The 53,556-nt window shown below is 33.5% G+C and overlaps 1 protein-coding gene and 1 non-coding gene across 3 annotated transcripts; one reads left to right on the forward strand and one right to left on the reverse strand.

Annotated features, from left to right (window-relative positions):
• Window positions 1–8,010: 8,010 nt before the first annotated feature.
• On the forward strand, window positions 8,011–30,391 carry LOC133305370 (mannosyl-oligosaccharide 1,2-alpha-mannosidase MNS1-like). 2 transcript variants are annotated; one of them, XM_061505571.1, is made up of 15 exons: window positions 8,011–8,395; window positions 9,350–9,397; window positions 9,517–9,711; window positions 10,921–11,033; window positions 11,336–11,401; window positions 11,547–11,718; window positions 13,422–13,424; window positions 25,735–25,824; window positions 26,044–26,168; window positions 26,775–26,840; window positions 27,303–27,411; window positions 27,494–27,592; window positions 29,229–29,309; window positions 29,384–29,554; window positions 29,744–30,391. In XM_061505571.1, the coding sequence occupies exons 1-15, from the start codon at window positions 8,234–8,236 to the stop codon at window positions 29,987–29,989; spliced, it is 1,746 nt and encodes a 581-aa protein (XP_061361555.1). In that variant the 5' UTR covers window positions 8,011–8,233; the 3' UTR covers window positions 29,990–30,391. The 2 variants fall into 2 exon arrangements, with proteins under 2 accessions (XP_061361555.1, XP_061361554.1); XM_061505570.1 differs by lacking the exon at window positions 13,422–13,424.
• Window positions 30,392–42,176: 11,785 nt separating this feature from the next.
• On the reverse strand, window positions 42,177–42,249 carry TRNAA-UGC (transfer RNA alanine (anticodon UGC)). Its single transcript has one exon. It is a non-coding gene; the product is annotated as a tRNA-Ala (tRNA).
• Window positions 42,250–53,556: the final 11,307 nt, after the last annotated feature.

Consider the following 53,556-nt stretch of genomic DNA (forward strand, 5'->3'; position numbering starts at 1 on the left):
ATATCCCTAATTGAATTCAAAATAATCAAATATATATTTTATTTTATGTGTTAATTTAAATAACAAAATAATATACTAATAAATTAATATGTTTAATATTAGACTTAATTTTATAAGTTCAAAAAATTGAGAATTATATTAAAAGTAAGCTTATATATGACATAATATTTAAAATATTTCCGTTTGATTTTTTAAAAATATATTTAAAAAAGATTTATAAGGAATCACCTTTTTAAAAAAAAAAATCTAAACTAATTTTTTTTTTTATCAATTTTGAATGGATAATTTGAATAACTAATTTTTTGAGTTCAACTAACTGAATATCACACCGTTCGCTAATCTGTTTTTTATTTTTATTTATCATATTGTTTGATGATATGCTGTATAAAAAATTATTATTATAGTGAAACCGACACATAATCAATAAGGACCCACACGAATCAACGGGGGGAAAGCTTTCAATGAACTGCTTCAAGCGAAATTACTGCCTCATCTGGTTATCATGCTAAACTATATGAATACCCAATTTTCTCTCATTTTAATTAAAGATACTACCTCTCACTTTAATCTTTTTCTCTTTGTTAAGACTCGCATAATTCGATATTTATTTACGCATTGGAGTATGAGTATAAAGCTTTTAGGCCTTTACACACACACAACGTTTAGCCCAGTAGTTTAAGGGGCCAAAGCTTATCCTCAAGGGGGCGTTTAGTAGAGGAGAAATTTTTATTTATCTGAAAAATAATTATTACCGAAATGCAATGGAAAATATATATTTTCCGGAATATTAGTAAAAGGTGTTAGGTATGGTAAAAATTTTCCGAAAATTTATGGTTAATTTTACTGAATGTGTGCTTGGTTAGTTATGAAATATTAGTAGGAAAGTGAGAATATTTTACGAAAATAACTTCAGATTTACATTTGTTTGTAATATTATATTGTGGTTTTGAAAACGAAAAGGGTTTGCTGTGAGATACATTGGAAAAGGCTGGTCGACAACAATTTTAGTCAATATTTTGACACAAATCGTACCAAAATAAGGGTTATTTTAGTCAATATTTTTGCGCCTCTACCAATATTTTCCTGGGACCGAAATAGTTCCATGTTTTCTATGGACTTTCACATTTGCATTTGGCACTGTACATAACACAGAACATGTTTTCACGGGAATTCTTTGTACTCTGGAATAATTTACTTTTTTGCGTATCAAACGCGAGTTTCATTTATGTCGAACCAAGCTTTCCCGGGGATTGCAAAAAAAGTCGGCTACCAAACGGCACCTAAGAGACATACAATTGTATTTGATTAGTTGGTCAATATATATATTATATATTAGATTTTATATAATTAATAATTTTTAATTAATCAGATAGCTATAGCATTATTATTGAAAAATCCTATTTTAATATAAGCTTGTTTTAAAATAAATAAATAGAAAAAAAATCAACTAGCAGCACTTCAATAGATCAAGATATTCAAATGGGAGTAAAGAAATTTGTGCACCTGTTATGTTATGTGCAGTTTGTCAATGAATCGTTGTCCTTGCTCCAAAAAGTGAATGAAATGCAGTGTTACAAATAATTCCCAATATTCACCAAGATTTCCGGAATAATATATGATGGCAAAAACCTAAGGATGGTCTCTGTTGAGAATACTAATTTCTAACAAGATGCGTCTATATTACTTTCAAAGACAATGCACACTCGAGTAGTTCTCCTCACAAGGTTGCCAAAAACAGAACACGAGACATAAAGGACTTGTTTGATTTCAATTTTTAAAAATAATTTTTTAATTTTTAAAATAAAAGAACAGAAAACCCTGTTTGATAATGCATGTTTTATAAGAACAGTTCTAAATATTATAACTATTTTTTAGTTTTTAAATTCAAATTTTGAGAACTGTTTCTAAAAATAATTTTTTGGTTTTTAGACCAAAAAATAAAAAAATCTGTTTGACTGCCTGTTTTATGAATAAACTTTTAAAAATTGTAACTATTATTTTGTTTTTAAATCAAATTTAGAGAATATGTCTGAATAGTTTTTGTTTTATTTTTTGACTTTTAACTTTCAAAACAAGAAAAACACAAAAAAAAAAAAAAATTCATAACTATTTTACAAAACAGTTTTAAGACCAAAAAAATCAGAACACAATCAAATGAATTTATGTCTATGTTATTTTTGTTTTGTGTTTTGACTTTTAATTTTCAAAAAAAAATAAAAATAGAGAACACATATCTCATTAACTATTATATAAAATAGTTTTGAAAAACAAAATCACAATCAAACACGTTTTGTTGATACGGGTTTTTGAGCAAGAAATTTTTTTGGAGGATTTCTATTTGGGATGTATTTCAAATGAAAATTAATAAAAGAGTAGTGTTGATTACCAAAAAAATAAATAAAAGAGTAGTGTAGAATTTCTCATGCATCAAGCCATTAAGATTGCTATAGTAACAAGAAATTTGGTTAGTTTGCATAAAATTATAGATTTAAACCTCGGTGTTATCATTGTGTAAAAAACAAAACTCATTCATCAATTATTCATGCTCACATAAAAAAAATCACAATATACGTGATTAAATTATAAGTTAAAATTACAAAAAAAAAACTTAATATTTGATACATCCACATTACTTATTTAAAAAAAAATACGTGTTAACTTAGCTTATTCCGAAGTAAAAAATATTAATTAAAAACTTGCTAATATAATTTTTTTTTTATAAAAAAAATGATTCTATAAAAAAATACCTTTTATCAATCATGCTGAATGTCACTTCTAAAAAGCTTCTTCTTATATTATTAACCATTTTATCATTTAGTGCCTGTTTGGATTATTTCTTTTTTAGCTTCTCTTCTTCTTATAAGAAGAAATTAAGCCAAACAGATTTTTATAAAAGTTTTTATAAAAAAATAAATTTTTAATATTGAAGAACAAACCAAAAATTAAAAACTTCTAAGAAGAGCTTTTTTTTAAATTATTATCAGCTTTTCTTGAAATGAGGTTTGAGCTTTAAGCTAAAAACTTTATGTAATCAATAAACAATTTTTAATTTTTTTATAGCTTTAGCTTAAAAGTACATTTTAGTTTAAAAAAGAGATAATCTAAACATGCTTTTAATATGTAGTTGGAGTCTATTGTCTCAAATAATGCTTCTTTTAACATCACTTGAGAATATTTCTTTGAGGTAGATAACAAAATTAGAATATAGGTTTACAAAAAATAGAAAAGACTCTCTATAATTGAGTTGAATAATAAAATATAAGCTATTAGGATTGGTTTAGTAATGGAGAATTTGGATAGTTTGCTTAAGTTTATAGCCTATAGGTCTCAACCTCAATATTACCATTTTATGAAAAAAGAAAAGAAAAATTGTATAGATATAAAATGATAAATATCAGTATATGCAATTGAGTATGTAGCGTTACTGATGTCAGGCGGGTCCAATAGGAGTCCATGACGAGAAACCATCACTAATAGGCTAAGTTAGGCCAATCATACTAAGTGAGTTCGGCACCACATCACAATCCAAAACCTTAAGGCTTCGGGTTGAGATATGGTGTCGGACCCACTTGCTACGATTAGAGTAGCTTAGCCTATTGGTGGTAATTCTCTGCCACGAGCTTCCCCTGGACCTGTCTGACAGTGGTATCAGAGTCGGGTTAAGCTCGAGCTAGCCTGGTAATTTGACTAGAGACAGGTTGAGTACTTTGAGCCCTGGTATTCGGTTGAGGGGAAGCATACCACTGTTGAGTTTCACACTTGAGGGGGAGATTGTTAGGATATTCAAGTGTAATGAGTTTCATATTGGTTGATAATGGGCTAAGTGAAGTGCATATAAGTGGAGGGACCCACGAACCCAATGTCTTAAGGTTTTGGGTTGAGATGTGATGTCAGATCCACTTGCTACGATTGGAGTAGCTTAACCCATTGGTGATGGTCCCCCGCCACGGGCTTCCCTTGAACCCGCCTGACAACTGATATTGTCACAATAAGTGAAGGGCTTTACCATTTGAGCTTCATGGTCTTTGGCTAAGTTGCACTGATACGGGACACGAGGTATGATACGACATGACACGATAACCAACAAATTACGTTAGGACACCTTTTGATATTAAATAATATTTTTAATTTATGTAGTGCACATTATATTTAATATTCAATAATTTAACAAAAAAAAAATGAAGTTAAACTTATAATACCCATCAATTTTGCAAAGAAACATAAGATATCTCAAATATTTATATTAAACTCAATAAAATTGTAATCATAATCCAACGAATCTAATAGTTGGAACTAAAAATGCCACGCAACTCAAATCCTTTTTTGAATCCCTGCAACATGTGTTGAAGTGTCGGATATGACACATCAAATTTTTTGAATTGTCATAACATCATAATTCTTGCGCCTACTAAGTTTGGTTGTTGGGCAAAACACCGAGACGAAGTGATTGTTTCGAAAAAAAACTAGGAAGATGTCACGTTGATATTACGCCCACAATTTTTAAGTTGATAAATTTATAATAACTCTTAAATCTAAAACTCAACTTCTGAATAAATTAAATAAAATTTAAAATTACTTTGATGTTTATTAAAGGGTTTTTTCTTCTTCCAAAAAAATACTTTCAATAATGGTTAAACTTAATGTGAGACCGTGTTAATGAAAGTTAGATTAATTGATAGGAAATTTAAACACTGTCAACTAAAAAGCATTGAGATAAATTTTTATCATTAAATATTTATGTTGAGATATATAGTCCCACATATTAGTAGATCATCTACAAAATTCAATAAGTCGCACATGTGACATGAAATAAGAAGAAAGAAAAAAGAAGGAGAATGTATATGCCGAGTGAGAGATAGAATATATGGCGATGATAATTAACTCATTCGCCATCATTACCCATTTCTCTCATTTTTCTACACTAAAAGCTTGAAATTTCAATCACGCTGTAGCTATCGCAACGAGTCTATAACTGCTAGGTGTGATGGCATTGACTTTGTTGAAAACTGATAGTTGTCTTGATAACACTTCCCTCTTTATAATGGCTCTGACTTGATGTTCACACTGCACACATGCGTGTGCAGTTGTACTTCTTCGATTTGTAAAATAATTATCTTTGTGTTTGTGTTGGAACGCTCTTCTCTTTAAAGCACAAAGATTGACCACTCATTGTTGAAAAAAAAAAAAAAAAATCATCCTTCAACAATTAAAGGCACAAGTTGGTAACTCAGCTATTTTTAATAGTTTTAAATTTTAATTTAGGTTTGCATTTACTATAGGAATTTTAAACTTTTTTATTAAAAAAATCTATATAGTTTTAAGGACATAGTCACAAATTTAATATAAAAGATTTTAAACATATAGAATTTAAAGATATTTTTTCTTTTAATTTTTTTTCTTTTTACTTTCTTTTATTTTTTCCTTTTTATTTGTAGAGGTAACTCATGTTAATTTAATAATAAAGATTTTATGTTTTTGTATAAAATTTTACAATAAAAAAAAATGTGAAAATTTAATTTATTATATATATATATATAGACACACACAAAAATAATACATAAAGAAAATTATAAACTTGGGGGACATTAAATTAAATCCCCACATCCTTCTCCTTTCCTTCTGTTTGTTATATACTTGTGAATAAATTTTGTGCACTTAAGTTTTTTTAGTTCGATACATATCTTTAATTTTAAATACACATGATCATCTATGGACCAAAAACGAAATCAGCTGATGAATGCGAATAGATTTGATCTGCAATGCCTCGATGTAGTTCTGAACCTATTAGTACAGTTTAATTTGTGGCATTATGATTATTATGTCTCCCAATTAATAAATAGTGCAACCATTAAAGCGGTATGAATGTATGACTTATGAGTGTGAGAATATAATTAAGGTTAAGGACAACCAGTGCACCACCCAATTCATGGTGTATACTATTAAAAGCATGCACTACGCACGCTTAAATCCCATTCCTCGTTGACTTACGTGTGTGTCTCGATCTGTTATTCAAGAAGCTACGTGGAATCGACCACGTTGACTTAAACCACCACTTTGAACTTTTGAAGGATAACTTCTGTTTATAAATCAACAATCCACCCTTTTTTTCGAGCGAGGTTTTATTTTCTTTTCCAAAATCATTCAAAGTGGTTTTTTATTTTTATTTTTATTTTAATAATGCATCAGGACTGATAACGTTGCCTCATATACCTAATAGAAATGGATAGAATTCGTGTTTAAAAAGAATGTGATCAGATCAATCAAATAGTAAAAATTAGATAAAAAGTAACGTAACGTACGTGTAAGTACGCATGGGTAGCATTATTTATTTTATTTTTCACTAAATATTGTAGCTGCAATAAGGAACGGAAATAAAATAATGAGGTTATTTTTTATTTATTTTTGGTAATCAATAATGAGGTTGATTTTTATTCAAGTATTATTTTGGCACCACAAAGTGTTTTAAGTGAATTTTAAAATCCTATTATCAATGTAATAAAAAAAAAATCCAATTATCCTACCACAACTCCCCGGACTAAGTGTTAAATTATTCACGTGTCTCTATATAAAGGTTTAAACTTTGAGAAGGGTCGGTTGTCTAATATAATATTAGAGCTTATAATCAAGTGATTTAGAATTCATTTCTTGTTGTTCCATTCATATAATAAAAAGTTAAATTTAAGTTCATGTGCATTCGTCCAGAGTCTAAGTTTTTGGGAGAGTTTATTACATAACACTGCTGATCCTATTTGGAGTAGTTTCTTTTTTTTTTTTTTTCAAAATCAAAATGGTTTTCACTTTATGTCTGCGTGGATGCAACTTTCTTTCTTTTCTTTTCTTTTTTTGAAAAAAAGTCAGATAATAAAGTTAAAATGAATTTTTTTTTTTTTACATTTCTTATTTTTTTTTGTATATCAACATTTCTTATATTTTTTACACTATACCCTTGGCTTCTTCGATTCAAGATTTGTGGGTTGGGTCAATGAGGTGTGTCTCACACTTAATTTAATTTGGGTTTCACCCACTTGGCATCATTTACAATTTTCTTCTCAATATTTTTATTATTTACACTTTTGGCCTAAAAAATGATTTAATTCTAAATTTGGCTTTTCACTTAATTAACTCTATAATTACATATTAATATTTAATTAATGTAAATTTAATAATATGAGTTATTATATTAGTAGTGATGGATGGTGGTGACCACTGATGACAACTATAGTGATCGACTAATGGCGACTGTGACGATGGCTTGAGTTGGTGGCTGGTTGGTGCAATAATGGCTTGCAAGGATAACTGGTGAAAGTGGTGGTGGCATGCGACGATGACTAATAGCAATTGTGAGGGATTGATCAATAGTGATTGTAATGGTTGGTGTCTGATGATTGAGAGTGGCGGTAGCAATGATGGTGGTAATGACCAATAGCTCATGGTGATGGTCAGTGACAATGGTGATAGATAATGTATGGTAAATGTGGGCAATGGTCAATGATAGACAATGACAAAAATTGATCCTCAGTGCTTAATTTTTTTTTAAGAGAAAAGTATAAAGTTATATTTGGGATGTGAGGAATCTAACATATGCTATCCTATTCTATTTATTCCTAATGCGAATTCCCTTTAGGATTGCTCATAAATGAGCCAATATGACAAATTTATCATATTTTATTCTTTCACTAAATAATGCATAAGATCACAATATAATAACATTTTCATTCTCACCACCAAAGGATTCATAAATAAGATTATCTAATAATAATAGGAGTTTTGTTATTTTTTCAAAATATCATTTTAATAATTTATTTTCAGTATTTAATAAGAAACAATAAATAAAAATAAACATATAACATTTTTAGAACATAGAAAGCATTTAATATTTTTATTTAATAATCAACAAAATATTTAAACGAATCCTTAATCTCCCCAAATGGAGGAGGGGTAGCTTAACCACACGCAATACATGTGTTAACAAGAATCCTCAGCTTGCTCGTTGCAAAAACTTGGAACACAGAAACAGAGGAAACTCCCCCGACATTTATTGCCCGCATTCCTTTTTGTTGAGGCTCTCTTGAAGCCTTCTCTTCCCACCTTTTTTGCACCTGTAATCTCATTCTTAAGTGTTTTTCCCTTATACTATTTATTAATAGTCCATTCCATTCCATTCCATTCCATTTTCTGTTAAAATTTTTCTTTCTGGGTTGGTCTTTGATTTAAGAAATCTTCAATTCTTGAAATGGGGAAGAAATCTTATTCCTCTTCCGCATGGCGAGGGTGGCGGTATTTTGAACCTCGCTATTACATGAAGAGGCCTAAACGACTGGCATTGGTTCTTGTCGTTTGCATCTCTGTTACATGGCTAGTCTATGACCGCCAATCACTCAATAGGGAGCACCAGGTATTCCATTTTTCAGATATAGTTGATCTTGTTTTTCTTTATGGGGTGCTCACTATGTAGCTTTTACCTCCTTAATTTCTTATTTTTTGTTTATTTATTTTATGGGAGAATCTTGGTGTACAAGGCCTCTACTTGTTTCACATTCATGGTGTTTTCTTTCCCTGTAATTTTTTTTCTTAACTTTTTGATGTTATAATTGTTAATCTTGCTTTATTTTCTGATGTATTAGCTTTCAGAGAAGGAAAATGAGGTCCTCTTTTTATTGGCACAACCTGATTTCTGATATGCTATTGAAAAAACTGAATGTTGTGCCTTGAAATTAAGAGAAAATGGATTCTAAAGAAAATCTTATCAAGTATATATCTTCCATGGATAGCATTTTCCACGGTTTATTTTAAAGTTATCTGAAGGGGAGTCTTGGCACAATAGTTGGTGTTGTCACATGTGGCCCTAAAATCACAGGTTGGATTCATGTAGTCAGCCTCTAGCGAATGTAAGGTAAGTATGCCTACTATAAACCAACACAACGGGTCTGACTCTGATCCTTCCCTAGATCCAGATAGCAGGAGCTTTATGGCATAAGCAAACATAGTCCTGAAATCAATTTCCTTCTTCTTTAGAATTCTACAAGAGAATTAGAAAAGGATAAAGAAGAACAAGAAAAAAATTTATAGTTAATAAGGATGGGGTACCACTTTGTATTGCAGTCTCATTTCATCCCTTGTTAATGTTTTGAAATTTAAGAGCCTATTTGATCAATTGTTGTTGAAAGTCCTATCATGTTGATGATGTTCTATTTCTGGGGGCATTGTTGAATTAAATATCTTTCCTTTAGTTTCAGTAATTCAAACTTGCTTCTGGAGTTTCTTAATAGATTGGACTTTTATGTTTGTTGTTATACCTCTAGAAATATAGTTCTTTATGCTATTTTTTTGCTTCCCATTTGCTGGACAGGAGGATATTTTTAGATTAAAAGAAGAGGTTACCCGCTTGCAAAATACAGTAAGATCTGCAAATTACGATTATCCGAAGCCCAAAGGGTTGCTGCTGTACTTTTAAAAATTTTATTTTGGCCTTTTTGTGGCATTACTGGCTTAGTTTGAGTTTATTTGAAATTGCAGCTGGAGAATATAAAGAGCCATATGAAAGGCCCGGCAGAAAGTATCCAAAATGATGAAAAAATCAATAAATTCCACGAAGGTGTTTATGTTGAGGATGATCCTATTAGCATACAACGAAGAGAGAAAGTAAAAGATGCTATGATTCATGCATGGACATCTTATGAAAAGTTTGCATGGGGCAAGGATGAACTTAAGGTTTTCCATAATTTTTTTAATATTTTAGTTAATCTACTGCTTGATGTGATGATTTTTTTGTCTATTGCTTGCTTTGCTGTGCTTCTCCCCTCCTTTTGAATTAAGGTATTTGAGTTATCTTATGTTTTATTAGAGTAGTAACTCATTGCCAAGGAACAAGTTGATCAACTAGCCTTGCATTTCACTTCATTAAGTTGGATTTTGATAATATATATTCATGACATTTGCGTTGTTGCTCTTTTAACTGGCAAGATGGTCAGAATGTAAAGCCCAGAAGCATGACTAGGAAGTAAAAGTTATTCTTTCACATTTTTTGTTACAACTATAACCAGTTAAGATATTAACTTGTGAACCTATTTATAAATTTGTAGGCTTGGCAATGGGACGGGCTTTTGCCCAACCTGACCTTGTCCCACATCCCTCAAAACAACACTCAACCTGTCCAGCAATAAAATATTAAAACCTTGGGTAGTTTGCATGAAGTTATAGGCTCGAACCTCAGTGCCACCATAGTATCCAAAAAAAGAAAATATTAAAACCTGCACCCTAACCACCCCATCCTGCATATATGAATATTTTTATTGTAAATTTATATAATAATGAATTACAATCTTATCATCTCATATAAATTATGACATGTTAATTATAATCGTTAAATCAGTGAGGACCAATTATGTTTTGTAAAAAGATATTACTGAATAAGAATAAACATTAACGACATTGCTAGCTATGGCATGACACTTATTTAGATGACCCCAAACCCATTCCTGCCCCTCAACAATATTCCACCCCGCTTCACCTTGTTGTGTAGCCATGGGTGGAGTATGATTGCAAAGCCTGAAAATTTAATTCATGAGGAGGTGGAAGCAGTCCTTTTGGCTAAGCTTACAAAGGAGATATATATGCCCCATACTGAGAGGAGGAACTTCACTCAACTCTTGATCCATCAAGGGATATATCAATTTTTACATTACAAGACTCAATCATATGTACACATTCTCTCTGCAACTGAGATTTGTCAAGAGTGCACATGATAAGCAGGAACAAAATGTGTCAGTGCATGTTCATTTTTAAATATTGTTTGTCTTTTATGCTAATGGTCTTCCCCATGCAAATATTTGCTATCTTGTATTCACATTTTAGCTCTTCCTTTCCCTCCTTGATAATATCTGAATTATGCAACTAATTAGTTTGATATTCCTCTCACAGCCACAATCAATGAACGGTGTTGACAGTTTTGGCGGCCTAGGGGCAACTTTAGTAGATTCGCTTGACACATTATTTATAATGGGTCTTGATGCCCAGTTCAAAAGAGCTAGAGAGTAAGTTCTACTTTATTTTTAATATAGTTGTTTTGCTTATATATGCGTGCTTCAAAATATGTGTATATATTCTTGCTTTCTTTTTACATTCTTTTTCAACTCTGCTTTGGGTTGAATTGGAAAAACAAAAAAGGAGAAAGGATTTCCCCATTTTCTGTGTTTTAGATGATATCTTGTAATGATTCTTTTAGTAGGTGTGTGTGGATTTTGATGTGCTGTCGTTTTTGTTTTATAGTTGTACTTTCTGTATTGAAGGATTGATTACATTCAAAGCATCTAATCTAATATAATAAATGTTGCAGGTGGATTGCAAAATCATTGTATTTTAACAAGAACATTGAAGTTAGTGTGTTCGAGACAACCATAAGGTTGAATTAGAAGGTTCAATCTTTTTTTATTGAAGTGCTTTCTCTGTCCCCCTGCCCCTGGGGTAGTTGTTGTAGCTTTAATGATATCAGATTCTGCTTTCTAGTCCATTTTCTCTCATCTGTCTAGTATTTTGGTTATATTCAGGGTTCTGGGCGGACTTCTTAGTGCTTATGATCTCTCTGGTGACAAAGTCTTCCTTGAAAAGGCTAGAGATCTTGCAGATAAGCTGTTGCCTGCTTGGGATACACCTTCAGGAATCCCCTTTAACAGAATTAACTTGGCATATGGCAATACAAGTAATCCTAGGTGGACGCGGGTATGTTCAGGCCTCACGTACTTCATTTTCTTGTCTAAAGCTAACGTCTTACATATAGAAGCTCTGATTTGTATCTGAAAATTTTCGCATGGCTGGCAATATTCTGCTGTCAGGGATTTAAAACATGGTGACTTGGATTTTCTTTAATCTTCGTTTGACTTAAATATTTAGATCATGTCCACTTCTAATAATTTTCATTGATTGATTAATGGGATTGCGGTAAAGATATAAAAGGACTACTTGGCGTTACTTGGAGATCCTTTGGTTGCTTAATGACCCCATTGATTTTTTATAAATTTCTCCTGTAGGTTTTGGTTTTGAGAGTTTCGTGTCTCATTACTGTAGGTTCAAGGATAATGCTATCCTGTTTGTCATACTGCATTTGTGATAGTTGAATGGATTCAATTATATGTGACGATTTCATTCTAAGCAACAATGTTTGAAATTTCTCTAGCAACACCGATATTAGCTAGATTCCTCTTATGCTCTTAAGCTAATATAAACGGAAATTTAAATTATTATCTTAAGCTTGTAAGAACTTGTCAAAGCAAGGGTATTAGTGTAGAATATGTAGAATATTCTAGATAGTATTTATTGATGTAGTTAGTAGTTGTATATGTAGTTGGTAGTTGTATATTTATTGATGTAGTTGGTGATTGTATATTTATTAAAGTAGTTGAGGTAGTTGGATGTACTCAATATAAAAAGGACCCATTGGGAAGTGTTGAATGGAAAAAGTGGAAGAAGTGTTGAGGTAGCTCTGATACCATGGAGAAAAGAAGAAGTGGAAGAAGTGTTTTGTCTGAATATCTTTCTTGATTCATTGAGAGACCCAATGGGTCCTTTTTATATTGAGTACATCCAACTACCTCAACTACTTTAATAAATATACAACCACCAACTACATCAATAAATATACAACTACCAACTAAATATACAACTACTAACTACATCAATAAATACTATCTAGAATATTCTACAATTAGTTTTTAAAGGGAATTGTCAAATCCAAAAGAGTGTGATAAGACTCATATAAAAGTGTACACGCTAAGCAGCGTTATAGAAGAATATTGCAGAATGATAGCTCAATTGTTTAGAATATTCTAGAGGAATGAGTTTGTTAGAAGAGAGAAGGAAGTTGGTTGCTGAGGTGGCTAAGTTAGTTAGAAGGAATAAAAGGCATTGGGAAAGAGGAGGCTGGATTTGGGACTGGACTTGGGAGAGAGTTGCACCTCTCGAATGTGCTGCATTTATGTTATTCCTAGTTTTTCTTCTTTTTCTGTAATCTGTAGCTACATGCTGTAATAGTTGCTCAGTAATTTCCCTTCTTCGTATTCATAGGTGTAATTTGTTTCTTATATTAATACAAAAAATCTAGATTTATCTGGGCCAAAATCCCTTGTTTCCTTTCTTTTTCTGTTATTATCTAATCCAATCTTAAAATTTGATATAAGAACTTCCGATCTAGGAGCTCTGTGAACCATGGCTATGCTAAGAAGGGAGAATCCAGAAGATGGTTTTAAAAGAAAATTGTTGCGCCTGGACCAAGCTTTGCAACAAATGATGGATCGCCTAAGAACTAGAAGAGAAGTCCCAAAGTTCTATGGAGAAGACGATGAAGCTTGGGGATGACTAATCTATCTGGAAAAATATTTCCAGGTAGAAAAAATTCTTGAAGATGAGAAGCTGATAGAGGCGGTGAGGGGGTTAGAGGACATGCTTTTAGTTGGTACAAATGCTGGAGTTGGCTTAATCCCAATGTGAATTGGTGGACATTTTTCAGGGCATTTCTACGGCGATATCAACCGGAGATATGCTTGGAAGATGAAGATATGAAATCAGACTTAGGAGCCACAATCTGATACGCAAAAACATTCAGTGTTGGAGAAGCGAGAAATTATAGAAGTAAATGAGAAGATGGAGACTAAAACGAAGCACATGATTATTGTTGTTATGGAGAAAAACACAGTTAATGAGGAGTTTAAAAACCAAAAGAGAAGGAAAAATCAAAAGATGGTCAAGACCCTAAAAGGGCGAAGCCGACAAGGAAACATGGCTGTAGATAAAAATCAGCCACTTGGTTTTGCAAATGCAGAGTACAAGGAAGGAGGGAAACAAAACGATAAGAAGAGTGTGAGGAAGGTTTCGATTTCGCTGGAGCCAACGATGCCACAGCCATAGAAGCCACTGGACAAGAAGCGCTTTGAGAAAGCGGAGCAACACAACCATGAACGGTTGAAGCTACAAATGCGTGCAAAAGACGAATTGGAAAATTAGGGCGGAGTAAAGAAATTGGGTCAATTTGTTGACACAATGGATCAAGCCCAAATTGTTATTAATTTGTCCAAAGCACGTCCTCTACATGTAACAATTTCATTTGAAATTTGGGCTTGTGAGCCCATAAGTATGCCTACACAAATTCAACCCAAACTATTTGGGTGCTATCCATGGAACCTGAACGATCGAACCTTTGCGGCTAAGGAAGAGCTGGTCTTTGTTTCATGCTTGACGAAGAGAGACATAACCCTTAAGAACTCCGCAGCCAGCATGTGTCCATGGTTGATGACCGTTGGAAATGGGTATAAGAGAAGAAACTACGTGAGGCGACAACCAGCAATGCAGAAGGAAGTTAGATCAGAATTGGAATAGGGTCAATTTGTGGGTTAAGCCCAAGCTACTAACTAGTTGATGCAAGCCCTTACTTGAGTAAGAAAAATGGTCAAACCCTTGAAGGAGTGTTGGGAGCACAGACAAAATAATAGAGAATGTAGATTACTTGCTAGAAGGCTACGTGATGAGAACGTCAGGTATGTTATTCAAGAGATTTTGGAAAAACATATTTGGAATCTATTAAGCAATAATTTACTTGAAGTTTTATTGAAGAATAAGTCCTATTTGACATCTGATGGTGAAGCTAAAAGTGCTAGTGGTATTCAACATGGTGCAAATTCAAAAAGAAAGACCATCTTTGTAAAGCCTCTCATGACAACTGATCTGTCCTGTGAATTGGTTGAGATACTTGAGAAGATTTTACTTCAAAATTCTGCCTTGAGGGCAAACTTCAATTGGTTAGGTTATTTTATGTTAAAATCAAAAGAGTTATGGAGTATATTAAGGGGTTTGATAATTTTGATGGATTTGTAGTAGGAGATATGGTTTATGAAGCTAAGATGTATGAGGAAGAAATAGCAATTTTTAAGAAATTCCACTGTGATGTTCAAGTTATCAATGCATTGTTGGTTAATATTAGTAGCATTAATAGAGATGCAAAGTTAGCTTCCACAGTTTACAAAGATGTTGTTTGGAAACTAGTGGCCAGGGCTCATTTTAAGGAATGGCTAAACAGTGATACAATTGAGTCTTTTATACGAGCACATGATATTCAACTATTTTTGGAGGTTATCCTTGCTGTTGAAAATGCTATAGTGGCACATGTTAGGAAGAGGATAAGACTTGTTGATGCTGAAAGTGACAAACTGGTTGCCACATCAAAACTTAAGGTTAGGATCGAAAAAGGGCAATGGGATCCTGGTGGATGTTACTATTCTTCATGCATAAGTTGGCCCTCACAATTCACCCAAAGCGATCCAGAAGGAGGGTCTTTGTGACTGAACTGTACCTTGAGGACAAGGTGCTTAAAGGGGGGAGTATTGATAGGACTCCTATTAAAGTGTATACTAGGCAACGTTATAGAAGAATATTGCAGAATGATGACGCAGTTGTTTAGGATATTCTATAGGAATGAGCTTGTTAGAAGTGAGAAGGAAGTTGGTTGCTGAGGTGGCTAAGGTAGTTAGTTAGAAGGAATAAAAGTCACGAGAAGGCATGGGGAAAAAGGAGGCTGGATTTGGGACTAGACTTGGGAGAGAGCTGCACCTCTCGAATGTGCGGTATTTCTGTTACTCCTAGTTCTTCTTTTTCTATAATCTGTAGCTACTTGATGTAATAGTTGCTCAGTAATTTCCTTTCTTCGTATTCATAGGTGTAATTTGTTTCTTATATTAATACAGAAAATCCAGATTTATCTGCGCCAAAATCCCTTGTTTCCTTTCTTGTTCTGTTATTATCTGATCCAATCTTAACAGAGTGAAAAATAAAAATTTATTTTTCTACAAAATGTGTGCCTTGATAAAGTTACATTTACAACCTACATGACGATCCGAGTGCATTAGCTATTGACCTACCAAGTAATAAAGAGTTGTCAATCAATCACTTTCCTGTAGACCTTTTTGTCCTTTCCACATAATGCATTTCTAGATTGTGTCACTTTTATTGTTTCTGAATGGGTTTTCATATGTACATAGTGTGACTTATTTGCCCCTTCTTGAATAATGAATGTCGATTTATTTGGAACAAAAATGTGAACAATTTTTATTTTTATAGAAAAAATATTGTAAATACTAGAATTATTTTATTATTTTGTAATTTTGTAATAGTCAGTATTTGGGCTTAGCCCATTAGGTCTCTTTATTCTCTTTAAATAGAGAACTCTTGTACAGATAACACAGTTTTATAATACAAATATATTTCTTTCAATTTGGTATCAAAGCTCTCGATCCTGAGGGCTCTGCTTCCGCATCTACCGTCTTAAAAAAGAGAATCCTTATATTTTGCCTCTCGCCGCCATTAGCTGCTGTCGAAATATATTTCCGGAGGACCTTTTGGACCGAGAGGATCACCGTTCGACATTCCAATCACTGTTGTCGTTGAAATTCCATTGTTGATCGCCGTTGACCGTCGTTGACCACAGTCTCCGGCGAGTTTTCCGGCAATTCACCCACGGCTGTGACCGCCACGACGAGGCGACCTCCTCTGTCCAGGACCCACCTTGAGATCCTGTCCAACACTCCCTCACGCGCGTGGAAGAGACGCACCATTCCCGGAGCTGCAGTGGCGCGTGGAACACCCCCTTCACTCGCGGCCAGTACAGACCAGCTCACCTCCTCCTTCTGAGTGTGGATCTGTGATTATCTTGGGTTTTTGATCCCGTTGCAGCCGTCCCACGGTGTTTCTTCTTCTCTTCGTTACTGTTTCGGCCACCTTGTTATTGTTCCGGCCATATTTGTTACTGTTCCGGCCTCCTGGTTACTATTCCAGTGACATTGGACCTTTATCGTTCTGATCAGTCAGTTTTTTAGCAAATTTTATGTCAGACGTTGAAGATAATCCGACAATTCAGCCTGATAATCCGATAATTCAGCCACCTGTTACATCCTCTATGGCTGCTTCTCTTAGTCCAAACGATCTGCCCGCTCTCCATCAGAATTATCGTCTCAATGGAAAAAATTATTTGCATTGGTCTCAGCTGGTTCGTACAATTCTCAAAGGGCGTCGTAAGATTGCTCATCTTGAAGGACCTGTTATTGCCAAAACAGATCCAAAATTTGCTGATTGGGATGATGAAGACTCTCTTATTATGACATGGCTATGGAATTCTCTGACTCCTGAGGTTAGTCAACATTGCATGTTCTTACCTACTGCTCTTGAGATCTGGAAAATTCTTCATCAGACCTATTCAATGAAACAAGATGTTGCCACTTGCTATGATCTAAGGAACAAGATTTTTTCTACCAAGCAGGGCTCTTTATCTGTGACAGAGTATTATGGAAATCTGAATGGATTATGGACTGAGCTAGATCAGTATGATATTTTGAAGATGGAGTGCAGCAAGGATGCAGCCACTTTGGCTTCCTTTGTTGAACGACATCGGATCTTTGACTTTCTTTGTGGCCTCAATTCAGAATATGACCCTATTCGGGTTCAAATCCTTGGTAAGGAAAAATTACCTTCTCTTTCTGAAGTTTTTCATATTGTCAGGGGTGAAGAAAGTCGTAGGAATGTCATGATGGACACCAAGTTGTCTGAAGGATCTGTCATGATCTCATCTAAAGTCACTACTTTAACTGCTTCTGACGAGTCTGCTATGATCTCAGCTAAGTCACCTCAGGGGTCTCCTTTCTGTAATACCTCAGGGGTCTTCTTCCTTTAAGCCCAACAAAGAGGGGCGTTAGTGCAATTATTGTAAAAGACCAGGTCACACAAAAGATGTTTGTTATCGTCTTCATGGGAGGCAGCAGGTTTTAGAGAAGCTTGGTAAGCCACCCTCACGTGAAGATTTGAGACGTGGTCAATCATTCTTGACCCCTTCAGACATTCCTGCGGTGAATGAGACACAAATGCCTGGTGAGTTTACTACTGTTCGTCGTGAGGAATTGGAACGGGTCAGGTTCGTATATGACTCCCTCAATAAACCTTCTGGTACTGGTACTTTGGCCATGACTGGTAAGAACTCATGCACTCATTCTTTTATCGCTTCTTGTACTGATTTCAAAACTTCATGGATTGTGGATTCTGGTGCTGCTGATCATATGACTTGCTGCAATGATCTTTTTCTTTCTTATAATCCTATTGTTGGTCTCCGTACTATAGCCGTAGCTGATGGATCATACACATCAGTTGCAGGTTCTGGCAATATTAAAATCCAACCCTCCTTGTGTCTCAAAAATGCTCTCCATGTTCCCCGCCTATCTATCAATCTCCTTTCTACTCATAAGCTTACTACATATTTGAATTGCACTGTAACCTTTTTTCTTACTCATTGTGTTTTTCAGGATCTCGCCGCGGGGAAGATGATTGGAGTTGCTAAGGAGCAGGGTGGGTTGTATTATCTGGTTCCAGATTTTGCAGCAGAAAGTACTAGGGATCAGACTTTGATGACTCATCAGCCTACATCAGATTCTCTTATTTGGCTTCATCACAAGCGCTTGGGTCATCCTTCTTTTAGTTTACTTAAGTCTATGTTTCCGTCTTTGTTTGTGTCGCAGTCTGTTGAGTCTTTTAATTGTGATGTTTGTCAATTTGCAAAACATCATCGTGTACATTTTCCTTCTAGTGAAATAAAAAGTGTTGAACCTTTTACCATTATACATACTGATGTTTGGGGACCTTCCAAGGTACCTAATGTTTCTGGTGCCAAGTGGTTTGTTTCTTTTATTGATGATTATATTCGGACTACATGGATCTTCTTGATGAAAGATAAGACAGAAGTAACATAGTTGTTTATCCAGTTTTATTATATGATTGAAACTAAGTTTGGTAAACGTATCAAACGCTTGAGATCAGATAATGGTACCAAATATGTTAATCAATATCTTTCTCAGTTTATTAAAGACAAAGGAATGGTTCATGAACTCACATGCGTAGATACCCCTCAACAAAATGGGGTTGCTGAACGGAATAATAGACATTTGCTTGAAGTCACCAGAGCATTATTGTTTCAGACATCTGTGCCCAACTCTTACTGGGGAGAAGCGATATTAACTGCAGCCTATTTGATCAACCGCTTACCTTCTAGAATCCTTGGCCATGTAAGTCCTGTTGATCTAATGACCTCTTTTTTTCCTTCTGTCCCAATTATACAGAGTCTCTAGTCTCGTGTCTTTGGATGCGTTGTCTTTGTCCATGTCCATAAATAACATCGGAGTAAATCAGAGCCTAGAGCCCTTAAGTGTGTCTTCCTTGGTTATGCTCCCAACAAGAAAGGATACAAATGTTATCATCCTCCGAGTTGTAAATTCTTTGTATCTATGGATGTTAGCTTTCATGAATCTGAGTCATACTTTCTACCTCCTCAGCTTTAGGGGGAGAACAATATTGAAGCTCCTTCTATTTTCTTTGAGTCTGAGTCTTCCCTTCCGTTACCTTCATCATCTCCTAACCCAATGGTTACACCATATGACAATGCGAAGGAAGACTTAGTTGATGAGGCTTAAAGTTCATCTGATTCCTCTTGTGACATGCCTCCAATTGATCGACAGAAAGTACGCAAAGCTGGGACACCTGAACTATTTTACCAAAGGAAGAAACAACCCACACTGCCCCACCAGCAACTGCAGTCGCCTGAACCGCTGGTAAGTACTGAAAACACTACTTCTTTTGTTCCTGAGCATGATATTAATTCTGTTGACTTACCCATTGCTGTAAGAAAAGGGAAAAGGTCTTGTACCCAATACCCTATTTCTCATTTTGTCTCCTCTAAGAATCTCTCTATGCAACATAGAAGCTTTATTACAGCACTTGACTCCATTTCAATCCCAAAATCAGTACATGAAGCATTAAAGGATGACAATTGGGTTCAAGCCATGAATGATGAGATGAATGCATTAGAGAAGAATAATACATGGGAAGTCGTTGATATGCTAAATGGAAAAAGGGCAGTAGGATGCAGATGGGTATATACTCCGAAACATAATTCTGATGGGACTCTTGAAAGCTCGACTGGTTGCCAAGGGATATGTAAAGAACCTTGGGATACACCATCCCAAAAGCTAGCTTAAAGGGTGGGAGTGCCCAAAGCCTTATAAACTCCACATTAGTTCACATATAACCAATGTGAGACTATATATCTCAACACGCCCCCTCACATGAGAGCCCATTGGGCTTGAAAAGTGGATGATGCAACAGGCCCAGCCTACATGTGCTAAGAAATTCCACAAGAGAAAGTGGGGGGTGGCGAGGCTCTGATACCATCTTGAATATGAAATAATAATGTTGTGTATTGATCTAATTCAGAGAGTTACAATATATAGAGACCCTAATGGGCTTAAGTGAAAGGCACAGACCTAATACAATCTAATCATATCTAATCATGTCCGGTCTTCAGTCTTTAGATTGTGTGTCATGTCAAAAAGGGAAGCATACACGTTCCTCTTTTGCCAGTCGAGTCAATAAACGAGCTGATGCCCCTTTCTCTCTTGTTCATTCAGATATCTGGGGTCCAAGTCGTACCTTGTCTGTTTTAGGTTTTCGGTATTTCGTTACCTTTATTGATGATTTCTCCCGTTGCACTTGGATTTATTTAATGAAAAACCGTTCTGAGTTGTTTTCTATTTATCAAAAAAATTCTGCTGAAATTCATACTCAATTTGGTGCCTCTATTCATATTTTACGTAGTGATAATGCTAAGGAATATGTTTCTGTGGACTTTTCTAATTTCTTAGCTAAACAGGGTACTTTACACCAAACTACTTGTCCTCACACTCCACAACAAAATGGAGTAGCTGAACGTAAGAATAAACATCTCATTGAGACTGCACAGACTCTTCTTATTCACATGCATGTTCCTCTTCACTTTTGGGCCGATGCAATCCTTGCCTCTTGTTTTCTCATCAACCGTATGCCTTCATTTGTGCTTAATAATGACATTTCTTATAACTTATTGCTTCCAGATGTTCCTCTCTATCCTCTATCCCCACATGTCTTTGGTTGTACCTGTTTTGTTCATGATCTCACCCCTGGTAAGGACAAGTTAACATCTAAAGCCTTTAAATGTACTTTTCTTGGTTATTCTCGTCTTCAAAAGGGTTATCGTTGTTATTCTTCCGATCTTAAGCGTTACTTAGTTTCCGCTGATGTCACTTTTCTTGATCAACAACCCTTTAATTCTATCCCATCTCCGTTGTCATAGGTTGATCATGTTCTTCCTGTCCCTTTTCTTGACTTGTCTTTGCCAGCTGCAGGTGCTTCTATTCCAGATGAGCAACCTATTGCTTCTATACCTGCGGACCGTCCACTTCTCACCTATCAGCATCGCAAAACTGTGCCTCCTGTCGACTCGACTCTTGCTGACTCATCGCCCACTGCTGTTGATTCTTCCTCTCCGGATCCTTCACCTGAGGTTCTTCCCATTGCTCAAAGAAAAGGTACACGTACTACTCGTAATCCTTATCCTCTTTATACCTTTTTGAGCTATGACCGTCTTTCTTCACCTCATTTCACCTTTGTTTCTAGTCTTTCTTCTGTTTCTATTCCTAAGACCACAGGTGAAGCACTTTCCCATCCAGGGTGGCGCCAAGCGATGCTTGATGAGATGACTGCACTTCATTCCAATGGCACTTGTGACCTTGTTTCTGCTCCTCCAGAGAAGTCTATAGTTGGTTGTCGCTGGGTGTTTAATGTGAAAGTTGGACCTGATGGCCATGTTGATCGACTCAAGGCACACCTAGTTGCAAAGGATTTTACTCAAATCTTCGGCCTTGATTATAGCGATACATTCTCTCCGGTCGCTAAGATGGCGTCAGTTCGCCTATTTCTTGCTCTTGCTCTTGCTGCTGTTCGTCATTGGCCACTCCTTCAACTTGACATCAAAAATGTCTTTCTTCATGGTGATTTACAAGAAGTCTACATGGAGCAACCACCTGGTTTTGTTGCTCAGGGGGAGTCTGGGAAGGTGTGTCGTCTTCGAAAATCCTTATATGGTCTCAAGCAGTCTCCTCGCGCATGGTTCAGTCGCTTCAGTTCTGCAGTTCAGAAGTTTGGCTTAATCCGCAGTAAAGTTGACCATTATGTATTTTATAGGATCACATCTCCTGATAAGTGCATCTATTTGTTAGTCTATGTTGATGACATCATTCTCACCGGAAGTGATCAAGGCGGAATTCGTCAGTTAAAACAGCATTTATTCAGTGCATTTCAAACAAAGGGACCTTGGGAAGCTGCGTTACTTCTTGGGAATTGAGGTGGCGCAATCTAGACAGGACATTTTCATCTGTCAAAGGAAGTATGCCTTGGATATCCTAGAAGAGACTGGTATGTTGGGGTGTAAACCAGTTGATACACCCATGGATCCTAATGTCAAGTTATTGCCCGGACAGGGGGAGCCGTTATCTGGTCCTGGACGTTATCGGAGGCTAATTGGGAAGCTCAATTATCTTACTGTGACTAGGCCAGACATTTCTTTCGCTGTTAGTACGGCTAGTCAGTTCCTTGATTCCCCTTGTGATTCTCATTGGGATGCTGCTGTGAGGATCCTCCGATACATCAAAGGAGCACCAGGAAAAGGTTTGTTGTATTCGGATCAGGGAAATACAGAAATTTGTGGTTATTCAGATGCTGATTGGGCATGATCACCCTCGGACAGGCGCTCTACTTCCGGCTATTGTGTCTTCTTTGGAGGAAACTTAATTTCTTGGAAAAGCAAGAAACAACCTGTTGTTGCTCGATCTAGTGCAGAAGCTGAGTATCGTGCAATGGTAAATACTACCTGTGAGTTAATCTGGTTAAAGCAGTTGATTCAGGAGCTTCATCTTTGTGAACAGAAACAACCCATGACACTCATTTGTGATAATCAAGCTGCGCTACATATATCCTCTAATCCTGTATTTCATGAGAGAACCAAACATTAGAGATTGATTGTTACTTCATTCGAGAAAAGATTCAGTCAGGAGAAATCAAGACAGCTTTTGTCAACTCTTCTGATCAACTAGCAGATGTCTTCACTAAAGCTCTTAAAGGTCCTCGGGTTGAATACATTTGTACCAAGCTTGGTGCTCACAATATATACGCACCAGCTTGACGGGGAGTGTTAGAATATATTAGATATGATTAGATTACTTCCTATCTATAATTATTTTGATTGTATTAGGTCTGGGCCTTTCACTTAAGCCCATTAGGGTCTCTATATATTGTAACTCTCTGAATTAGATCAATACACAACATTATTATTTCATATTCAAGTGGATACACACAGACCTATGGCATTGATTACGAAGAAATATTTGCTCCAGTGGCCAAAATGAACACTGTAAGAGTTCTATTGTCCCTTGCTGCTCATTCTAATTGGGATTTAAGACAATTTGATGTAAAAATGCCTTCCTCAATGGTGAATTAGAAGAAGAGGTTTACATGGAGATTCCACCAGGATTTAACTCCACAAATGGAGAAAACAAAGTTTGCAGGTTAAAGAAGGCATTGTATGGCTTGAAGCAATCCTCGCGTGCTTGGTTTGGAAGATTTGCAAAAGTTATGCTTTCATTGGGGTACAAACAAAGTCAAGGAGATCATACACTTTTCTTTAAACATTCTCAAGAAGGTAAGCTCACTATCCTTCTTGTTTATGTTGATGACATTATTATAACAGAGGATGATATAGATGAGAAGCATGCTCTGTAAGAAAGATTGACTGCTGAATTTGAAGTTAAAGACCTTGGAAAACTGAGATATTTTCTGGGGATAGAAGTTGCTCATTCAAAGCAAGGGATCTTTATTTGTCAACGGAAGTATGTTCTTGATCTCCTTAAGAAAACAGGAAAACTTGGGTGTAAACCTTCCAGTACTCCAATTGAGCAGAATCACAAACTAGGGAGTGAGAATGAGAGTCCTCCAGTTGACAAAGGACAGTACCAACGTATAGTGGGGAGATTAATATACCTTGGTTACACTAGACCTGAGCTAGCTTATGCAGTCAGTATTGTTAGTCAATTCATGCATGATCCGAGGGAAAAACATCTGCAGGCTGTGGATAGGATTCTCCAATATCTAAAAGGCACACCAGGCAGAGGACTATTATTCCAGAGAGGAGGAAACTTATCCTTAGAAGTGTATACAGACGCAGATTATGCTGGATCCGTAACTGACCGACAGTCTACCTTAGGCTATTGTATGTTTCTTTGTGGAAATCTCATAACATGGAGAAGCAAAAAGCAAAATGTGGTTGCTAGGTCGAGTGCAGAAGCAGAATTTCGAGCCATGGCTCAAGGTATCTGTGAGTTATTATGGCTGAAAATCATTCTAGATGATCTAAATGTGAGGTGTGAAGGGTCTATGAAGTTACTCTGTGATAACAAGTCAGCTATTTGTATAGCCCACAATCCAGTCCAACATGACCACACCAAACATATTGAGATTGATCGCCACTTCATCAAGGAGAAACTAGATAGCGGACTAATCACTACTCCATATATTTCGTCTAGTTGTCAATTGGTTGATGTCTTGACTAAGGGTTTTCCTAATGATAGGTTTCAAGAGCTTACTAGCAAGCTCAGAATGATAAATATCCATTCCTCAGCTTGAGGGGGAGTATTGTAAATACTAGAATTATTTTATTATTATGTAATTTATAATAGTCAGTATTTGGGCTTAGCCCATTAGGTTTCTTTATTCTCTTTAAATAGAGAACTCTTGTACAGATAACACACAGTTTTATAATACAAATATATTTCTTTCAATTAAAAACTTTTTACTGATGCTATTGTAATTTCATAACATTCTCTGGACACAGTTGGTAAGAGTTAATGGGGCTGTAAGTAGAGATTGAAAAGTGTAAGAGAATAGTATAAATCATTACAAGGGCCCTCACCTAACAGCTTAAGCTTTTGGGTTGAATTGGTTTTTTACATGGTATCAAAGTCTCAGTGTCACGGGTTCGATCCTCACTGCCCCTCATTTAATTAATAATTAATTTTCTTGTGGAGTTTCTTAGCACAGGTAGGTGAGGTTGTGCACTATCCACCCTTCAGTCCCATTGGACTCTCGTGTAAGGGGTTTTTTAAGAGAATAGTATAAACTATTAAAAGAGCCCTCACTCAACAGCTTAAGAAACTCCACAAGACTTAATTAATTATTAATTAAATGAGAGGGAGGGGTTGAGGATCGAACCCGTGACACCGAGGTTCTGATATCATGTAAAGAACTAATTCAACTCAAAAGCTTAAGCTATTAGGTGAGGCTACATTAATGTTTTTTATACTTCTCTAAACTTTCTATGTTTTCTTGCAAACGTTTATGAAGATCATTGCCGATTCTGGTCAAAGATCAGATTCAATTTGGAGTTATTGTGATTTGTTGTGATTTAGGAATTATTGTAACAGATAACTTTTAGGATCCCGATTCTTTCCTTATGTAGCTCAGCTGTTTATTTTCTGTAATTAGTATAATTTAGACAGATAATATCCTGATTTTTAGGTACAAGATTTGGGTCCTAAAATCATGGGTAAGGATCCTCAACACTAGTATATATTCTAGCTCTAGTATTGCAGGGTAAATCAGAGAATTCCGTTGTCTGATCCTTTCGGTTTTCTGATTTTATTTGACTAAAAAAAAACAATTAACCTTATTTGCAATTATTTGCCTCTGTTTATTACCAATAGTGCATTGCTGGAGTGGTGATTAAGGAAATTAGGAATCTCTTCCCAGCTGTAGCTTGTCTTATGTCCTTAGGTAATTGTTCTCTGTTACTAGGGAAACAGTATTCTTGCGGATTCTGGTTCAGAGCAGCTTGAATTTATTGCTCTCTCTCAAAGAACAAAAGACCCCAAGTACCATCAAAAGGTAATCTCTTGCTGCTTTTATGCGTGTTTCATGAATAATATTTTTTCGGCCAATCAATAATTGTCAACTTTGTAAGTCTATTCTTTGAGGTGAACCAGGTCCAAGTATTCTTGTTTTTCCTTTGAGAGTGTACTGATTTTGAGAGTGTTGTGATTTTCTGCAAGAGTGGAAGTTTATTTTTTATGTCAATTCTGAGGTATTTGCCTTCTGATATTTCAGGCGGAGAAGGTCATCAAAGAGCTTCAAAGAACTTTTCCTGAGGATGGGTTGCTTCCCATATATCTTAATCCACTTACTGGAACTAAATCAGCCGGTTCAATTACATTTGGTGCTATGGGTGACAGGTAATGACACTGATGATATCTTATAACATAATCTTTTCATGATGTTACAATTGTTAGCCATATAGGCTAAGCTGGCTAACTATATCTTCAAATAAAATTCAGTTGCAACTTTATGCGAAATTTTGTTGAACTCTTTGACAAGGCTTAAAGAATTTAGAAGATTCAGATGGGTTGTTGACCCTTTGTGCGCAATGGAACAGTTTGATGATAAATTGAATTTGATAGAGGGACTTCGGTGATGTGTTATGGTTACTGGAAATATGGAATAAACTGGAGTTATTGATGTTTATGGGTTTGAGGGGTGGATGGTGATTTTTAATGTGTTGATGGGTATTGTAATGGTGGTTCACGTATGATCAGAGATACTTCCGTGCAAGCATAAACTTCGCATATTTTAAAGGAAGAACATTGGTCAACTATCCCATATGCGATTACTCAACTCAACTAATTGTTGTCTTCTTTTGATTGGTTGTAACAGTGTGACAATATGTTGAAAGTAAATGTCAACTGGCATGTTTAACCTTCACTATATTGCAGACTGCTAAACATTTTCCAGTCACTTCATTCCTCGCATGCTTAAAATGGTTGCCAATGTATGTGTTGCAGCTTCTATGAATATCTACTCAAGGCCTGGATACAAGGGAACAAGACTGAAGTAGTACAATTTTACAGGTAAATAGGTAATGAACTTGGAATATCAGCTGTCTTATGAAAAATCAAGCATTTTTTATTGACTTTGCCTGCCAAAAAGTTATTGATCCTGCTGTCCTGTCACAAGTCATGCACTTGACTCTGTCTTTCACTAAACATAGAAGCCAAAGTATTTTAGTATGGGCTGCCATAGATCCTGTGCCCAAAATTGTGAATTTGCGACTATTTTATAATTAATTAACAGAAGTTAATTATGCTATTCTCTGATCTCTCCAGTGTATATTCTACAAAATACCTGACATTTGACAAACATTCCCTCACTTTCTTCTATGCTCTTGTTGCATGTGTTTTCTGTTTGGTCTGACATGCTACAATCATCTGGCACACCTTTTTTTGTGTTTTTTCTTTAATATAAAAGTTCAAACTTAGAATTAAGCCTGCATCTGGACCCCTATATATTGTGTGAGCAAATGGTGTATTCAGGGAAATGTGGGAGACATCAATGAGAGGTCTTCAAAGCTTGATTAGGAAGTCAACACCATCATCTTTTACATACATATCTGAGAAGCTTGGAAATGCACTCTTTGACAAGGTGCTATTTGAAAATGAAATTTTTTCAACCTTAGTCGAGTATGTTATGAAAAGGATCTCTGATATTCTTTTCTCTTTTTCAGATGGATGAATTAGCATGTTTTGTTCCTGGAATGGTGGCTTTGGGATCTTCTGGCTATGGCCCTGGAGAAGCTGACAAATTTATGTCTCTTGCAGAGGAGGTAATACTTTAGTAGTATGTGTTAAATCATCACTCAATTTGTTTATAAAACTTAGGGCAGTTCAAACTGTTCAAGCTGTGATAACCTCCTTGTCAAGGGGAAAAGAAAAGAAAGAAATATGCATAACACATGAATAAAGTAAGCCCTGGAAAAGAGAACGGCTTCTGAACTGAAAGGCCTAGTCGCCGCAAGTCTTGAATTTTACCAATAGACCTTTTGTTTCTGGTCAAGAAATATAATACTCATGGATCAATTCTCCAAAATGCTGAAGTTATTGGGTGGAGATGTGGAAATGATTTTATTTCTGACCCCAACAATTGCTGAATTAATCACCACATCCATTACTTTTAATATTTTATCTTGGTTTATTGTTGACTGATCACTTATCCAGTAAACAAGCTGAAGCTTACCTCAAGTTCTTGACATACTTAATGCCAAGAGTGCTTTTGTTTGGCGATGTTGACTTCATGTTTCTGTTCCTTTCCCTTTTAAATTTTTGAGTAGGCAGTGTTCAGTTAATCTGGGTGAGATTGGAATTAGATTATAGAATTTGAGTTTTTTAGGTAATTTAGGCTTGGTTTGGAAGGGGGACGGGGGAGGAGGAAAAAAATAGAGGTAAGTATTGGAAGAGAGAATTATGGAGAGAAATTGTGTGTGTGGGCAACACACTTGATCTCTTATTTATAGCTTGGTTACAATCAATCAATGGAGTAATCCAGGGGGTAACAAGAACTTAATTAGAAGCTAACTTAAAAAAACCACCCCCCAATTAAACCCGACTAGCGAGTGTGGGGTGAGAAAATCCTTGTACGCAGCCTTACCCTTGCAAATAATTGTAAAGAGGTTGTTTCCTGGATTCGAAGCTAACGTACGGCCTAATAATCAGTAGCTAACTTATAGCCTAATCAGTAGCTAATTGTCATAATTACAATTGATTAAGTGCTAATATTTTAACATAAATGCTGAAATTCTGACAATAGGGAAATAATTTACATGTTTAAGCTTGTATGAGACTGTTCAGATTGCTGTTTATACCATCATACAATTCTTCACTTATTGTAACACTTCCATTCTTCTTTTGGCAAGAGATACTTAGACAAATTTGAAGATGTTTTCAGCCTCCAGTTTTCCTTTAAAAAAATGGATTGTTGTCTTAGTTTTCTTATTGTTTCTGCCACATCTGCTTTGATCTATGCCAACTTCCAAACGGATATTTGAACATTATCCTGGAACTTCATGGGGAATAATGCCCGTTAACATAGGTGTTGACAAATATTTTTCTTTGTTAACATTTTGTGCATAATTTCTAAATATCAGAAGCATATAATTCTAAGTCAAAGGTGTCTAAATATGTCCAAATTCTCGATTGTTTTAGATTGTTTTAGAATAGTATCACACGTTTTCTTACCTTTCCCCCTAGGAATTGGAACCATCATTTGGAACAGAGTAACGAACTAGTTTGCTTCCTGTAGCCAGGTTGTTTGTAACTTCTCTATCTGATCAAACCACGCATCATCCGAACTTTTAGATTTTAATGATAACTGATAAGTATTAATTTGTGCCAGAAATTTATTTGTTTCAATTGCCATTTTTCATTTCAAACTTATAGTGAATTCCATTGCATCCTGTTGTGCAGCTTGCATGGACTTGTTACAATTTCTACCAGTCAACACCAACTAAATTGGCGGGGGAGAACTATTACTTCCGCGAGGGAGAGGTTTGAATCTTTCATTCTCACATTGTTCTCCAAATCCCCTTAGATGTTACGTGCTAAGGTAAAGAAAATTGTAGGATATGAGTGTTGGTACCTCGTGGAATATCCAAAGGCCTGAAACAATTGAGTCACTGTTCTACCTCTGGCGTTTCACTAGAAACAAGACATACCAAGAATGGGGTTGGGATATTTTCCAAGCATTTGAAAAGAACTCTCGGATTGAGACAGGATATGTTGGACTCAAAGACGTAAGAAATTCTTAAACACCTTAAATGTTTTCTCCAAAATGATTTGCTTTCTTAGCCCTGGAAAAGATGCGTCTATTTATTGAGTATTCATGCGTTGCCAAAATTTCCTGATAATCTTCGTGAGAGGAAATGATTATACAATAAACTTGTGCACTACAGAACAAAACTAAGCTATGTCTAAATACCCAGGTGACTACAGGTGCCAAAGATAATATGATGCAGAGCTTCTTCCTTGCAGAAACACTCAAGTACCTCTATCTCTTGTTTTCGCCTCCATCAGTCATCCCTCTTGATGAATGGGTGTTCAACACAGAGGCCCATCCTTTAAGAATTGTGACTAGAAATTCTCGGCAAGAGGGACTGAGTGTGGACCAAGAAGAGAAATTTCCACACCATTTGCATGGTAGAAAAGAAGGTCGAATGGATTACAAGTAATTAAGGTTTGTTGCTTTATGATTTATGGTAAGCAAACCCCGAAGGACATTTTTAGTTCCCTACTCATGTTAGATACACAGACTTCAACTCAGGTTCTGTGTGACAGCATTTGTTACTGTCTTTGCGTGAGAATGATCCACCATGTTGATTAATGGTTGCGCAGGGGACAACTTGTCCAGTTTTATCAAAACCTCTATAATCAGGATTGTCTGTCTCATCCAATCTACGTTATGTGGTAATGTGGTGAAGTATACCTGGAAGCTTTTGTTTCCTGGTATAGTAGTAGGACAAATGTGGGTGTAAATGCCTATGTAGAAATAGAAACCACTCTACTTAATTTTTAACCAATTTTGGCAAGGTTGTAAATTCCCGTGTATCAGTTGAACTGACCATTAACAGGAATGAGATGCAACATGAAATGTAAGTTATTCAGTTTTGAAATTTTCAAATTTCTTGGCTCTTCCAGTTCAAGATTGAGCGAGCATGAAGTGTGACTAAGGTTTCTTATTTTCATTTATTACCAGAATCTGTAAGGTTGAATATCTGATCTGAGACACAGGGAGAATCAGTCACAATTAATATTGCTTAAATGTATTTAGATAGGTTATTCAACTTACCTTTTTTTCATGCCTACATTGTCTATCAATTTCTAACACCGTTAGAGCAGAATCTCAAGAGGAAAGAGAAATGATAAAGGTTAGTTGAGATTCTGATCTAACGATGTTGGAGAGTAATAGACAAGGTAAACATTAAAAAAAGATAGGTAGAATAACTTATCCCCTATTTTAAACCTGTTTGTAAGCAGTAAAGAGTTAGCAAACTCCAAAACTAACCTTAGAATATTCCATTATTTTCACTGTTAAGAGTGAGAAGATTTAGAAGCTAAAGCAAAGAGAAAAAGTTCCAACCAAAAATGCATAAACAAAATTGATAAAGAAAAAGAAAGAAGGCAACCCGTGCATCCCCACCAAGTCAGCTGCAATTATGACACTAAGAGTGGAAGTGGAGTCTTTTTAATAAAGGGAAAAAGCTTAAGAGGAATTATAATGACAGAAAAGGATCACTCATCCCATAGTTGTTTAAAATTTTAATGCAAATTTGAAGGTAGACAGAATGATATTATGCTTATTTAATTCTTCATTCAAGAATGTGCATTTCATATATGAGGAGAGCAGCAAAAAGTGTGAAAGTAGAATCTTGTACTATCTCTTGAGAGAAGTGATGGTTTTTGCATTGGCAAAGAGAATCCGTGTTAGGGATAACTTGAAAAGGCGAGCCATTAGAGAAAGAGGGTTTGTGTCAGCTTGATAAGGCATGCGTTTTATTCAAACTTCAAAGGAACTTGTTTGTTTGCTTGTTGCAACAACAGGCATTAGGAACATTTTTAATGGTCAATAAGGGCATTGGCTTCATTCCCTTTGGCGTTTTCCCATTTCCCTTCTTTGCTCTCTTTATTCTCAAGTCTCATTCTCTAAACTATTTTACAAAACCTGTCCGTGCATGCATTCTTTGGGGTATAAACACTCAATTCTATGATACCAAAATCTTCTCTTCTTCTGTCTCCTAAGTGGAAATTCATTGATTTTGTGCTTTTATGCATGCGCATGTATGAGAGAGAGGGGAAAGGGAAAAGATTTAAGCTGGTTGCTTGAGCATTAAAAACATCAAAATAAAGATACGAGAAAAGCTTTTTCTGATTTGATCCCCAATCCAATGATTTAAATACATAGATCAATTTCCTATTACTGAATAAAGTCAGGTCCATAAAAAAAAAAGGTGTAAAAGGTGAGTGAAGCTTTTTGACTATAATAGTGGTTTGTAGTGGGTACAGTAACAACTTTTTATTCTTAATCTTATTTTTTGACTGTTAAGCTTTTGCCTCAAAGTTACTATGTTGGGTACATCAAAGTGCTGTAAGTTGATCATGCCCACAAAGACTCAATTCCCTTTTTTGTTATTTTGATTTTGAGTTCTAGGCTAACCACACTTCGCATTGTCCTTGATTATGATAGTCTTAAATTTTCTGATCACTAGATTCGTTAAAAAATGTGTACAATGATAATAAAAAAATTGATATTATTAACCAGTAAAAATTAATTTACAAAAAAAAAAAACCATTAAATCTTAGTGCGTGTATTATTATTATTGTTGTTTTTCTTTTCTTTTTTTCTAAAACAAATCTAGCTATCTTAGCTAGTGACCAGATTGGACTTCAAAATAGCAGTAACTAAACTCCAAGGCGCAATGAATTTGTATTTTCAATCTTAGCGTTTCCCTTTCAAGATAATAAGAGTAATTGCAAGCTTTGTCAATAGGGATGATAAACAAACCAGACATCTTTCAGGGGCCTTGTTGAAATCAGGTTTGGACTTGTATAAAAACTCGTTTAATAAAAAGGCCTTATGTTCCAATTCAAAAGCTCGGCCTCAGAGCCTCTTAGGCTGGCTTAATATATTATTTTTTTTATTTTTTATTTTTTATTTTTTATAGTACTTGTAATAGCCCTCTTTCTCTCTCCTCAATCCATTTCATCCTATTTTATTGGTTAAACAGACTTTTTGAATGATTTTGTTCTATATTATGCTGTTTGGATATACATCAAATTTATAAATATTAAAATTACTAGTGCTGTTAATTGTATATTCAAAGTCTAAAACCAAGCGGATTTACTTTTTGTCCTACAATTCTCCACTACTATACATAAAATGATATGTCTTATTTGTATACTTTCTTTTTATATTCATACAGTTTTTTTCTCAACTAATTCAGTATATTTATAAAGTAATAAGGATAATATTTAGATAAATTTTTGTTGTCTTATTTTTTTTAAACAGGCTAAACTAAACTTTTATTTTTTGTAAATAAGCTAGGGCACATGCCGATAATTATATTCATAAAAGATAACAGACTTAGTCAAACACATCTTAATCTTTTAAGATCAAAGCTCGACTTGACTCGGCCTGTTAACATCCTAGTTGTCATATACCGGGTCAATGTCTTTTTGCACTACATATTGTGGAAACCAATTGCATATTGTGCAAACTTGAGTTCCTCTTATACCTTACCTACCTTACCAATTTTATCGGAACAAAAAAAATTAAAAGGAGCATTTGAAAGCAAGAACTATACCCAATTTTTACACTTCTTGTGAATTGTTGTCTACGTCAAGCTTATCTTATTTCATGATTGAAAAATAAGAGAAAGCGAATAAATCTTTTTAATAATTTTTTTTTTAACTTCATAGAAATAGATATTTATTCTGAACTTTGTTTTTGGAACTTAACTCTCAAAACCAAATTTGTTTTACATGGTCCAAATAAATGCATAAAGCTGTAAGTTTTAAATGAATGATTGAGTTGGAAATGGACAAAAGGGGAAGACAATTTGAAAACTACATCAACTCTCAATCGTTGTCGACATGAAACCCCCAACTGTCTCAAAATGTACGAGACAGGTTTCAGGGTTTGGTTCAGTGACATGAAATAATTGGAGACATTAATGGGTACAATTGCTTACATATTCTTATTCTCTACTGCTGTGTCGATTATATTGAACTGAAATGAATAATATATACACTGAATCTTTCAGGGATTTCATTCCCTCTACCCTTCTGTTAAGCATTGTATTCTTGTGTATGTCCTATTTAACTTTCACATTTTTGGATTGAGGTGAAAGAATGTCGTGTTATATATGTATACAATTTGGCTTTGGAAATGATGATTTCGCATATAGTCTCCTCAGTACTTGTACATTGCAGTCATGAAATATTTTTAACAAGTATTAAATTTGTGTTGATAATTGAAGGGTTTCTTTTATTAATACACCTTTATTATATTCACATCCTAAAAGTAGCCTGAAATGGAATAGTGACCGTACTTTATTTTCATGAAATAATGCTGAATTTCCATTATATTCAAGCTAATTAGAATATGTTAAGGTGCTCAACATAACCGCGACAAGTTTATTTATACATCAAAATTGCTGCGAAACCCTAATACAAAATTTGGTCGTGGAGCCATGATTACTGGAACAATACCCTTAGTTAAAAATATGCTATATACTTTTCTAAATTTGTAATGTTATATTAATGTTTGGAGGAATAAAAGTCTTCCAAAGATCTAAGAAAAAATCATGAACATTATGTACATTCAATAATAATAATAATAATAATATTTAATAGGTTTGTATAGAGAGATCTACAAAATTCTAATAAGAATCTATATCTAACTACTAATATCTGATTTGGGAGAATCTTGCAGTAGCTCTATATTCTTACTGTGGTCAAAACTTACGCTTATATATTTGCGTGTAACCCTTAAGAACTATATGCACTATTTTTTATTATTATTATCTATATTTATCACATAATTACGTATTAAAAGTTAACTTTATTGTTTTATTTAATATTGTATATATGTAGAGAAGATTAATTTTAAAAAGAATACTATTAAATTTTTTGAGAATATATAATTCAATTCGTAATAAATTTTATTATGTGAAAAAAATATCGTACTTAACCTCCATATATAAAATTGAAATGTATTATTTTTTAAAATAAAATTATTTAAATATATTAATTTTTATAATATCATTTTCAAACCAGCAACCCACGTCCACCACGGCCAAGTCATCCATTGATTTAGAAAGTGCAGCATGTGGGACCTCAATCATCGCCATTTAATCGTTTCTTTCTTTGAAGGTGATATATATATATATATATATATATACCGGTCAGATTTCAATGATAGAGGTGAAGTCTCATCAAAGGATTGATTAATTGTTATCCATCATTTAATTAATATATAAGAGGGATTGATGGACACATAAAGAAGCAATTAGTGCTATGGTGCTCAATAGTTATAGGCTTGAGTACCATATATAGTTCATATATATATATATATATATATATATATATATATATATATACTTGTACTAAATAGTTTATATATAAAGTCATAATATAGATATTAACTCATCATATCATACCTAATATGGCGTCACAAACAAGCCTTTGAATGTATAAAAGGAGTTTAATAGATACACTTGTAACATACAGTACTTACTGATAAAGTCATAATATAAAATATTAACTTAATTTCATTCTGTCACGAGTTGAGTCGATAGCAACCACTAGATTTAAGTTCAATCATTTAAAAAAATAATAAAATACTATTATCATGATCTTCGTGAAATGATAACAATCCAAAAATACATAATACTAAAGAAATTATTTTAATACGCTTATTGGTCTAAGAGTTTTACATTCTCATTTAATTCTATGTTATTACATCATTTAATGAATTTAACTATGTTAAGAACTATACGAGTTGTCAAACTCATTAAATGATATGATTATATTTAGATGCTAACAATGCATCAAAATTTAGAGAAGTATTGCATAAACCTAATGTATCTAAATTAAGTGTATTACTTATTACATAATTAATTAATAGTAACTAACTTTTTTATTTATTAATTAGCTATCGTAATTTGCCATAATCAATTATATGATTGGAGTGAATATATATATCAAATTAATGCAATTATTTCTTCAAAATTAAACTCAATATTACATAATTTTGACATCAGAAACAAACAAGCCTAGATACAGAAGAAAGTTTATGCATTTCCCAAAGTACTGATTAGACTTGCATGGGGAACTATCACCAAATTGTGAAGCTGGTCAAGATGGAATTGCAAACTCTGTTTTGCCATATTTTAATTTATACTGGGTTTAACTCATTTAGTTAAACTCATTAATTTTTATTATTAGAATTAGATATATCTGTTAGGTATGGCTCATACTTCACATGATGATGTTGGCCCTAATTGTCGGGGTCAGCAGAAAGGCAACTGGGATCCCGCTCCCAGGTGAGCGGGCGGGGGTCCGGGGGAGCCGCCCCGGCGGGGTCCGGGGGGGCAGCGCCCCCAGGCCCGTAGAGGCTAGGTAATGTTTAGGCCTCTGTTTCTATTGTAATTTTCTTAGCAGTTTGGGCTTGGGCCCATGAATAGTTGCTGTTAGGGTTTCTTGTAATCCTATTTATATTTGTCTTGTAAACCGAGAGACTTGTAACGAGTGGCGGTGAGGTGAATATAGTACAGACAAGCTGGACGTAGCCTATATTGGGTGAACCAGGGTAAATCATCGTGTCAATCTCTCTACTCTTATTTCTTTTTCTATTTTCTCGATTCTGTGTGATTGTCGATTTCCAACAATATCAACTCTCAATTTTTTCTTTTTCCGCTTTCTCTCACATTTTAGTTGTAGCTTTATGATACCGTGCCTGATTTTTAGATTGATTTCTTTCTTTCTTTGCACTAATAATTTCTTACCTCGTCGTACCAAATTTTTGAAAATACTGCAGGTATCATATATATCATTCTTTAAGTATATAGTAAATGTTGGAATTAATGAATGAATTAATGTACAATGATCCATTGGTTATGAATAAGAAGTGGGTTAATAAAGAAAAGAGAAAAAGGAAAGATGAAGAGGTGTGTGGGTTTCAACAAGTCCCACATTGGACAATTAGTAGGAAATGGGAGAGTATATAAGCTCTCACTTCCCTCTCTTAGATTGGCCCTTGGGTCACTACATGTTTTATGTAGGGGGGAGAGCTAGGTGAGCATTGGTTCACCACACGCGCGCCGGCTCGGCTCGGCTCGGTTCATAGTGTGTAATAAAAAAATAATTTTTTATTAAATTATTTTTTAATACCGTTGCTTCACCAAAAACGTTTCTACCCGCCGGTTTTTTTAGCAGTATTGAACCGAACCGGTTCTTTCCCTTCGTGAACCAGTCACCGGTCGTATCTGTTCGTCGGAACGACTGTTCATCGTGACCGGTCAGTGTCTATAAATAGACACTGACACCTTCAGAAATCGATCCAGTTTTTCCTGCACTTAAACTCTGCCGGAATTTTTCTTCTTCCGGTTTTGCATACTGTTGTTCATCCTCCGGTGTGACTTCCTCTGGCATTTTGTTGTGTTCGTTTGGGCTGTTGATTGGTAGTGCCACCATTCTTCAGACGAAATCCGTTCTATCCTGGGAGACAAGTGTCCATCAACCTTAGGCATCAGTGAGGGGGCAAATTGTCTTAAGGAGACACGTTCTGTGGGCTCGGATTTAATTCCTCTTATACTGCATATATTCATCCTTTCATTCTGTCTGTTTCATCATTCTGCCACTGACAAGTAAGTCTGTTTTTAATATTTTTAATTACACAGTGATAATCCTGATCATCTACCTCCTCTGCTTTATACATGGGTTCAAATCTATTAGTGATATAATATCACCCACTGTCTTCAATAACAGTAAATGGAATTGAGTGTGAATCGTTTAGGACAGGATCTTGCCCATAATGAAAAAAGAGTCAAAATATACTCAACACTCACATGCTTAACAATTACATCCCTATAGGGTTGTCCGTGCAAAAGGGGGTAGTAAGTGTTTTTTTTTTTTAACAAACTGATTATTTTTCCTTTCCTTTTTTATTCTCTTCAGTAACTTGATGCGTAAAATAAAATGAACACCGATATATATGAACTATGGTACTTACTCCCTCCCCCCAAAAAAACAAGTATGGACAAAACCAGCAATGTTGATGTAAAACCATCTACCATTCACCAAAGTTGAGGTAAACCAGAACATAACTTTTGAATTTGATTACAAAATCACATGCTGCTGTGGTGCTTGCATGAGTTGAGATCCAATTTTAGGAGCTGATAGATAGAGATGAAATTTATTTGAGATTTGAAAAAGAAAATGAATTTTATCATGTTTAAATTTATTTTTTTTATCAAATTTTTAAAATCCTAATTTAATTATTTTTATCTTATTTATTTAATTATCATAAATTGATATTTAAATAGACATATATAAAATATATTTGAGAATGATTAGAAAACAAAACAAACTGTATTATTTTTAAACATTCTTTATACAAACATACTTTATACATACGTTTCATGTTTTTATATCTTTTAAATTAATTTGAATAATATTACGTCTAAATTAAATTAGGGGAAAATGTTTACCAAAAAAAAAAAAAAAAAATAGAGGAAAATATAATAAATAATTTTTATAACAACATGATACGTGGTGTCAAGCATAACTACTCAAACATTATGTAGAGAATATTACTGGTTAGATCTTAAAAAATGAAGAGGGGCGATCTCCGTTGCACCATTACATTGCAAGAAGAGCAAATTAACCAGTTATTATGGGAGAGGTCTATTCGAAAACCAGCATTCTGTAAAAAAAAAATGCATTATTTATGAGAAGATTGAGGTCTATCCAAGTTGGTGTTTTTGAAAGGTCTATTTTGAGCCCAGCAAGAGACACAGGCAGAGTTTGTTTGTTCTGAGTAGTCTCTGACCTATTTTGGTACCTTATATAGTCATATAGATGTCATAGCTAGGCTTTGTTTTTGTACTGTTTCTCATATATGCTATTGGCTATTGCTGTGCCAGTGCCATACCATACCATACCCCCCTCTGCCAATTTGTCTATCAATCATGCATGTTATCAACAACTGAGCCCACAGATAGCTTTTTGTACATCAATTATCACCTTACTGCATATGCGGACCTATACTTATGTGTCACCATCTTTGTGCTACAATTTTCTCTGTCCAACTGTCACACCAAAAGGTGCATAAGGGACACCGTAAACCCAATAATTAAAATCAACAGCCAATTTCAATATACCGTAAACCCAATAATTAAAATCAACGGATACAACGATCAAATTGTCGTTACTTACTTAAAATATTACTAAAATGTCGTGTCTCATAAATTTTTTATTAAAGTGTTATATTATCAGTCTCGTTATTCCATGTAGCAAGTTAGGATTGGCTACGTGACAGCACTTGGTTGACCAAGTAACTAGCTACACAATGCAGCTAGACTACGTGGTAGACAACCCTTACACCGTATGCCAGTGGCCTAAATCGGTGGACTGTGTAGCTATTTACGTGACGGCTGTTGAAACACTCAATATATGTGTGACATGTGTCACACTATGGTAAACCCATGTCCTTTAAATGAAATTAAATCACATAATTTAACGCTCTTAAATTTAATTACTTAACATTTACAAATAATACCAATAATTTAGGAGTTTAGTATAAGTTATGAGTGTTAATGAATTTAGGAGTTTTTATGTTTGTTAATTAATGTAGTGTAAATTAGTATAAATTTAATTAAATTATTTTACAATTATCATTTGATAATTTTTAGGAGTGTTAACTATATTAATTTAATTTAAATTAAATTAATTTATGCTAATTGAAATTGTTCGTAACAGTTAAAAAAATTAATATAATTGAGTAGGGTTAAAGAATTAAACTAAATTAAATTAATGTTAATTATTTAAATTTAATTCAGTGTATATTAAATTTAATTATTTTAGAATAATTAATTAGTTATTTTTAGGGGTGTTAACTAAAATAATTTAATGTAGTTTGTGTTGTGTTAAAAATTTGTGAACTGTCAGTTACTTAATTTAATCAAGGGTTGTTAATTAATGTAATATATTTTATGTTTGTTAATTGAAATAGTTTAATTTAATCTATATTAATTTAAATTAATCATAATGATTAATTATTTATGTTATAACTGTTAATTATTTTTTTTGGATTGTTAATTGTTTTATTTTATTTAGCAATATGTTAAGTTAAATTATTTGTAAATGTTAACTAATTAAATTTAGTAGTGTTAAATAAATGTTATTTAATTTTATTTAAATGACATGTGTCACACATGCACGTAACCAGCTGCTCATCCCAACGGGTTTATCACAGTGTGACACATGTCACACATGCATTGAGTGATTCAATAGCCGCCACGTAAACAGCTATGCAGTCCAGTGATTTTGGCCACGTAAGATACCACGTAGCCTAACGCTTTAAGACACGTGGCAGGGGTTGTCTGCCACGAAATCTAGCTGCACTGCGCAGCTAGTTACGTGGCCAACCAGGTGCTACCACGTGGCCAATCCTAACTCGCCACGTGGCGTGGCAAGACTAATGATGTGGCACTTTGGTGAAAATTTTCTGGGGCGTGACATTATGGTAATATTTTAGATAAACAATGGCAATTTGGTCGTTGTCCCCTACTATTAATTCATTTTCAATATATATATATATATAAATTTTTACAATCGTTTTACGTATATCAGTGATAGGTGTATAGTTATAGTTATGATTCCTCATATTTAATGTTTTTCTTAGATATAAGTGTAATCAATGATCAATATTGAGAATGTAACTTATACTGATGTAAAATGATCCAAAGTTATGTATATGTGTGTGTGTGTGTGGGGGGGGGGGGTGGGGGTTTCGATTTTTCTGCAGCTACTTTACGTACAACAATTAAATTTGGGGAATCATAATCATATAAATGTGAGGAATCACTAATATAGGTTAATTGATGTACGTAAAGTAGCTGTAAAAATAATTTTACCATATATATATATATATATATATATATATATATATATATATGGGGAATGTTATTTCTATAAAAATTTTGTTTACAAACTACACTATGTCTGACCGGTCATACTTTAATCAAGAGTGTATAACCGGTCATACTTAGTGTAATATGTAAAAAAAGTTTGTAAATGGATCCTTCCTCTATATATATATATATATATATATATATATATATATATATATATATATATATATATATATGTAGGGCTTATCATTTTTAAAGCTGCTTGAGATAATTTTATCTCTAGCTATTAAATCATAATCGTACAAAGATGGATCAATGATGATAAAGGAAGAGAGAAAAAGAGAATCATAATCATTCAAAGGTGAATCAATTAATATAAGAAAATAAATAAACAAAACGACGTAGTTTTGGGGTGGGCGGAGATAAACTTATCTCAAGTTGCCAAAAAAATATTTTTCACATATATATATGGCAAATGATTTGTAATGTGACTGCATATAAGCATTGGTGCAGTCACTTAGAAACTACGTCGTTTTGGGTGGGATAAAGGAAGTTCGTGTTCAAAATTAATTGTAGAAAATTGAAATATTATATTTATTTTCACCTTTGTATGATTATGATTTTCCATATTTAACGTTTTATATTTATTTTCATCTTTGTATGGTTATGATTCTCCATATTTAATGCTTTCACATTATAAAACGATGTAGTTCTATATCACTGTACCAATCCTTAGCTGCAGCCTGCAGTCACTGTACATCCACTAAATCCTATATATATATATAGGGCATGTTCTTTTTACACCAGCGTAAGACTAACAAGACTTACATCACATCTCAATCGTTGATGGACAAAAATTATCGGTTGATATTTGTAGTGTAATTAATGATTAATTAATATTAAATTAATTCGTATGGCTTCCTAAATTATAACCGTTGGGGTACCAAAATCAATGGTTAAGATGTGGTGTGTAACATCCCGCATAATTAGGAACTTAGATGAAAAAGTTTTTACTGAACAAGAATTTTACTCGTTAACAATTTGACTCTAATCCGCTTAGCAAACAACTCCCTTGGACGCGTACAGGGGAAAGTGTCACATGGTGTAAGACTTATTAGTCTTACACCAGTGTAAAATGATCCTGATCATATATATATATATATATATATATATATATATATATATATATATATATAAAAGAACGGAAATTCTTTTCTTATATTGGTGAAAAAGAAAAGTTTTTCTGCAAATAATAATAATTATGTATTATAAATAGTACATAGTTATAAGGGTTCACTTTTTCTACCGTCAGTATAGATAACTTATCTACATTGAACCTAAACCGACATTGTTTTGAGGCGGAAATCAGGTATTTTCGTAATTATAATTTATTTCAAGGTTATAATAGTCTTTTTTATTATAATTTTTTAAGTTTTCAGCTCAAAATGACGTCATTTTGAGAGTGAATGTAGATAACTTATCTACCTTCACTGTATAAACATTAAAACCTAATTATAATATTAAAATTATTAAATTTTTTCTATCTTCATATATTATCAACTAATGTGGCAGAAAAAATAATAATTTTACCATTATTATGAGTTGTTGAAGATAATTGTCTCCTCTTTGGAAAGATGTTCAACATTACAAAATTTGTTTGCTGGTTAAAAGCTAGACAAATAGTAGAATTGAGAAAAGGATGGAAAATTAAAAGGAAAAAAAAAAATGGAGATGCAGGGGATCGAACCCTGTACCTCTCGCATGCAAAGCGAGCGCTCTACCATTTGAGCTACATCCCCATACTTGTTTTTCTACATATATCACTAAACATATAATTGAACATGTTCTCTTCCATTTCGATAACCAACCGATGCTAATTATAAGCTAGAATTATTATTTTAAATACAAAAAGTAGGGCTTGCAATGTAAAGTATTTTTAAGGAAAAAGAGCGGTGAGAATGAAATATGGGGAATTTAAGTGTGATTGATAAAGATCCATACCGAGAATAAATGGGTAAAGTATTGACAAAATGCATAAATTTAATGAATTAAGGTTTTGGATAGAGAAGTTATATTAAGTCTACTTCTAGTAGGTTTGTTGCCTAGTCTATTAGGGTGTGCATGACAACCTTCTCGGAATGAGTTTTTTTTTTAAATTTTTGTTCTCGGGAACAAAAATGGATGAGAATTGTGTTTGATAAAACCGGTTTATTTTTTTGTTCCCGGGATGAACCGGTTTTTTTTGTGTGCTGGAGAACAAAAAAAAGAATCAAAAAATTTATGCTTATTTATTCTCGGGCACAAAAAGAGAATTAGTTTTCTCTCACACTTGTACGACTCCGTACCCGCTCACACACCAACACCGAACCATAACTGCTTTCAACCATATCATCGGACGACAAATCCCTCCCTTCACAGAGAAGTTGCAAATTTTGGAATTTTTGAAATTGGGGTTAGGGCTCTTGAAGGATTACACGTCTGAAACAAATTTATTCATCTTATTATATTGCAGTCCGTTGAAAAGTGCAGTTTGTTGAAATAAAAATAATTTAATATAGTGAATTATTTTATAGCTCAACATTGGATCTGGAGGGAGCTCGACCTTGGATCTGGAAAAGTGCAGTCCATCTTCATAGGATTTTTATTTTTTATAGCTCACAAATTTTAAATCCATTATAGAACAAAAAAAGAAAAAGAAAGAAAGAAGAAGAAGACGAAGACAGAAAGAAGAATGATTTTAAATCCAATGAAAACATAAAGACAGAAAGACGGAAAGAAGAATGATTTTTTATAGCTCACAAATTTTAAATCCATTCTTCATAGGATTTTTAATTTGAAAGAAGAAGACAGACAGAAAAAAAACAGAAAAAGAAAAAAATGTTATCAAAAGTAATTCTGATTCTTGGAACAAAAATAAAAGATGTTAACAAACGTAATTCTGATTCTCAGAATTGTTCTAAGGCACAGAAATAAAAAAGAATTATTTATTTTCAGAAACAGTGCCAGGGAATAGAATGATTGTCATGCGCGGCCTAAGGCTTAATGATAAAATAATGTAAACTTTTGTTTGATAGGGATTTTATAATAGAAATGTTCATTTCCATAGTTAATGTATCATATTCATTAAACTAGGAAACTGTTGTTTTCTCCAAGATCTGAGCTGAGCGTTACATATTAGTCATTCCAGTCTAGCTACATTAAGATTGAATATCGCAATATATATCTTTATATCCTACATTATTTCTTTCCAGTAAAAAAAATAAGCAAATTGTAATTTTTTTTATTTAATTTGACGTAACTAAATATAAAGATGCATGAAATAGTATATACAGCCATTTAATTCTTGATTATATTAAACAATCTATTGGGGATGAGTACTCAATTCGTACTTATACCCAACAAGAGTATAACTTCATATTTTTTTTAAAAAAGAGAGAGTATAACTTCATAACTAAACAATCTTTTACGTACCCACATTAAAAGCAACTTGATTAGCTAAAATTGTTCAATCGGACAGTAAGGCCTCAAATAGACAGACTATGGATTTGATATTATTTTAAAATTTATTATATATTGGATTGAAATATTAAATTATTTAATGACTTAATATACAATTTAACAGCTTGTGTTGTTTTTGTTTTTAAAAGTACACCTACATACAAATTGGTCTCAGAAAGAGTTAGCTTTAATCTTTTCGTGCCATGGAAACCCTTTTATTTGATATTCAAAGAGATAGAGACAAAATGGAAAGAAATCCTCAACTATCTAGGTGTGTATCTCACCAAGAAACCATTATTTTATTCTTATTTCTAGACAGCTTTTCGAATTAAATATAACCTCTTTTGTTGATTTATTTATGCATTCTTTAGCCAAAGGAGTGTCTCCAATATACATGTGATAAAACAAAAGAGAAAGAAAGAGATCCATGACATTTTTATGGGGATTAGTGAACAAAGAGAGAGTGGCAGCAATGATGGGTTGGGTTGTCATCGTTTTGCATGCAATATAGAAAGAATGGTAGAGAAAGAAAGGAACATACTTTCATGACTTTCTCTTTTTTGTCTTTCCATTCGCTTTCTTTGCTTTACTCACCCGCTTTAATCACAGTCTCTTAGATTTCAGTAACAAAAGCCTCTTCCTCTTTTCTCCTTTACACCTCTTTCCTCTTCATTTGTCTGGTTTCTAACGCAAACAGTGTGTTGCAAGCTTTAGTTTTACTTAGTTTTGATTTATAAGCATGTGAAGGAGAGTTATGCACAGTTGCTCTTTATATATAATATATGATGTCGTTTTAAATGGCAGATCTTGTGTCCATTTAGTTTCACAAAGTGGTGAAACTCACATTTTTAAAACTTTTTTCCCTCATTCTTTTTTTCATGATCTATCTTTTTCTTTCACTTAAAATGACAAAAATGAAAGTTAGAAGCCAAAGTGAAAGTTACTTACTCATTTAATTATCTATAAAAGCCATTAAAACAAATACTGAATTGTTTGGCATTTTCTTTGCTTAGATAAAATAAAACTCATTTATCTCTGTTCATTTGTTAGAACCAATTGTCGATCATACATGTTCATAAAGTACTACTTGAATTATGACAAGTCATAAGAAAATCAAAATTTTAAAATATTATGTGATGATTTAAAAATATTATTTTCTTCTAAAATAGTGCAATAATAATCTTAAATATTAGTTACGCGTGAACTGATATCAACCTCATATCTACAATGGTGAATCTTGTAAGAGCGGAATAATTTAGAAACTCTCTTCGACTTCCATATCTATCTATTACGAAAGATGAATGATCTGTTTATAATTTTTTTTTTTACAAATTATAGTAAGTATGACCGATCATATATTTTTGAGTGAAGTATGACCGGTCATACTTAGTATAGTTTGTAAACAAAAAAATTATAAATATGACCTTCTCCACGCACTTTTGAGTGAAGTATGACTGGTCATATTTAGTATAGTTTATAAATAAAAAGTTTGTAAATATAATTATCTCCGTTAAATATGAAATGTATACTTTGTTATTACATACTCGTATATAATTACTTACTCATTCATCTTTGAGTTGGCTTGAGGCTTACAATATAAATTGTTTTGTGTCGTTATGAGAATCATGCATGTATAACTTATCTTTTCGAAAGTTAGATTAATCATCATTGTGTCGCATGACATCACAACCTATAAAAATCTTTAAAAAAAAAAAAAAAAAGACAACATGTAAAAGCATATAACCTTGTGATATGCAATTATAGCCGGGAGACAAGAATAAAGGACAACTGAAATTTAGAGTCACGATCAGGGAGATGTACGTACTGAATTTGTATCAAATACTGTGTGCTTTTGGGAATAAAGGGTGATATACTTATCTATTATTTTCTCTTTCGTTTTGGAGGAATCTTAAAAATAAATAAAAAAAGATAGGTTAATCTACAATTAATTAATTAATTTTTGTAATTAGTTTCAAACTCCAAAAGAAAGGAGAGCATTCATTTAATGTCAAGTGATCTATTATATAAGCCAAGGATTTAGATTCTCTTTCTTATTTGAAATAGCTTATTTTATATAATTTAAATACTGCAAAATAACTATTGACTGAAACATTATTAGTGTAAATAAAATTACGTAAAATTAAATGTGAAGTGGATTATTCTAGTGAAAAAAGAACCTTTTGCCATGGTTTTTACTTGTTGTATAACTGAAAAACTAAAAGAAGCACTAATAATGTTAATATTACCTTATTAAATATCGGTATCCATTCTAAGTTTTTATCGTGCATATTTTTATTTTTTTTATCATAACCTTGACCACTATTAGTATTCAATATTACAAAAACAAAAGTGAAATATTAAATGGACTATAAAATTTATAAGAAATTTTTGAAACCTGAAATATTAAATGACAAAATTAAATCAAATATTCAATTATGTTAGCCACCATAATTAAGGATGTATTTGAATAATTTTTGAAAATATTTCATAATGTAGACTTTTCAAAATATAGAAATAGATTTTTATCTTCTAAAAAACACTAAAATGATACAATTATCATAAAACTTTTTAAACATGTTTTTTAATTGAAAATATTTCTATTAAAAAGAACACAAACAAACGGCCCCTGTTTTAGTGTAGAGGTTCGGATAATTTATAGAAGGCCATACATTCAAAGTTTAGTGCCAGAAAATCCATTATAATGTTATTAATTCGATATGATCTATGAATGTTCGTAATCCCACGTCACATATTTAAGCTGAGTTGATTGCATCCAATATCTATATTGTTTTATGTAATTTTAGTACTTCAACAAAATATACCATGCACCTCATTATTCTTTTGTCCATTTCTTCTGGTTAGGATATTTTAGGCAAGACCACATTCCATCTCGAAGTTTTCACTGTCATTATGTATCATTTTCTTTGGGAATATAATTTTGATATGTTGTTAGTACAATTATTATTATCTAAAATTTAATTTAATTATTTAATGAGTTTGACATTTTATATAATTATTAACATTATCAAATTCATTAAATGATGAGATATAGTACAATACTGTTTATTAAGGTGAAATTGATAATACATCAACATTAAAATTTCTTTATTGAAATTTTAAAATAATGTGATTTTGTTCCTAGTAAAATAGCCCATAATTTCACTTTCATTGATCAACTAATAAAGAAATAAAATTGTCACTTTCTTTGCTTTGTCTCCCTTCTCTCTTTCTAAAATAAACAAAGGAGAAGATTATTTTGCTAATTTCCCTCTTTCTTTGGCCATTATTGTATTTTCTTTGATCTGCATTCACCTTCATAATCTTGTTTCCTTTAAACATATGATGGAAAATGCATATTCACTCCCTCAACTTTACCTTATTTTAAAATAAATACCTTGAATTTTCACTTCCGAATGAAAGGCCCTCAAACACTATTAAAAAAATCCAAATTTTCGACGAAAATTTTTGACGGATTTTTTTTTTCAAAATTAAAGACGCAAATTTCAACAGGAAAACGTATTTCAATAGAAAAGTCCAAAATTCTAGATCTTGTAAATATATCGAAACAGTGACCTTTGTGCCACTATTAGAAGACAAATTTACCTAAATGTCACGCCAAAAAACAATTTTACCAAACTGCCACGAGGGCAAGTTCGCCCAGAGCAGTAGCGAACTTGGTATGCTGATGTGTCAGCTTCCTGGTGGTGTCAGAGTTCGCTTCTGACACAGGCGACCTCGGTTGAAATTAATGCCTCACCTGCCAGGCCACATGGCTTGCATGCAACCGCCTGTGTCAGAAGCGAACTCTGACACCACCAGGATGCTGACACATCAGCATACCAAGTTCGCTACTGCTCTGGGCGAACTTGCCCTCGTGGCAGTTTGGTAAAATTATTTTTTGGCGTGACATTTAGGTAAATTTGTCTTGGAACGGTGGCACAATGATCACTGTTCCAAATATATCTGTCTGTTGCTGTTCAGTAACGGGGTTAAATTTAGACATCACATTTTGTGTACTTTTTAATTAATACACGTGGTAATCTCTAATTTTTCAAACTTCATCTTTTTTTATTTCCATAAAGGAAAGTATCAAATAATCTAAACGGAAACAAAAGTATATAAGAAAAGTTCTTTAATTTTCTAGTAAATAGTATGAATAAAATATGTATTACCATGGGTGTTAATTGCTACATTTATAACTTATACACAGTCTCATTCAAATGGGTGGGATACCCTTAAAAAAAAAACTTAATTGTTTAATTTATGGGTTTTATTAATCTCATGTTAAAGGAGATAAGTTATCTCATGTCATAGAGATAAACTTGTGGGCTCCACCACCTGAAAGATAAAAAGAAAAGAAAAAAGTGTCACGGTTATCGAAGGGTGTGTAGGAGAAAAAATTTGTCATATGTAACATAAGAGTAGTTTTTCCCTTAATTTATATGAGAAAATATATTTACAAATTCTAAAAATTTCAAGGACCTTTTGTCTAAAATGAAAAACTCATAATGTCTATTTCAAAATGAAATATAGCTTAAAGAGTATGCATGCGTTTTTCTCAGTTGATGTATAAATTCGGAATCAAATGACCTGAAAACCTAATGAGAAAATGAAAATTTGAGAAATACTAGAGCTACCATTTATAGCAATGGAAGAATGCATATTTCACGCACATGATGAAATCAGAAGTACAGAAGCTCCCAAAAATAATGATCAAGGTTGTATTAGGCTATTAGCTAATCAATTCATATATTTGAAAGTTTATGCATTCCCCGAGAAAAAAAAAGGTTGGAATGTTTTGTGAGTGATTTACCTAAAACAGAGCGAAGAACTGTAATTGGAAAAGAAAAACAAGGCATATGTCACGGGAATACATAGGATAGCAAGAGAGAGAAAGAGAACATATATAAAATAAAATAAAATAAAATAAAATAGGATATTAAAGGATATGTTTCTGGCGACATTTATTTTATAAAGTTGCACGCTAGGCCTTCTTTTTACGTCCCCAAAAACCAAAAATCTCTCTATATTCTAACTTTTTGAGTCAGGATATGAGGAATGACTCGGAATTTGGTGACTCATGGAGATCAGAGATGTATATATATGGTATGGGAATCAAAGGCTCTGCAACTTGTGGGTTCCATTCCATTGTCCTTACCCGTGTGGGTCCCACCCTACATTCCTCTATCTGTTTCTTTCTTTTCCTCACATTCCACTCTCAAAGGTGGAGCCGATCGAAGATATGATCATGTTAAATATATATATATAAAAGAAGAAGGAGAGGACTGCATTGTCCTCCGTATATATAAATGTTCCATGTAAGCAACCCTTAATTTGTTCATAACACAACCAACTTATAAAAATATAGAACATTAACTTTTCGTGCAGATCATATCGAAGGGAGTTACTTACGATGTTATTTATGAAATAGATTACTTTGTAGGAGGTTAGTGTTAACCTAGCTAAAGGCAAGTAAATTAAGTAACTAGAATATCATGCATTTTTTTTTTTATAAATTAATTATCCGGTATCCGGTCACCAACAAGTGACGATTAATCTGAATTTAAGTCAGGAATTGGTTGAAAAGTATAAATATATTTAAATAAAATTAAAGTCAAAATGTATACCCATTTGTCTAAGTGTATTTTTTTACCTTTTTATTTATTCAACCAAATAGTTTTGATCTCGTGCACAAAGGCATACAAATCTTTAGCCTCTTGACATTAATTGTTACCCGGTTGATTCGTTACCCAATTAAGGATCGGGGTTGCGTCTTTGACCTTGTCTTTTAAAGAAAAATAGAAAAAGAAAAACTTCATTTATTGTGTAACATTAACTACCATTTTTTGCTTTATGTTTTCTAATTCTTCGGTCAAGTTACCATATAAACATGCCGCTAAGCTAACCAATCTCATACGCATGCATATGTCAAGATACGGTGTGAAACTTTGTATAGGTTCAACAACCTACCTTCGGCGATATAATTAATGGATTCGATCGATCGTAATCAATACCTATAAATGAAACGTAGCTTATAGCTTATTTCAACTACTCTTGGTATGTGAGCTTCTCAAATACTTTTTTTAAAAAAAATCATATTTATTCCTTATTCATGACAACTGGCAATCCAAAATATTTTTCCTGGATCATCAATTAAACTGTTAAAGAATGAATAGATTAAATTAATTAATCTTGTTGAATGTTTTAGGTGCTACCGATATATCTTCACTAAAAAAATGAACCTTTTGGCAGGTTTAATGAAGTACATACATATATATGAGCTTGTCTTTTCTATGAAACTATATAAGATAGGATCTCCCAGCTGTAAATAAGCAAACCCTAGGAGCTGCCAGCCACAGGTGGTCACTCACTTGCACTACAATTTTTTCCTTCTTTCTAGAAAAAATGGGAATAATATATGACCCTTTTCACAATCAAAGCTGTGCAATCATGATTCCAAATCAAATGTGGAATTACATCATATATATATATGCCTTACATATATTGCTATAAAACGTTGTTAATTACCTGATAAGTCATGTGTAACATACGTGGGCCTGCCTGACCTGTCTCTGTTAATGAACCCTCTTAAGTTTTCACTTTCATGCTTTATTGAAAATCTGTTAGTGAACATGCAAACCAAATCATTCGATTAAGTTGCAGCATTCGTATATATTAATTCTATCACAATGAGTAAACTGCACACATTCTCAATTAACACATAAAGGGATCCTTTTCTTCCAAGTAGAGAAATCCTTATGTCTTCATTACTTTTCAAACTTTAAAATATAATGTTCCAATGATTTGAGTACCCTCTCTCAATCAAAACCATGTCCTTTTTGTTTTGTTAAAGGGTTGAGCATTGATGACCACAAAATGAGCGAGCCTCATTATTACCTACTTAGTGGTGCTCCGTCTTTAATTGGAAGAAAAAGATATAAAGAGTGCTCAAAGAACATATAGCTAGGTGCCCCTCCCCCCACCAAAAAAAAAACCTAATCACATATTATGATATATAGTACTGCTCACTGTTTTTAGCTTTTTAACTTTTCACAGTAAGCAATCTGATCACGTATATGAAGCTTTCAATCATGAGATAAGTGCATATAAACGCCAAGAGTACTCACTTAGCTTAAAAGGGTATATTATTAGATATATTGGATAAATTAGCTTTTCACAAAGTAATAACCTACAACTACATCTATGTATGCAGGATTCAAACTCGAGATAACTAGAATAACTTTGTATCGTACAAGATGGTAAAACTATATATATATATATATATATACATATATATATATATCTTGTTATAATTAATGTTCCTTTTAATAAATATGTTATAAGCAAAAAAGGAATAAAGTATATAATATATTGAATTTGGAGAGAAAAAGGAGGGGAAGGGAAGAGAATGCTTATTAAGTTTAGATCCACTTTACTCATCATTCCAATGGTACTTTGAAGCTTTAGAATTTTGAATGTTCTTTCCACGCACTTCCAACTGATGCACTTCTTAGTTGTAGGCCTCATCCCCAGATTCTTTTGCTACCTTTTAATGCACTGGAGAATAATTAATGAAATAATTATAGAATTTTATACTTCTATTATTCTATATTTTTTTTCTCCTTTTGTTTTCTTTTTCTTCAATCTACCTTAAACTCTTGAACAGATAGTATAGTCTTGGAATCCGCGCGATATAATACTTCCAAGATGAAGCTCTCCCTAGCTAGACCCTAGTCCTTTTTATGTTTTTGGTGTTTTCTTCCATTTTCTTTTAGAAATTACAAAATTAAAAAGTAAAGCTTATAATGATTAATTTTTCTCATCATGCTTCGAATCTTGCAAGGGTCAAATTAATGTGACTACGTGAGGACCCATATGCTTCCTTCATATACAGTTGGTCAAAGTTATGTCTAATCCTGCCTTCTCAATAACTATTTTGCATGGGAAGACGTCACAACAGTGTAAAAGAAGTACCAAAAGGTGAAAATACAATTTAGGTAACTTTATAAAAACATTCATTTATGTGGATTAATCTTAATTCACTCTTTAGATCTGTGTATATATATTATTATTTCCATTCTGTTTTCTTCCTTTAAATTTAATCACGTATGTTTCTGTCTTCTGATTAAATTTCCCTTATGCATAACAATCCTTATCTATGAACCTAAGATACCGAAACTATATATGCTATATATAGTAACATCTCGAGATCCTACCCGTCATACATCTCGATAAGAATCTAATCTAGTGGGGGATAAAATAGAATCCTACCCTACTGCAGGAAGAATTCAAAAGAAGAAACCAATTAAGGTTTTTTATCTTAAAAAGAAAGAATGAAAGAAAGCAATAGAGAATTTAAGTTAAGAAAAAATTAATGAAATGGAGATATTTATATTCAGCAAATCTCGAGGAGTAAACACATTAGACAAAAGTGGTAAGGAGATTGTTTTTATATCTCGAGGTCTCGAGTTCGAACTATTGGAATAGAGAAAATGATGTTGGAAGAGCATTCTCTTATAATAAGTTTGACAATACTTGAACTGGACTAATCAGGAAATCGATGAACCGATATACATATCCTAAAAACATTAGACAGAAAGTAATAAACAAGTTACACTACTCAATGTTCATAATTAAACTCTTGCAGGACATGTTTTCTGGCTTGCAAGAAACCACAAATTGGAGCCAAATGAGACTGAGTATTGAAAAAACGAAATGTGAACACAAACGGGTGTCCATTATAACAGTATGTATCAGTTTTGCTTCCTTTATTTGGTAGCACAAAAGGTTTTTTTTTTTTTTTTAGGTGGGTGGTTGGAAACTTGGAATGGAGATGAGATTAAGACAAAAGGTCATTGCAGTTTGCAGGAGGAGAGAGATAAGTGAGGCTGAAAAAGAAACAATAATGCTATGAAGGATAGCAGACAGAGGGTTGCTTTTTGGGTACTTGGGGAATAAAATACTGTCTCTCTACGAGGATTGGTGTGAAGAGAGAGAGAGAGGACTAGCTAATATTGGAGCTAGATGCATTAGTGCAAATGTGCAATGAGAACAAAAAATTTTGAAAAAAGAAAAATGTAATCTACCTCTTTGCTGCTTCTTTTTTTCTTTTTTCTTTTTTCTTTGATCTTTGATCTTTCATCACAGTGGTTTCTTTCTCCTTTAGTAACTTTCTTTGAATTTCTGCTGTCCTTGTCTGTCTATTCAAAAGATGATGTGGAAAAAGGAGGGAAGATCTGTGAGTCCTAGTAAAATTTTTGAATTGCGGGTCCATATTGTTGTATTCTCTAATTTCCTATACAACTTCATTTGCATACAAATAACGTAGCAGAAAAAACAACACAACCAACAATATCATTTAATCCACAGAATCAAATAGTTTTTCTGGCCCTTTGTATTATGATAATAATGATCAACATGAAAATACTTGCATGCATTGTGCTATTGCAGCTAGCGGATGAGTCGCTGTTAATGACTGCAATCTTCAGCTTTTCATACTTCTATTCATGCATAATGCTACTCACACACATGTGTATTCTTACATGATACGTTTAATAATTAATTAATTAAAATAATATGAGGTGATGTGTCTATAAATATCAGTAAGT

The sequence above is a fragment of the Gastrolobium bilobum genome, unplaced genomic scaffold, assembly GCF_033153095.1.
Source record: "Gastrolobium bilobum isolate Gb01-03AN ecotype WA unplaced genomic scaffold, APGP_CSIRO_Gbil_v1 utg1221, whole genome shotgun sequence".
NCBI classification, from domain to species: domain Eukaryota; kingdom Viridiplantae; phylum Streptophyta; class Magnoliopsida; order Fabales; family Fabaceae; genus Gastrolobium; species Gastrolobium bilobum.

Excerpts from the sequence above, each read along its gene's own strand:
- LOC133305370 (XM_061505571.1), top strand. The coding sequence starts at position 8,234 with ATGGGGAAGAAATCTTATTCCTCTTCCGCATGGCGAGGGTGGCGGTAT. Across the intron at positions 11,402-11,546 it reads GTGTTCGAGACAACCATAAG|GGTTCTGGGCGGACTTCTTA; the intron begins GTTGAATTAGAA and ends GGTTATATTCAG. Across the intron at positions 27,412-27,493 it reads GAAATGCACTCTTTGACAAG|ATGGATGAATTAGCATGTTT; the intron begins GTGCTATTTGAA and ends TCTCTTTTTCAG.